At 39.1% G+C, this 67,227-nt stretch overlaps 2 protein-coding genes across 3 annotated transcripts; one reads left to right on the plus strand and one right to left on the minus strand.

Moving 5' to 3' along the window:
• The first annotated feature begins 29,772 nt into the window (after positions 1-29,772).
• LOC121973110 (myb family transcription factor MPH1-like) lies at positions 29,773-30,947 on the plus strand. 2 transcript variants are annotated; one of them, XM_042524692.1, is made up of 5 exons: positions 29,773-29,940; positions 30,063-30,139; positions 30,306-30,466; positions 30,536-30,599; positions 30,684-30,947. In XM_042524692.1, exons 1-5 carry the CDS (start codon positions 29,811-29,813, stop codon positions 30,873-30,875), a joined length of 624 nt encoding a protein of 207 aa, XP_042380626.1. In that variant the 5' UTR covers positions 29,773-29,810; the 3' UTR covers positions 30,876-30,947. The 2 variants fall into 2 exon arrangements, 1 of the variants encoding a protein (XP_042380626.1); XR_006109388.1 differs by having other exon boundaries at positions 30,049-30,139; positions 30,306-30,599.
• Positions 30,948-41,952: 11,005 nt separating this feature from the next.
• On the minus strand, positions 41,953-44,936 carry LOC121969487 (GPI mannosyltransferase 1-like). Its single transcript, XM_042519624.1, has 4 exons — positions 44,534-44,936; positions 43,500-43,682; positions 42,513-43,066; positions 41,953-42,402 (listed from the first exon to the last, which is right to left on the minus strand). Exons 1-4 carry the CDS (start codon positions 44,802-44,804, stop codon positions 42,088-42,090), a joined length of 1,323 nt encoding a protein of 440 aa, XP_042375558.1. The 5' UTR covers positions 44,805-44,936; the 3' UTR covers positions 41,953-42,087.
• Between the last annotated feature and the right edge of the window lie 22,291 nt (positions 44,937-67,227).

A 67,227-nucleotide genomic window follows, 5' to 3' on the forward strand; every position in this document is an offset into this window, starting at 1 on the left:
CGCCTGTCGGCTGATGGCAACCGACGACCGCCGCCTCTGGGAACGGGGTGGGCGATTAGAGGAAGACTACGACAATCCCTGGTGTTATGTGTGTCCGTCCGGAGGAAGGAGCAGAACATTGGGGTCCATCTCTTCTTTGGCTTGGGCCACGCGGCAGCTACCTCTTGCACGTGGGACCTGGCATGGGGGGAGCGGATTGCTTCGGCCCTTGGTCCTCTGGGTGGCTGATGAGCAGCGTGCGGCTTCCGTTCGGCAGGAGGAGCCCGCTCGGTGGAGGTTTCTTTTTTCCGGGTCGCTTGGGCTTCCTCCACGTTGATGTATTCGTTGGCCCGGTGTAGCATGTGGTCGTAGTCTCGGGGCGGCTTCCGAATGAGTGATCGGAAGAAATCCCCATCCACGAGGCCTTGTGTGAAGGCATTCATCATGGTCTCCGAGGTGGTCGTTGGAATGTCCATGGCCACTCTGTTGAACCGCTGGATGTAGGCTCGGAGCGATTCGCGGGCTTCCTGTTTGATGGCAAACAGACTAACACTGGTTTTTTGATAGCGCCGACTGCTTGCGAAGTGGTGGAGGAAGGCCGTACGGAAGTCTTTAAAGCTTGTGATAGATCCGTCCGGCAACCTCCGAAACCACTGTTGAGCCGATCCAGAGAGGGTGGTGAGGAAAACTCGACACTTCACCCCATCTGTGTATTGATGCAGGGTTGCAGTGTTATCAAATTTACCCAAATGATCATTCGGGTCGGTGGTTCCATTGTATTCGCCGATCGTCGGAGGCACATAGTGCTTGGGCAGAGGGTCTCGTAGAATAGCCTCTGAAAATTGGCAGTTGATCCGCTCGGGCGATGCGTCCGCTCAGGGGGCTTTCCCTTTTCTGCTATCTCGTCTTGGCATTTCATCCGAAGATGATCCCCGATCCCGATTAGTTGCTGCGGCTTCAGGAGTGCGGAATATGGCCCGATGGAATGCAACAGTGGCCTGAGGTGCTTCCGCTCGGCCACCTGATGCTGATGTTGCTTGTTGCTCTGCCCGCTCAGCTTGTGACTTTTGTCTCTGTTCCATAAGCTTGGCAGCTCTTGTCTCGATCAACGCATCGAGTTCCTCCGTGGAGAGCATCACCGAGTGCTGTCGTCCAGCTTCGTCTATTGCTTCCGATCGGATGCAGGAGCGTTCCCACAGACGGCGCCAAATTGATCCTGTCCGAAAGCTGAATCAACGGACGCTGGGCACGTGGCGCTCTCCAACTGCTGACGTAGATCCCTGGCCGTCCGCACGGACTTCCGGCGAACCTGCAAACAAGTCGGGCCGGGAAGGGGTTCCCGGCGACAACTCTCCGACGCTCAAGTCAGGCAAAGCTCAACAAGAAAGTGGCTCCGAGAATCGTAGAATGCGTACCTCCGGCGAAGGATGAGGGCCTTTATATAGGGCAGTGGAGAAGCGAGTGCACACATACAGAGGTGTACACGTGTCCTCAGTCCATACCCAGTAAGGGCCTGTCAGTGAGCTTACCTGACCCCATACTGCTACAGTCCAAGCATGTCTTCGATGGGACAGCGGAACCCCCTGTTGTAAGATTTGTAGTATGTCCTAAACGTAGAACATGCTCGCTGTCAGAAAAAGATATCCCTTGTCCTTTTCCCCTTGCTTCCGACCGGGCGTCCGGCCGGCTAGCCTCTGCCTTACGTCCGGTCGAGCACATATAGTGGTCTACTTGGAAGATTCTCGGTGATGTGCTTTGTGGAGACTGTTAGCAGTATGCTACCTCATGTTTCGGCCGAGCATGCCTTCCGCTCGGTCCTACGATCCTGTACCATGAGCGCCGGGGCCCAGCTTCCTACTGGGGCGCATTTTGCCATCAGTTAGACACCGGTCAGCCGGCCGCGTGTTCGACCCACCCATCTCCGGTCGGCCACCTGGCCCTTTGACTTCCACGTGACGTTGACTCCCCAGAACGGGGGTCCTCTGTTCTTACCGCCGGATCAAATACCATTCATTTGGGTATATCCTTTTGCAACTAATTGACCTTTGTATCGATTAATCGATCCATCTTCTTTCCTCTTTATTTTGAGAATCCACTTATTCCCAATAGCCTTTGGCTCGGAGGAAGATTGACTAAATCCTAAACTTGATTCTTTCTCATTGACTCCATTTCCTCATCCATTGCAATTTTCCATTTTTCTCTTACTGAGCTTCTCAAAGCTTCCTCAACTGTTCGAGGTTCCTCATCATCAACTGGGAGAATCATCAATGCATCATTTTTAATATCAAACCTTATTCGAGGAATAATCTGACGACTACTTTTTCGAATGTTAGACTGTTGAGAAACTGACTCATTCAGTGGCAAATTACTCCCACTCGATTGACTAGATTCAGGCATCTCTTGGTCTGTTGATAAAGGAACATTATCCTCCTCCTCTATCTTATATAGTGGAATTATCTTATTAACTTCACCTCGTGTTGGGAACTTAGTTTCAAGAAAAGTAGCATCTCTTAACTCTATTTCAGAGATAATTCCATTTTGTCGCTCACCAATAAAAACATAACCCTTGGAAGTCTCAGAATACCTTATAAAGATACACTTCTTACCTCTGGGTCCTAATTTTCCATGTTCGTGAGTCTTATCATGAATGTAGGCAGGTGACCCCCAAAGTCTCAGATTAGTCAAATCTGACTTTCTGCCTGTCCAACGTTCATGTGGGGTAGATGGAATTGACTTTGAAGGTACTTTGTTAAGTATATAGGTCACAACTAATAATGCATCTCCCCAATAGGAGATTGGCAAATTAGCCTGCGCCATTATAGACCTAACCATTTCAAGAAGAGTCATATTTCTTCTTTTAGCAACCCCATTTTGCTGTGGAGTTCCAAGGATAGTTAGCTATCTAATAATCCCTTTCTCATTACATATTGTCTTGAACTGATCAGACAAATATTCACCTCCACGGTCAGTGCGCAAGGTTTTAACCTTACTTTCCATTTGATTCTCAACTTCGTTCAAGTAACGAATAAAGCAATCTAATGCTTCAGATTTGTGAGAAATCAAATACACATGACCAAAACGTGTGAAGTCATCAATAAATTTAATGAAATAAGAACTCCCATTTCTAGCCTTCATATGCAATGGACCACAAGTATCCAAATGAATTAATTGTAATGGTGATTCATCCCAAATAGTCTTACCAAATGATTTCCTAGTTACCTTTCTAGTAAGACAATGCTCACATATAGACAAGTTTATCTTAGTATGAGTGCCTAAAAAGCCCTCCTTAGATAATCTATTCATTCATTCTTATCTTATATGTCCTAGTCTAGCATGCCAAATTTTATCATTAATATCAGCATTACTAGTAAGAGAAATGTTTGAAAAATAACCATCATTATTATTTGGTTCTACATCAAGAACCATAAAATCATTTGTTGCATAACCATGCTCAATTAACACAGAGTTAATTCGAAGTTTCACACAACGGCTATAAAAATTTACACAATAACCTAAATCAAGAAGATAAATGACGGAAACCAGATTCTGTCAAATCTCAGGAGCATACAGGACATCATGTAGAAACAGGGTACACCCACCACGTACGTTGAGCTTGTAAGTGCCAATTCCTTTGACTTCAATTCTTGCATTGTTTCCTACATATATCCATTTGTTGCTAGCTAGTACCCGACAGTACTCCACAAATGTAACTCACTCCTGAGCTACATAGTTGGTTGCTTCTGAATCTATAATTTACAAAGGATAAGAATCAACTAACAACACTGGACTAGCAACAAAATGCTCAAGAAAAGAAAACACACTTGCATTATTTCAATCTGGTCTTCTTTCCTTTCTTCTTGATTGGGTCTTGTCCCACAATACTAACTTCTTTCTTCTTTCCCTTCCCCTTCTTGAACCATTTATTTTTCTTGGATCCAGATGATCCAACAGAACCAATAGCCACATAGGCTAGTCCAAAAATCCTTGCGGATTCAACTCTCTCCGCCTCCAATTCTACATGGTGTGAGATGTCAATGAAAGTCTTAATACTCTCACTATGAGTTAGGGTCTGCTTCATAGTCTCTCAAGAATCTGGAAGGAAACGAATAACTGCTTGAACTTGTTGTTCATCAGTCAACTCATGACCAGCAGTTTTAAGCTCCTGAATTATGTTCAACATCTCCCTGAGGTGTTGAACCATTGAAAGATTCAGACGCTTAATGTAGCTGTCAAACTTAATCATTAGCTTTTGAAGCTTATTCAGACTTCCTCCACTGTACTTTTCTCTAAGGGCTACCCAGACAGCATGAGTCGATGGTAATGACTCATACTCAAATATCAGGTCATCCATCATTGAACTAATCAATATTCCCTTAGCAATGGAGTCCTTCCTTTTCCATGCCCTATAGGTATTGAGATCTCGTCTGTTCTGTGTAGTGGGATCTACAGGTCTTCCATAACTTGTTTTATAGCCTCAAGAACTTCTTTTTCCTCAAGAACATATTATATCTTGAGTTGTCAAATTTTGTAGTTATCCTAATATAAGTTATGATGTTCTTATTTGTCATGATCTTACATAAATAAACATATTATTTAGTATTCAGTGCAATTCACATGCATGCAATTTATGATTGACTCAATATTAATTTGAATTGGTTTACAAAATCAAGTGATAACTACGTTTCCACTCATCATTTGTATGGTCCAATCAAATCAACATTGATCAATACTATTACATACATCCCAACAAATGAATTAATCATCATTCTATCATGATTTCTTTAATTAAATGAACTAATCATTCAATAAAATGAACTAATCATTTTTCAAGTATCATGAAGTAATCAACATATGAATGAACATATCATTCATATAAACATGTCGCATATCTTAACATATAACAAACAGACATGAATTAAATGGACTAATACTGTTCATACATAATGACAGTAACAATAACATAACTCTTACAAATGAGATAGGCAGACACCACTCCCACTAGGACAGACATTAGTGCAGTGGCCAACATAATCCCCTTCAATCTGGACTCATTTGAGGTAATCTTAGATAGAACAATTTCAAGATTTTCAATTTGATCTATCATTGAAATTTCTTCAGAATCCTCTTTAGATTCTTCAGGATCCTCCTCTGGATCCTTCTCAAATTCTTCAGAATCTTCCTCTAGGGACTCATGGTGAAGTAGCTCCATACACCACTGTGCATATAAGGTTCTCCCTTCGGAGAGCCTCCATATCTGGTGTGATACCACCTTAGGATTCTTCGGTAGTGAACGAATCAACGCCCAGGTCCTGTAATTATCTAGGATTGGAAACTCTTCTTATTCGAGTTTCCAGGATTGGTAATCATTCGTGCCAACTTTAAATTGAAATTAAATAAGTTAGTATAAGACCAACTAACCAGTACAAAATCGACTTTATTTAATTTATATAGGCATGAAACCAACATTATTAATCAAGAAAAATAAATCTTCTTGATTTACAAGAGTCTAAATCGACTGATCCATTTGATCGATTGATTGGGAATCCAGATCTTGAGCTCTGTCCAATGTCCTCATTAGAACTAATCTAACTGGACTGGGATTTCTTACCTATGTTCTGTTAATCTAAGCTCATTTAAGTCAATTTCAGACTTATTAATCAAACTCAGATCCATTTGATCAATCCAATGCTTATTGGATTAAGTCTGGCCCATTAGAACAAATCTAATCATTTTAGTTAAACCAACTTATGTAATCAAAATCATCCCAATTAATTCAATAATAAACTAAACTAGTTAAATCAACGAATGATTTGAACTCTGTATTATTGAATTAAACTGGTATGGTTAAACGAACCAATGATTTGAACCAGATCTAGGATCAAGCTGGTATAGTTCAATTTTCAATTAATCAAACTTTAATTAATCAATTTCAATTGATTAAATAGTAAACAATTGGTTCACGCATGATTAGCATAATATACTATTCATGCATGAAATCCTAATCGATTAAAACAATCGTTTTCAAATAGTGTTAACGGATGAACAGTAATTAATATTGTTCATCTTCGTATCGATTATCTCAATCAATTAAAAAAAACTATTTGAATTGATTACTCTAATTGATTACACAGATTCACTGTGCTTTGTTAGTTTAATCGAGTGCATAACTTCTTCTCTTCTCTGTCACGATCGCGGCACTCTCTTCTTCTACCGCCACGAACGCGATTGTCGTTACCTTTGATTGTCAGCCTCCCGACGTGGTTGCCGGCACTCTCCGGCTACAGAAGCCGATAGCCAGCAACTTCTCAGGGCTCAACAACTATGGCAAATCGTAACTCAGTCGCGATCTTGCCTAGCGACGATAGTAGAGAGATTTTCATTTCGACGAAGAGAAGTGATTCATGCTTAGGCATCGCTCTGATACCATTGTTGACAGTTCTAAGTATGAAAAACAGTAAACATGAAAACTATTAACACTTACAGCGATCTCCCGTAGATCTGCAATCGGCGTCGGTAAGACTTACTAACGGAAGAACGATCACAGAATCGGAAAGCTCTTCATGGTTCACAAACCAAATCCCTCTTGCGAGATTGGACAACCCAATCTTGAATGTTCGTCTATCCTCTTACAATCTTGTGCATATGGACGAACCTTGCACAGAGACCTTTCATATGTTTCTTCTTTCAATCTTGTGCATATATGGACGAACCTTTCACCCTTTCACCTTCTTAACACCAACACACTAAACATACCAGCATCATTTACAATATCATGAATCAAGATAAAGAACGTGCTAATAATTTTACTTTTGAACAAGTAAGCATAAAAGTGATGATTGATATTTTCTTCAATAGGAATGCCATAGAATTTTTCAAAAGACAGTCAAATGACTATCAAAAACAATCCAAGCAAAGCAAAACAAATACAAAACTAAAAACTAAAAGTGCATAAAACTAAAAAAAATGCTAAAAATTTTCAGGTTACAGACCCCCCCCCCCCCCCCCGACGTAAACTTTTCATCGTCCTGATGAAATCAAAATGGTGGTAGAGGTGGAAGTTCAGGAAACTCAGGAAGGGGAAAAGGAAAAGAATCAATAGATTATTTTACTTCATCACTAAAAAATTTATGATATTCAAACAATTTGTTTAAGTCATCTTGTAAATATCTCATAAAGCTTCGAAAATCTTCATTAAATTCCATTTGAACTCTATAAGAATTCATGATTCTAGAAATCTTGTCACATAGTTCTCTTTCACTTTTAAAACATTCTTGCAATTTTTTAAATTGTCCCTCTTCCATGTGTTCTCTACTTGTAAGAATTTTGCTAGTCGAGTCTAAGTCATTATGAATATTGTCCAAAATAGAATGAAGTTCTTGAAAATTTAAATTATGGACCTCATGACTAACCGAAGGAACATTTTTTAAAACTAAAGTTGACAATGGATTAGATTGTTGAATTGCTAATATTAAACACCAATTTTCCTTAACACGAACGGTAGTGAGATCATGATTGGATAATCTTAGAGGGAAATCGTTCTTAATAAGAAGACTATATCCATGTTCTTCATGCCTTATCATCTTGATTGTTAAACATGAATTCAAGTCTAATCTACAAGAATTATCAATCATCTCCAATTCATCTAGATCACACCCCAACACTAAAGCTATCTGAGTTAACAACCCTCCTAAAATAATAGGTGTGGTAGAATCTGATTTTCCCAATTTTACTAAATGCTTAAGAAAGAAATAACCATAATTAATTGCAACATTTTCAACCATTGCCCATAGGCAATACAAATCCATAAGTCTTACTAATCCTTCTTTGTCCTCTCTCCCAAATATAGTGTTTTTCATGACTAGATAAACATATCTAAAAATGAGATTAATAATGCGAGGAGCTCTAGAATTGTGAGAGTTCAAATGTGATTGTTCATAAATTTGTTGCCAAAAGTGTGAATTTTCAAATTCAGGTAAGATCGTACATACATCATTCTTTGACAAATCATAACAAGTATTAAAATCACTTAATGTCCATTCATAATCTTCATTTAATAGGCAAAATTTTAGTTTCCCCCCACTTTAAACATTGTCAACTATTATAAAACTTAAAAATTCAAAAACAATTCTAGGATAAGTAGGGTATTTCATATTCATTGAGCCACTCCAACCTATTCTTCCAAATAACCAAGTTATATCATCCCTAAACCCTAATGTATCCAAAGTTGTATTATCCATAAATTTGGTACTCAAGAGAGAACGTTTACATAAAGAAGAATATCTAAATTGTTGTTCATTGCTAGAAAAGATAATACCAAAGTTATTAGAAATACCTTTGAAACAAGAATTTCTTGCTTTTGTGGCAAGCATCTTTTCCTTCCCTTTCCTTGTAGATGAAATCTCCTTGATCACATTTGACATGGTAGAGGTTAGAAAGATTTATCCTTTGAAGGAAGAATGAGAGGAAGAAATTAGAAAAAGTAGTTTGAAACCCTAGGGAAAAAGAAATTAGAAAGGAGGGAGAAGAAGAGGAGGGTGTGCGGTGGGCACAGCCGTGTGAGCCACACACCCCGTGCCCTAGCTTCTTTAAAAATTTGGGTTGGGTCATGCTTCAATCTTCACACGACTGTGTAAAATTACACGGGCCACACATTCCCCTCTTTGGGTATACCTACACGGCCGTGCTTATTTGCACGGCCACAACAATCTTCCTCTCGGTCTTGTTCACACGGCCGTGTGTGAGGCACGGCCCCATCCTTCCCCTTCTTGGGTAACTTTGCACAGTCGTGTTGGATGACACGAGCAGTGCAGATTTCTCCTCTGGATTTTTACACGGTTGTGTGTGGGACACAGTTGAGCATGTCTCTTCTTCTGGAATCATCACACGACCATGTGTGGGACACAGCCAAGTAATTTTTCCTCTCGGGAGCCCTTACATGGTCGTGTCATATTAACACGGCCCATGCATCCTCCTTCTCTGCAAGTCATACACGGCCGTGTATAACACACGACCGAACTCTGTTTTGCCCTGTATAAGATGATCTTGCTCCTTCCCGACTTCTCCAATGCTTCCATGCCCATGGAGTAGTCATGGCCAGCTCATGGAAGCAAAATTACAACTTGAAAACAAATGTAACACAAATTTAAAAGTACTACTAATGAAATGAAAAACTAAAACTGAAAAATACTAAAGGAACCCTTGGATTGCCTCCCAAGAAGCGCTTGTTTAAGGTCTTTAGCTCGACCGATCTCCTTGATCCGGAGGACGAGTTCAAAGAAGTACAATTTTTGTTTCTCTTCTAAGCTCATACCATGTACATATCTCTTAAGACGTTGACCATTAACCTTAATAATTCCCAGCTCTTCATTCCAAATGTCCACTGCTCCAAAAGGATAAACCCTTTTTACTTTGAATGGACCCGTCCATCATGACCTGAGTTTTCCTGGAAAAAGTTTTAACTTTGAATTGAATAGTAAGACTAAATCTCCCTCTTTAAAATCTCTTCGTAAAATATGTTGATCATGTCATTTCTTTGTTCTTTCCTTATAAGATCGGGCGTGTTCATAAGCATCCATCCTTAATTCATCAAACTCATTTAACTAGAGTTTTCTTTTTTCTCCTACCAACCTGATATCCATATTTAGTTTTGTAATCGCCTAATAAGCTTTATGTTCCAATTCAACTGGAAGATGACATGACTTTCCATAAACTAATTGAATAGAGTCATACCAATGAAAGTTTTATAAGCAGTACGGTATGCCCATAAAGCATCGTCTAACTTTAATGACCAATCTTTTTGTGAAGTAGAGACTGTCTTTTCTAATATAGCCTTGATTTCATGGTTTGATATCTCAGCTTGCCCATTAGTTTGTGGATGATAGGGTGTTGCTACTTTGTGGCTTACTCCATATTTCTTGAGCAAGTTTTCAAATTGTCTTTCTATAAAATGTGATCCTCCATCACTAATGACTACCTTAGGTACGCCAAACCGTGGAAAGATTATCTTTTTAAACAAATTAGTGATCGTTTTTGCATCACTTCTAGGTGAAGCAATAGCCTCCACCCACTTTGATACATAATCTACTGCCACTAGAATAAACCTATTTCCATATAAAAAGGAAAAGGTCTCATTAAATCCACTCCCCAAACATCAAATAATTCAACTTCAAGAATGTAGTTTAGTGAGATTTCATTTCTTCTAGAAATGTTTCCCATCCTTTGGCATTAATCACAAGATTACACAAAATCCTTTGTATCCTTGAAAAGAGTAGGCCAGTAAAATCCTGCTTGTAAAATTTTTGCAGATGTCTTTGAATATCCTAAATGTCCTCCATATGATGAAGAATGACAATGAAATAAAATATCCTTAACTTCATCCTCTGGTACACACCTTCTATAGATCGCATCATTACATTTCTTATAAAGAAGTGGCTCATTCCAAATATAATCTCTAACATCCGAAAGAAATTTCTTCTTTTGTTGTCTAGAGAAATTTGGGGGAAGAACTCCACTTGCTAAATAATTTACAAAGTCTGTATACCAAGGTGTTTTGACACAAGTCAATGCCAATAGGTGTTCATCTAGAAAAATATCGTTAATGGGTATATCATCCTCTATATTCTTTTCTTCATTCTGCCATACTCTAGATAAATGATCTGCCACTACATTTTTTGTCCCTTTCTTATCTCTAATCTCCAAGTTAAATTCTTGAAGAAGTAAAATCCATCTAATAAGTCTTGGTTAGCATCCTTCTTATCCAGTAAATATCGAATGGTCGCATGATCAATGTAAACTATCACTTTTGAACCAACAAGATAGGATCTGAACTTATCAATTGCAAAAACTGCCGCTAGGAATTCCTTTTCTGTGGTAGAGTAATTTACTTGAGCTGCATCAAGTGTCTTGCTTGCATAGTGAATTGCATGTAAAATCTTTTTTTTTTCTTTGCCCTAGAACTACTCCTACTGCAAAATCACTAGCATCACACATAATTTCAAATGGAAGCTCCCAATCTGGTGCTTGGATTACTGGGGCTGAGATAAGGACACTTTTAATTTTTTTGAAAGCTTCAATACAATCATCATCAAAACAAAATTCAACATATTTATTCAACAAATTTGTAATTGACTTAGAAATTTTTGAGAAGTCTTTAATAAACCGCCTATAAAATCTAGTATGCCCCAAAAACTTCTTACTCCTTTTACATTGATTGGTGGGGGTAACTTTTCTATTACTTCCACTTTAGCTTGATCTACCTCAATCCCATGCTCAGATATCTTATGCCCCAAAACAATTCCTTCTTTAACCATAAAGTGACATTTCTCCCAATTCAATACTAAGTTCTCATCTTCACACTGTTGAAGGACTATAGGGAGATTTTGTAAACAAGAATCGAAATCATTCCCATAAACTGAGAAGTCATCCATAAATACCTCCATGATTTTCTCTATTAAATCTGAAAAAAACTGTCCTCATACACCTTTGAAAAGTAGCTGGGGTGTTACAAAGTCCAAATGACATACGACAATAAGCAAAAGTTTCAAAAGGACATGTAAATGTAGTCTTCTCTTGATCTTGAAGGTGAATTGGAATTTGGAAAAAAACCTGAATATCCATCCAAATAACAAAAGTATGAATGTTTTGCTAGTCTTTCAAGCATCTCATCAATGAACGGTAAAGGAAAATGATCCTTCCTAGTTTTTTTATTCAGTTTTCTGTAGTCAATATACATTTGCCACCCTGTAACTGTTCGTATTGGAACTAATTTATTATTTTCATTTCTGACCACAGTCATTCCTCCTTTCTTTGGAACTACATGCACTGGACTCACCCATTCATTATCTGAAATAGGATAAATGATTCCGACATCCAGAAGTTTAAGTACGTCTTTCTTTACCACCTCTTTCAAATTTAGGTTCAACCTTCTTTGATGTTCAATTGAATTTTTATATCCTTCCTCAAGTAAAATTCTATGCATGCAAAGAGAGGGATTAATTCCTTTAATATCATCAATGGTGTACCTAATGGCTTTTCTATGCAATCTTAACTCTTCAAGCAATCTTTGTGTTTCTAACTCGGTTAAATTTGCATTGATTATAACTGGAAAAGTGGAATTTGGTCCGAGGAATGCATATTTGAGGTTGGGTGGCAACGACTTTAACTCAAGCTGTGGTGGTATAATTTTGGGCAAAGTTAAGTCTTGCTCTACCATCTTTATTTCCTCTTTGACTCTCCTCAGTTTCCAGAACCATCTCTATATTTTTCTCATCTTCATAAACATCAAGATATTCTGCCTTTTCAAAAGGTTCTTTTGATGATATCCCTTTACCCAACATTTTTGATAGAGATTCACAACACCAGGGAGCTAAATTTTGAAAATCCTCTTGATTCAAAGTGATGCCTCCCTCAAGCTCATCTTCGCATACACTAAACAAAACAGTTGTTAAGTTCTGCTCTGACCAATTATTAACATTTGTTGTTATCCTGCAGATTATTTCATATGCTTCATCCAAGCTTCTCTTCATGAGAGATCCTCCAGATGCTAAATCCAACTGACTCTTATTTTTGAAAGAAAGACCAACATAAAATAAATGTACAATTAGTCATTCCTCAATACCATGATGTGGGCATGAATACAAAAGATATAAATATCTCTCACAAGCTTGATGTAATTCCTCTCCATCAAGTTGCTTAAAGTTTAGAATTTGATTTCTCAACTGTATGGTCTTTTGTGGTGGAAAATATTTGTTTAGAAACTTCTGCTCTAACTTATCCCAAGTTCTAATACTCTGAGGTTGCAAAGTATTAAACCACCTCTTCGCAGCATCTTTGAGACTGAAGGGAAAAACCAGTAACCGTATAGCATCGGATGGAACTTTCTCATATTTCACTGTATTACAATATCTGTGGAACTCCATGAGGTGTGAGTAAGGGTTCTCCATCTTCAATCCCCCAAACTGATCCTGTTGAATTTTTTAGATGAAGGATGGTCTAAGCATAAAATTTCTAGCTTTAATTTCTAGTTGAACAATTGGCCCTAGTTCTAGAACAGATTATGGGCTCCATAATCTTTCAATGATCTGAATGTCATATTTGAGTTGCTCCTGTTCTTCTTAAAGTCTTTGCAAGATTTTCCTTCTATGAAATGTTCTATCAATCTTGGGATCAAGAGGAAGTAGATCTCTTGCAAAGTTAGATCTTCGCATACAAGAACAAGATTAAAGAATTTGATTCAAAGAAAAGAAAAGAATAGAAAGAATTTAGTTTACAAAAAGAATTAAAGATTAATGAATGAATGAAATGATAAATAAAAAAATAGATGCAATGAAAGAACGTAATGAAAGAATGCAAAACAGAATTAGAAAACTAGTTACAAGTTAGACGTAAGACAAGAAAAGAAAAGTTTAGTCTAACTCAAATGATAATCTCTAATGTTATAGACGCAGTCCCCGGCAACGGCGCCAAAAACTTGTTACGTCACCGTAAGTGTACGGTTACGTCGTCAGTAATAAAAGAATATCGAATCCATAGGGACTAGTTATAAGCACTAAGATGTCTCAAAAGTGAATTAGCTAAACAATCGTGAAGAGGTTATATGTCTTAAGAAACAACTAAAGATTAGAAGTCAAAGTTAAATGTAGAAACCTAGTTTTGTGAAGGTTCTAGGAGATTTGGTTTCTTAGTGATACTCATTAATGTCAAGCAATCTACAAATCCTATCATCAATTGAAATGTGTTTGCAAGAAATCACTGGTTATTTCCTGCAGAGAACACCGATCAAGGACTCATATCTAAACCTTAAGCAATCAAATAGTTATGATCCCTATGAAATCCGTTTAATGGGGCAGCCCTGTCACGACACCCCGCGGTCATACAACATAGAAATATCATCACTAATCAATCCACAATAAGATATAGAATTCAGCATATCAATCCATCCTACTTCTTTGTAGATCCCTGCTTCATCCCCTCAAATTAATCCCCTAAATGTTCGTTTAATGGGGTATCCCTGTCACAACGTCCCGCGACAATACAATCTAGAGAATTCTTCTAAAAGATTCTACAAGAAATACAAACAACCAATCAAGAATGGTATTAGGACACAAAACACAACAATCCATACAAGATTGATTGATACAAAACATAACAACATCCTTGAATCAAGAAGATGACAAATCCATGAATCTTAAATCAATTTACATCACCAATTCTCCCTCCATCCTAGAACAAAGAGATCTACTCCATAGAAAATAGGAAAAGAACCAAAGACGAGAGGATTGAAGACATTCTGATCCAAATCAAGAAAATAGAAAGGAACGCTTATCTCAATACGACGAGTGATCTCTGGAACCAATCCACCACCCTTGGAGTCGAATCTTGGACAGAAAACGCCACCTAATAGCTGGAAATCACGCCCAAGAACTGATCTCCCCAAAGGGAGAGCCTCCCCCTTTCAAAGAGGGGGAAACCCTTTATATAGAAGAGGGAATTTGGGCGCCACACGGCCCAGGACACGAACATGTGAGATTCACACGGCCAGGGCGCTCCTCCTCTCGGCCAAGGTAACACGGTCATGTGACCCTCACACGGCCATGCCATGTTCTACTTCTGCCTGCTTACACGGCCATGCAAATCCACACAACCTAGCCAATTTCTGTCTCTGGAAGCATTGCACGGTCGTGTGACACACACGGTCATGCCATTTTTTTGGCTTTGGAAAGGCTGCCCGGTCGTGTGGCACACACGACCGTGTACTAACTGGCTTGAAAAGGTGGCACAACCGTGTAAGCTTCACACGGCCAAGGCACTCTCCCTTGCTGTTGATGCTATACGACTCTGTCATCACCACACGGCCAGGGCCATTACCCTTTGCAAGGCCGTGTGGCACACATTTCCAAAGTCGTTTTCCTCCGTTTGATCATAGAATTGGCTACGAACATCAATTCTTCTCCAAATTTGACTCCTGAAAGCATAAAACACACAAGAGCAGATCTCCGAACAAAGAAAAGTATTTATGCCAAAAGTAAAGTAAGGAGCATGAAAGTGCATAGCTAAAGCATGTATAAAATATAATAATGTGCGTCAAAACATGCTAAACAAGTGTATAAAATCTACACACATCAGTTATTTATTCTAATTTAATTTAAGTCAATTTAATTTTAATTTAATCATTATTCATCTCACCCAATCTATGTTTTAAGACAAAGGGATCCTATGATTTTATGAGATGATTAAGTTAAATTTCAGGGTTTGGTTTAACTTGTGTTAGTTTCAAGTTTAGCTTTGGGTTCAACAAGCAGACATTCTTTGGATAAACTTCTAAGTTATGATGAGTCACTTGGACATCATTAGAGTAATCATGCCTTTAAAAATTTTTCAATAGTCCTGCCCACTGAACTTAGTACAAAATTTTAATCTAACCTGTTAGGATTGGTAAATGGTAGCTTCAGTTAATTCCACTAAATCAAATGCATCAGGTCAAAGCCATATCTTCCTAGACATGTATAGACAGAGCTTTCCTAACCTACTATCATTCAAAACTTCTCCGGTATTATTTGTCAAGTTAAATTTTTGCCCTTTTGAGATCTAATCCTAATTACCCTATCGGGTAACATATTATTTTGTAGGTGTCAACTAATTTAGAGCCTCCCTTGAATTATTGAACTTTTAGTTTTAGGTTTTATGTGGATTTGATTTGGTTCTACTTGCTTGGTTAGACCAACTTTAGGAACTCTTTCTTTAATTTGTTAAATTTAATTAAGTTTTAGTTAAGGTTTAATTAATTGTAGTTTAGGTTGAATTTATGTTTTTAATTTTGAATTAATTAAATTGGTTAAATTGTTCTTCTTTAAAGGAGTGTACTTAATGTTTAAATTTTCTTTCAATTTTAATTTTATTAAGTCAATTAAATTATCTCTCTTTAAGAGATTATTTTTATTGCTTAAGTTTTTATTAATTATTAATTTTGAATTTGCTAGATTATCTTTGTTTAAGATGTTATCTTTAATATTTAATTTCAAATTTGTTAAATTTAGTTTTGATTTTATCAAGGTGTTTGCTTTTATCCGTATATTTTCTTTGTCTTTTAAATTTATATTATTAGTTGAATTTATTAGATTAGTTTTATCTATGTTCTTATCTTTAAGATTTAATTTTTTGTTAATTAAATTATATTAGTTTTTGATAGAATTTTCTAGATTGATATTATCCAGATTATTAAATAATTTATTAAGGTATTTAGTGATTTTATCTAAATCTATTTTCTCATTTTTATGTTTTAAATTCAAATTTATTTTAATGTTTAAATTAATTATTTTTAAATTTTTATTTAATTTAAAATTTTCTGAATTAATTAATTTATTTGAATTGATTTGGTCAATGTTCCGTTTGACCAAATCAAGGTTGATGCCAATTTGATCGAAGTCTTGATTGACTTAATCAGAATCTAGATTATTTTGTAGTTCTAAATTTGAATAATGTAAATATAGATTATCATGCACTATACATGGGATAATTTTATATTTACCTAAATTATCATGCAAATTATTTAAACTACTACTGACAGAGGTATTTTGGTACATTATACTAACCTTAAGTGCATCCCTGAATTCAATAGGTTTCTCCGTTGAGTTGGAGTTGAGTTTGGATTCGCTATTAATTCAATCCTCTAGCTCTATCGGCTCCTTGTGAAGCTTGGTTAGACGAGTTCAAAACTCATAGGCATCTCTATGTTATCCAATTCTACATGTGATTTCATTAGATAATAATTTTACAATTGAATTTATTACCTTTCTGTTTGCTTTTGTGTTTTAGGTTGATCACCTCAGTGTCATGTCTCCATCGAAGTCGTTCATAAGGATGAAGGTTTCCATCTGCATCCTCCACAGATTGAATTCGTGTCTCTTGTACATCTCATATGGAGGTTGTTCGTTAACATTTCGCCCATGCAATTCTTTGTACACCATTTTTAGCACTAAAAGAAAACTCACACCGATTCCAAGACTGTCTTGGGGTAAGAGTGAGAGAGATAAAGAAATTACTCGAGTAGTATTGCATGAATTTTGAGAAAAATAATGATAAAATAATATTATGATAAATTTTGTCAAAAGGGTTATTTCACTAATTTTGACTGATGGTGAAAAAATGGAAATAGAATTATAAAAAAAATGGAGGGAAAAAATGAAAGGCGCTAAATTCCGAGCGACCTCACTCTGATACCACTTCAAAATTTTTAAACAACAACGATATATAATTTTCTTTCAAAAAGGAACCCCTGCTCGATTGGTGGTTTCACCAATTTAGAGTGACTTCACTCTGATACCACTTATAGGATCAGAAAGACGCTAGAAGAGGGGGAGTGAATAGCGATCGTTGAAAATCGATAGCGAATTAAATTGAAGTATGCAGCGGAAGAATAAAAGAAGAAAAGAAACAGAGAAACCAAGCTCTAACACAAGTTAGTTTTACTTGGTTCGGAGCCTTCGACGACTCCTACTCCAAGGCCTGCACTCGTCGAGTGCTTTCGTTTGGCAATCCACTAATAGTTCGAATGGTTACAAATTAAGTACAGGAACTATATATGAAAATTACCGACAACAAAGAAAACTAAGTAAAGTTGAAGTCCGGTTGTCGGTGGAGTGTTGCAGCGTCATCAGAGCCTTTTTAAAGCAACGCACGGGAATGAAAGTTGTAGCAGTTCTTGTTCTAAACCTCCTGATTGAAGGCCTTTATATAGGCTCATTCTAGGCACCTAGAACACCTCCGGGCGTCTGGACCACATGGCTCGGCCAGTTGACGCGCTCTACATCAACTTCTAGATGAGATTTCGGGTCTGGGCGCCTGGACCGACTCCGGGCGCCTGGACAGACTCCGGGCGCCCGGACCACCCAGGTGCCCGCAGCACCTGCTCGAGCAAGAGTGGTCTCAGTAGAAAAGGGTTAGTCCAGGCAATAGAAAATATATTTACCCTGTAAAACAGAGTTAGCACAACATAATAAAATATGAGTAGTAATTAGATCCCATTTCCCTGAGGCCGGGATCTAGTCAAGGTCTCGGCTTAGGTTTCCCAAAGGAACCTAAGTTAGATTGACGCCTACAGCTCCTCAACAGGGAGCGTGTCCTCACTGGATCTCTCCTCCAGTTACTTACCTCCGCTTACCAACTATAGTCACTTGACTTGCCTTTAACCCACCAGGTCTTCTCGCCAATTGTCGGGTCCGCAGACTCAACTAGACTTAGGCCGATTGTCAGGTCCCGTGGACTCAACCGAACTTCTCGCCAGATATAGGGTCCCGCGGACCTATCTGGCCTTCACACCAACTATCGGGTCCCGCGGACATAGTTGGATTTCAGCCTGGTGTCAAATCTTTTAGACTAGTCAACTCCTGCACACTTGGTAGAAAGGTTAGATAAATCTCACATCTAACTTTAACCTATTTGTCATACATCAAAATTAGATTATTAGTGCAACATGCACCAACACATACTACTAAAACCAATCCATACGCTAATTTTTTGAGTGCGGTGTAACGGTACTCGACTCTTTTTAATAAATGACTTAGAAAGTACATGTTGGGAGATCGGTGACCGGTTTGAAGGAGGGTTGGATAGACGGCGCCCCCAAATCACTCGCTTCCTACACTAGTTAGCTTGCGCAGCGGAAATACAAACTAATACAAACAAGCTAAACTAAATACAAGACAAGAAATGAAATGCAAACCGCTGACACGTTGTTTAACGTGGTTCGGAGATAAAGCTCCTACTCCACGGTTGTCCGTAAGGTGAACGATCCCGATCCGTCGGTGGATGATTCCTCGGCAAACTCTGGCTAGCTCAAACCTCCTTGTGGGTGGAGAAACCTCAACACAACCCTCACAAGAGCTCCTTTGACGCTAGGGCACAGGTAGACTACTAATAGAGATTAATCACCTCTATTTGATCAACCTCAACCAAGCTCCCAAGGCTTGGTTATATAGGCCACGGGTTGGAAAACCCCGCCTACCAGTCGACTGCTAAAACATGCAGTCGACTGCCCTCTGTGGAAATTCGACCGTTATATCCCAACGGCTCGATTCCACACTAACCGAGCGAACAGAGACATTCTGTTCGCTGCCAGTCGACTGCCCCAGTCGACTGCTAAAACATGCAGTCGACTGCTACAGTACTGCTACATTACTGCTACAGTAAAACCCTAAAACTATGATTTTACTCTGAGTACAATCTCTCATGCACTCGTACCCTCACCCTTATGACTCATTTGACACTTCATTTGCAGCTTTGACCTCTTGCCTTCAAGGCTACTTCCTTTAGCTCTCGTCCCTCGGATGCATTCAAGCCCGCGGCTCGTCCCCAATGCCATCCTTCGCGTATGCCTCGAAGTCACTTCCCTCGGCCCTTGTCCTCGCTGCCTTGTCCACGGTCCCTCGGATGCTCCATCCTTCACCAGACCCGAAGCCATCAACCTAAGTCACATGTGTATCCTGCAAATCTGCACAACTCAAATACACATATCAAATACAAGGGTGAACCTAACTTAAACCCTTTGCCCAAACACCAAAACACATGGTCCCACGGACCATTGGGATTGCTCCAACAATCTCCCCCTTTTTGGTGTTTGGCAATACGTTTAAGTTAGGGAAAATATATAGCAAATAAACATGCTAAAACAAATGGACTTACGTTACCAAGGCTACACACTTGGACTTACACCGCCGAATGGACTTACGTTGCCAAGGCTACACACTTGGCAACCGCCGAAACAATGCATCATGCACCTACGCTCCCCAATGAACTAGGATTTTCACAACAGGCTTTTTAAGAACCTATCCCAAGGCTCCCCTACACCTACGCTCCCCAATGAGCTAGGATTTTTACAACGGGTTTTTTAAGAACATATCCCAAGGCTCCCCCTACGCAAAGGCACTTTCAGGTTTTCCCAACTAAACCTTATTTCTCCCCCTTTGCCTAACATCCAAAAAGTTCTCCAACAATATCTCAATTATTGAAAACTTATCATTCAAATGACCCTAAACTCATGTATGTATCCCCCATGGATCCCATACATCTATATGAGCTGACCCGGTCAAAATCTAGTGCTGACCTGGTATCAGTCGACTACAAGAAGTACCAGTCGACTGCCCCCATGAAAACGAGCTTACAGAGACATTCTGTGCTCGTGAACAGTGTTACCAGTCGACTGGTACACTATTCATGAAAAAATCAACCTTTTCTGGCCAACTTCATAAATACGCCAGAAATTCCACAGACCTCCAAAAAATCCCAAATTTTGTGGAGAGATCTATTATATCAATGTCTACTTGGGAAAAATATATATATAAATATATCTATCACCAATCCCAAGATTGACACAAAACACAAAACTAGCTAAAAAGTTCAATTGAACCTTGACCTAAAGTCCTAGTTTTGGCTTCCTCTTGATGTATGTGCCCATACTAACCCACAATGCATCCCTAGCATTGGTTTATATTGCATCTATACATCCAAAATCAATTATCATGCTATATGACCCCAATGTCATATTTCTAAGCATGAAACAAAACTAAATTGTGTCAAAACCCTAGGTTTGAGACTCAAGTCCGTCTCCAAACCACTTGGCACATCCCATGACCCCTCTAGACTCCCAAGTACAACCCACCTGAGATCCATTGGTCATGGGTCCCAATTTGACTCTTAGAACTCCCCCTAGAGCCCTTAACCTTAGCCACCTCCCTAGGTGACTCATCTATTGTGACCAAACCACAATGATGTCCCTTAGAAGATCTCCTTATCTTCTTGACCTTGGACACATCATCCTTGCCATAATCATATGCAACCCTAGCATATTTCTTTTTATTGGCCTTGGATGACTGTCCCTTGCCCTTATCATGTGTCACCCTAGCACATGGTCTCCTTTTGGCCTTGGAGGGACTAGATCGGTATCCCAAGCCCGATCTATCATTATTGGGTCTTTGACTACCTAATATCATATTTAATCCCTTAGATCCAATAGTGAATCTCTTAAGGAATTTCTCCAAATTATCAAACTTTGACTTCAAAGCTTGATTTTCCCTTTCTAAGTTCCTAACCCTAGAGTCAACATGTCCACCTTGGACATTCCTAGACCTACCCTTTCTAGGCATGTGTCTCCCCTTCTTGGGATTAATGTCTTGGGTCTCCTTAGGTCTACCATTTCTAGGTTTATCGTGCATGGGTTTCCTAGGATTTTGATCTACATTAACCCTATTCCTATCATGATATCTAAAACCAAAATTTTTCATTGCTACATAATGATAATCATTATTTCTCCTAGCATGCATGGGAACATAAGAATTTGAATTTGAATTACACTTCAAATTAGGGTATACCTCCCTTACCCTTGAAGCTCCCTCTTGACTTGAGCTCCTCTTCTTCTTCTCCCACTTCTTTAGATGCTCCAACTTCTTGAACTCTCCCTTCCTCGAGCATCTTGTGTGGTAGTGTCCAAGTTCTCCACACGTGAAGCATCTAATGTGTTTTTTCTCCTTCTTCTTCCTACAACTCAAATTAGATTCTAAAGGAATTGAATTAAGTTTAGGAGATACCTTCTTCTTACTCATTGGACACCTACTCTTGTAGTGTCCCTTCTCATTGCAACTGAAGCAAATGATGTGGTCCTTTGACTTTGCTTCGGTGGAGGTGCTCACTAGGTTGACCTACAAGATCTCTTCTTCCTCCGTCTTGGATTCTTCTTCAACCCTTGAGGATGTTAACGATGCTTCTTCATCCTCCTTCTCCTCCTCGGAAGTTGAGCATGAGTTAACTTCCGGTTGCTCCTCCTCCTCTTCTTGATCCATTAAAACCATCTCCTTGGGCTCCACATCCGATTGGTCCTTCCTCTCCTCTTGGACCACTCCATCACTTTCTTCGGATTTTTCTTCTTCTTCTTGTGTAGGCAAAAATTCCTCCCATGGAAATTTCTTCACTTTGCTCCACAATTCATGGGCGTTCTCATATTTGCCTACACCACTTATCACATTAGGAGGCAATAAATCAATTAAAATTGCTATTACCTTTGAGTTTGCCTCTGATCGTGAGGTTTGCTCCTCCGTCCAATGTCATGTTCGGAGCTTCTTTCCTTTCTTGTCCTTTGGGACTTTGAATGGCTCCTTTACCACCATCATGATGTCCCAATCCGTGTTGAAGAAGATCTCCATCTTCATCATCCAATAGGTGATGTCCCCAAGGCTTCCTCCTTCAAACTTTGGAGGTTCAATCAAGTCGGTCATCTTTTGCCTCCTTGGCGGTTAGTCCAACGGAGAGCGTCCTCACTCTGATACCACTTGTTGGGAGATCGGTGACCGGCTTGAAGGGGGGTTGGATAGACGGCGCCCCCAAATCACTCGCTTCCTACACTAGTTAGCTTGCGCAGCGGAAATACAAACTAATACAAACAAGCTAAACTAAATACAAGACAAGAAATGAAATGCAAACCGCTGACACATTGTTTAACGTGGTTCGGAGATAAAGCTCCTACTCCACGGCTGTCCGTAAGGTGAACGATCCCGATCCGTCGGTGGATGATTTCCCGGCAAACTCCGGCTACCTCAAACCTCCTTGTGGGTGGAGAAACCTCACCACAACCCTCACAAGAGCTCCTTTGACGCTAGGGCACAGGTAGACTACTAATAGAGATTAACCACCTCTATTTCGTCAACCTCAACCAAGCTCCCAAGGCTTGGTTATATAGGCCACGGGTTGGAAAACCCCGCCTACCAGTCGACTGCTAAAACATGCAGTCGACTGCCCTCTGTGGAAATTCGACTGTTACATCCCAACGGCTCGATTCCACACTAACCGAGCGAACAGAGACATTCTGTTCGCTGCCAGTCGACTGCCCCAGTCGACTGCTAAAACATGTAGTCGACTGCTACAGTACTGCTACAGTAATACTACAGTAGTGCTACAGTGAAACCCTAAAACTATGATTTTACTCCGAGTATAATCTCTCATGCACTCGTACCCTCACCCTTACGACTCATTTGACACTTCATTTGTAGCTTTGACCTCTTGCCTTCAAGGCTACTTTCTTTGGCTCTCGTCCCTCGGATGCATTCAAGCCCGTGGCTCGTCCCCAATGCCATCCTTCGCGTATGCCTCGAAGTCGCTTCCCTCGGCCCTTGTCTTTGTTGCCTTGTCCACGGTCCCTCGGATGCTCCATCCTTCACCAGACTCGAAGCCATCAACCTGAGTCACATGTGTATCCTGTAAATCTGCACAACTCAAATACACATATCAAATACAAGGGTGAACCTAACTTAAACCCTTTGCCCAAACACCAAAACACATGGTCCCGCGGACCATTGGGATTGCTCCAACAATACACAGGTTGTTGCTCTCTTCCTCCTGCCTCACTAATACTGACCTGACTATGTGGTTATTAGCTGACAAATATACCCACAAAGTTTCACTCACCATTGGCTTGTCAAGTATAGGTAGGGCGACCAAGTAATTCTTTAGTTCCTTAAAAGCTTTATTATAGTCAATATCCCATTAGCCCGACAGAGTATCTTGAAAAAAGGTAGGCTTCGATCCGCTGACCGAGAGATAAAGCGAGAAAGGGCGGTGATCTGACTGATCAGTCTTTATGCCTCCTTCAGATTGCATGGAGGAGCCATGTCTTGAAGCACCTGCACCTTGCTTGGATTGACTTCTATCCCCTGCTCGGTCATAAAGTATCCTAGGAATTTCTCACTCTTGGCCCCAAACAAGCACTTACTAGGATTAAGATTTAGTCTGTATTGCCTTAAAGTATAGCAGGTTTCCTCTGTAGGGGATCAGTGGTCGGCTTGAAGGGGGGTTGGATAGACAGCACCCCCAAATCGATTGCTTCCTACACTATGTTAGCTTGTGCAGCGGAATAATACAAATACAACAAACAAGCTAAAGACTAAAGGAAAGAACAAGAAAGCAAACCGCTAACACGTTCATTTACGTGGTTCGGAGATAACTTGCTCCTACTCCACAATGTGTTTGTAAGGTGGATGATCCCTCAATCCGTCGGTGGATTAGTTCCCGGCAAACTCTGGCTAGCTCAACCTCCTTGTGGGTAGAGAAACCTCACCACAACTCCAACCAAGACCTCTTGGCACACAAAGATCTCTTGAGCACAAAAGACTACTAATTAGACTTTAACCAAGTCCAATTTCGTCAGGGATAACCAAGCTTCCAAGCCTTGGTTATATAGGTCGCGGGTTAAAAACCTCGTCTACCAGTCGACTGCCAAAACATGCAGTCGACTGCCCTCTGTGGAAATTCGACCGTTGCATCCCAACGGCTCGATACCAGTCGACTGCTAAAACTATCAGTCGACTGCTCCACATTGACTGAATGAACAGAAGCATTCTGTTCACTCCCAATTGACTGCCCCAGTCGACTGCTAAAACATGCAATCGACTGCTACAGTAATGCTACAGTACTGCTACAGTAAAACCCTAAAACTAGGATTTTACTCCGAGTACAATCTCTCGTGCACTCGTACCCTCACCCTTATGACTCACTTGACGCTTCTTTGCAGCCTTGACCTCTTGCCTTCAAGCATACTTCCTTTGGCTCTCGCCCCTCAGATGTATTCAAGCCTGCAGCTCGTCCCCAATGTCATCCTTCGTGTATGCCTCGAAGTCGTTTCCCTCGGCCCTTATCCTCACTGCCTAGTCCATGGTCCCTCGGATGCTCCATCCTTCATTGGACCCGAAGCCGTCAACCTGAGTCACATGTGTATCCTGCAGTCCTTCACAACTCAAGTACACGTATCAAATAACAAGGGTGAACCTAACTTAAACCCTTTGCCCAAACACCAAAACACATGGTCCCGCGGACCATTAGGATTGCTCCAACATCCTCCACGTCAACACATAGATCGACCGCTCAGAAAGACTTGATAAGGATATCATCCATGTATACTTCCATACTCCACCTGATTTGCTTCCAGAACAATTTGTTCATGAGTCATTGGTACGTGGCCACTGCATTCTTCGGTCCAAATGGCATAACATTATAGCAATAATTACCCTCAACAGTTATGAAATTGACCTTCTCTTGGTCATCCTTGGTGAGTAAAACTTAATGATATCCTTGATACTCGCCCAACATACAAATAAATTCACATCCGGAGGTAGAGTCCATCACTTGGTCAATGCAAGGCAATGAATAATAATTTTTCAAGTGGGCCTTGTTAAAATCATTAAAGTCGATACAAACTCTCCACTTATTTCCCGGTTTAGACACCAAGACAATGTTGGCCAACTAACTTGGGACTTGGATTTCGCGAATGTAGCTTACCTCCAGTAATTTGTCCACCTCCTCTTTGATGATCTTATTTTGATCGGCCCTAAAATCTTGCTTTCTTTGCTTGATTGGACAAGCATCTAGGTAGACATGAAGTACATACTCCATGACTGTTGGTGACAACCTGGTCACTTCTTCGGGCATCCAGGAAAACCTATCATTGTTACGTGTAAGGCACGCAACAAGCTCTTTTTTAAGTTCTTGAAATAGGTCGGCCGCCACTTGCGTAACAGCTTCCAGTCGGCCTGGTTGAATCTGTACTTTCTCTTTTCTCGTAGACTAGGGTGAGCGGTACCTCCCGGATGATGTTGACCTCCATCCGTTGCATCTTTCGTGCAGAGTTGACCTCAGTTTTTATTATATCAACATAACACTTGTGTGCCGCTAGTTGGTCTCCTCTGACTTCCCCAACTTGATCATCCACGGGAAACTTTATCTTCTGGTAGAAGATGGAGACTACTGCCTGGAACTCATTCAGGGTCTGGCGGCCCAAAATGACATTGTAGGCTGAGGGTGCGTCCACTACTATGAAGGTCGATCAATGCGTCCTCACTACGGAATCCTCCCCTAAAGATATGACCAACTTTATTTGCTCGAGCGGCTGGACCTCATTACCCATGAATCCATACAAAGGAGTCATCATGGGTTGAAGCTCGCTGGAGTCTATCTGTAATTGCTTAAACGCCTGCTTGAAAATAATGTTGACTGAGCTTCCTGTGTCAACAAAAATATGAGAAATATTATAATTGGCTATAATACTCTTAATTATTAAAGCATCATCATGGGACATTTCCACCCCTTATAAATCTTTGGGTTCGAAACTGATTTTGAGCCTGACTGTATGCTCTGTACTATAGCCGACCAAGTGAATCTCCAAACGCCAAGATGTGACTTTCTCGCTTAGTTGGAATCTCCATCAGTCAAACCCCCGACTATCATGTTGATATTACCCCAGGCGATATTGCTGTGGTTCTTGTCCTACCGTGTTGGTAACTCTGGTTGAACCCAGGCTGGAGCTTGCACCTAGTCTGCTAGTGGTGGAGGTGTTCTTTGGCACTGCTCGGTATCTATGATTTCTTCCAGGTGGGTCATTTGGTTGTCAATAAGGGCGGTGGTTGGGTGACAGAATGCGCCAGTGAAATCTCGAATTACTCCCCTAGCGATTGGCCAAAGTGTATCAATCTTATGTGCCATGAGTAGTCAACCGATGGAGGGTACACCACCATCGCAGAGCTCCTTAGGGGGGCTCGGGGTACCTCTCTGAATCGACCTCCATATGTTGCACGACCTAGGGTTGTGGTTCTTGATGATGAGGTAGAGGACCCACTCGGGGTCCCCTAGGTGGAGGAGCGGGTTGTGCTCGACGTTCAGGCGCCGGAGTTACAGCCGGGGCGGTGACCTCCTTCCTTCGAGCGGCCTGCGCCTCTTCGACATTGATAAATTTAGTCGCCCGATCTAGCAAATGATCGAAATTCCTTGAAGGTCTCCAAAACAAGGAGACGATGAAATTATTATTGCTAAGCCCTTGGGAAAAGACGCTCACCAGGATCTTGGTAGTGGTTGTAGGGACGTCTATAGCCACTTAATTAAATTTTTTTAATATATGCCCTTAGTGATTCCTTGGGCCCCTGTTTAAGCGAGAACAGGCTCAAGGAAGTCTTTTGATAATGTTGGCTACTGGCAAAGTGGTGAAGAAAAGCTTTGTGGAAACCTTTAAAATTGTGAATGGATTTAGCCGGTAGTCGCTTAAACCACTTTTGTGCCTAGCCACCAAATGTGGTGAGGAACACCAGGTATTTTACCCCGTCGGTAAATTGATGGAGAAGAACAGTGTGCTCAAATTTAAGGAGATGATTCCCAAGGTCAATCGACCCTGAGTATTCCCCTATCGCCAATGTTTGATAATGCTTCGGCGGCTTGTCTTCTTGTACCTTCTGAGAGAATGAGGTGATAATTTTTTCAGGGGAACCGCACCTTACTGGAGCCTTTCCCCTGCATCCTTCTCGGGCAGGCGCTTCTCCAGAAGATTCTTGATGTAGTCCCTCTTGACCCAAATGCTCGAGCGGAGTACAAAAGAGCGCGCGATGGCATGGAAATGGTGAGTGGGATGCCCGCGACAGAGGAATGGGGCCTTCCTCCCCAACTCCTCGCTCCCTTTAATGGGTTGTTGTTGATACGACGAGATTGGGTGGTGGCAGGGTGCCACCGGTAGCCACTTATTGTTGTTGTTGCAATAATTTTTACGCTCGAGCATTGATGAGTAGATCTAGGTCTTCTTACGTCACGGTAATAGTAGTGAGTCTTCTAGCTTCTTCCATATCTGATTCTTAGATTCAGGCAAAAAGTCTCATTGATGACATTAAATTTGATCCTGTTTGAAAACTGCAGAGATAACACGCTGGGCACGGTGGATCGGTGGTTGACTGGTAGAAGACCTTTAACTCCACAGAAAAGCTTCCTTCTACTTTTGTGCACATGGAGACGAGCTAACAAAACGTCAACGCTTAGAAACTATGGAGAGTCCCTGGTGAAGGTCATTCGACACTCAAGTCAGTACAAGTTCGGACGGGTGAATAAAAAATAGTAAGGAATGTGTGCCTAAGAATAGAGTTGCAGATGTCAGAGAGTGTACCTTCGCCACGGAGGGACTCCCCCTTTATATACCACCTCTTAGAACCTCCGCAATCATGAGATGGCAATGTGTGTCAGAGTTTGTTGGGCAATGCATCATAATTGTTCAAGGAATCTTTCTACCCACATGTATACCTCTTTTGTCGTTTATAGCTTCTGTTACTGTTGGGGTTAATGAGAGAATATGTTGTCATAAATGGTCTGTTGATGGGAGACATGATGGTCCCTAAAGAAGCTTCCAAAAGAATATTCTCTAACACATAGTTGTTATTCTGACAAGTTGTTAAGAGGTTGTCTGCTAAGTATATCTCAGTAGGTCCTTAAGGTCGGTCATCTCTGCTGAGTTGCTCGGTTACACTCTGTATAACCTATTCTGTCTACATGTATTTTGGCCGGCCCATAAGGCTGACCACCTTTATACCTATCTCGGCATTAAGCCGCTTAGTTATGTTCTGTACAGCATTGAGACCTTCGTTCGAAGAATAGTGTAATGCCCTGTTCATGCTAGGAATCCGTTTGAGAAATAATATAATGCCCTGTGTTTCCTGGAAGTTCATCTGACAACCTATGCTTTGCTAGAAATCTGTTTGCGTAGTGATATGAGGATAAATACTTCACAGTTGGCTGGTCTTTTATCTGACCGAGAGTGCATAGAGGGATTCACAATCCACAAGGAGGCCAACACATACTCTAACTAACCCCATGGTTGAGATGGCTCAGACATCTCGGGCGGCTTAGGAGGTCGGTCGCCTCAAACCCCGATCGACTGTTGAACGACTAGAGATGTTATCTTTTAAGTGGAGTCCTAGGCTCTATACATTTGATCGGATGAAGGGTCGGTCGGCCTCTATTCGCCCGACTGGTAATCCAGTCGGGTTGGATCGGAGAGCTCTAATGCTAGGTCGACCTAGGAGGCCAACCGCCTCAAAATCTGGTCGGCTATTAGATGACTAGACATGTTATCTCTTAGGTAAAGTACCAGACTCCATATGTTTGACCAGTTGAAAGGCCAATCGGCCTCTACTCACCCGGCTAGCCTATAACTTAATTAGGTCTGGACGACCAATCACAGCCAAGTCAGGAGATACTCTCTTTTCTTAATTTTGAGTACTACATCACCATAACTTTAACCATCCGTCATCTTAACTCTTAACTGTTATATATGTTCTCCTCCAGATCTGTTTGTCATAACACGTATCTAATAATCATACCAGTATTCCTTGTTCCTCTTTTTACATTCACACCTGTCAGCATCACTGCTACCAATCCTCTTGAATCCAACGTAACAACAATGACACCTCAAAGGAAAAATCAAATCAAAAACTGCATGAGTGTCCAACTGAGAGTGATTGATTGTTACAGCATTCCTGAAAGAACTGCATTGCCACGGCTTTCATTTATTTATTTATATATTTATTTCGCTTCTCCATAACTTTGTGCTCCTCCTTCATTCTTCAGCATGCATCCTGGACTTCAACACACAATTCTTCACTCGTCAGGCTCTCATATCAGCCACAAGCCTGAAAAAAGTCAGCATCGTTCCAAAGCAGCAATTCAATTTAGTCATCTGTGGGATTATATATATATATATATATATATATATATATATATATATATATATATATATATATATATATATATATCCCTGCACAGATGGAGATGAAGTGATTTGGTTCGATGTGAAGATGGTATACTTTTTGTCAGAGATTGAAAACGGTTTTGTTCATCCTTTTGGAAAGGTGTATTGAGCATGTTTGACTGGACTCGGTCAGAGAAGAACGTAACCCTATAGCAGCTGTATTACGCATATATGTTGCAGATATATATATATATTATATGATTAATAATAGAAAACCAGATCGTCGATAGGTTGATTAGGGATGATGACGAGAGCCCTGGAGAGAAGAGGAGTGAGGCATTACAACAGATCTGAAACGCCTCGCATCAGATGGACTCAAGAGCTGCATGGCCTCTTTATTGAAGCTGTTCATAGCCTTGGAGGACTCGAAAGTAAGTGATTTTATCTACTACTTAATCTCTCAAACAAGAATTTTTTCCTAGTTGTGAAGAAGATCATGCATATGATTTTAATTTGATGATTCTGTATTTGATTCCTAGATGTATTATTGCAGAAGCAACTCCAAAGCAAATTTTGCAGATGATGGGCGTCAAGGAACTCAACATATCTCAAGTTAAAAGCCACCTGCAAGTGAGTAGTTCATGCCTTGTGAATTATTGATTAACCATAAAAGTTTTAGTTTCATTATGAAGAAATCTTTGATAATTAAACTATTTTTTGATTTTAATGTATACAAATTCTATTTGGTGATAATAATTATGTACAATGTTCTGAATTAAATTCTTGTTTCTGACAGATGTGCAGGATCACCAACAGCCAACCCACAATCGATTATAACTCTCAATCTAAGCAAAAACACTCCAGAAAGAGAAAGGGAAGGGCCTACATTTCATCACCACTTTACTCTCAAGATTCACACCAAAACTCTACCTTCAACTCCAACTGCATGTTCCAACTGTGAGTTTCTTAGTTCATGCATGTGATTAAGTACTAATACGCTTAATCCCTCTGAAAATTTCCACTCAGGCCTTCATTTGAACAGTTGCTGAGAGAGTGGATGCTGAAGAACCCTAGTAATCACACAAATGAGGTTTAATTAACATTAATTATGTAATTAAAAGTTCAAGTTATTAAACTCAAAATTGCTGAATATATAATTGCTTGGACTTTGTAGACTGTGGCTGCGAAGGAGATGGATGAACAGAATGCAGCAACGAAAGAGGAGACTGAGTGCTGGGCCACTAGCTCGAGTGCAGATTTGCATGAAAGGGATGTTTCAGAGACAAGGAGTAGAGATTTCTGCCAACACCTGAACTTGGAGCTCACCATATCATCTTCTTGTTCTTGTCCATGTGCACTGCTGTAGCAGGCATAAATGGTTGAATTCATGATACACAGCAATTGCTGCTACCTAACTAACTAGCTCAGATTGCGAAGAGAATTATGCGAAAAGAGAAGGTTTTTGTGTATGTATAGAACTACATGTTTATACAGTGGAAGTATAAAGATTTTCTTGAGTTTCTTTTGAAAAATATAGGAAATGATATGGTGAATAGGACGGGACCTCCAAAGTAGGAGACAAAGTCAAGAGAATTGGATGATCTGACGATCAAAGTCAAGGAGCGGTCAACACTCAGGACTAGCATAGTCATATGTTTTGACCGAGTGATATAGTCGATCGGACCTCTAGTCCGATTGGATTCCGAATCCCTCAAGATCAATGAAACCTCGAGTTGTTTCAATGTCATTCAGAGCCGAGTCCACTCGGTCACACAGGGCTAACACGGGCACGTGTCTCGACCGAGTGGTATAGTTGATCGGACATGCTAAGCACATGGCTTGGCTGGGCTTTTTGGCCGAGCAAAGAGGCCGAGCTGTTGGACCCCGTGGTAGTTTTGATGTGATCAACCAAGTTGGTTAGGTCCTGCTGTGTTTGATCCCTGTGTCTGAGTGTGCAGGAGCTTAGGAACACAGGAAGTCGAGCGGAAGACGCAGCTAGCGAGAAGGACGGCACGGGAAGGGAGCCGACGGGCTCGGTGCGTCCGAAGGACGAGAGAGCTGCGGAAGAGTACTCCGGTGGGCGTGAAGAGCGTGCGCGGCGTTCGAGGGACGTTAAGCCGGGACGGAAGGCTGCTCGAGGAGAAGGTCGGGAATTGGGTTCGGGTGAGCCCTATTCCGGTTGGTCGCAATCACCCAAAAGAACGGAGCTTCGGAAGCTAAAGAGGAGAAGAAAAGAAGACAAAAGAGGTTGAAATTACTGTAGCAGAAATTACTGTAGCAGTAACCTTGAAGGCGCCTTAAACACATTGAAGGCGCCTTGAACACATTGAAGGCGCCTTGAATGATTGTTTAAGGCGCCTTGAGCAGTCCAGTTTGACCGTTTGCGCTGCGGATAAAGTTTTATCCGCAGATCGAGTTGGAGGCGTCTTAAACCTTGTTGGAGGCGCCTTGGACCCTCGAGATAGACTTTCCAGGAGCTATAAAAAGGCCCCTGGAGCTAGGAATTCAACAACAACTCAAGCAATCATTGTGTAGCCATTCCTAGCAATAGTTCTAAGCTTCCAAAGTGTAAAAGGCTTCTCCGCCTTCAGAAAGGAGATTTTTCTTCTGAGCTTTTTCACGCCCGGATTAACAACCTCCTTGGTTGTAACCAGGTTAAATCCCTTCTACTTAATTCCTATTTCCTTGCTTAGTTTAATTTTATTTCGCCTTTACTTATTTACTATTGCATTAATTGAGTTGAAAGTACGAGGAGGGTATTTTTATTTTTTGTTTTCAGCAATTCACTCCCCTCTTGCCGGTCTTCGCTGCACCAACAAGTGGTATCAGAGTCTGATCGCCTCAGAAGGACTAACCGCCAACTGAAGCACTACGATCAAGATGATGGCCGGAGCAAACATCCATCTCCCGTAGTTCGACGGAGACTTCGCCACATGGAAGCGCAAAATGGAGGTATTTTTTAAAACGGATTTTGATATTCTTATTACAATGAAATATGGTTTTGCAGCGCCGAAAGACAAAGAAGAAAACACATGGAGCAAGAAGGAGCAAGCCGATTTCGTCGCCAACGGAAAGGCGGAGTTCCACCTGCTTAGCGTGCTGCCACCACAAGAAGTAAATCGGATCGGAAGCTACGACTCAGCGAAAGATCTCTGGGAAAAATTCCTGGAGCTACACGAAGGTACTTCCGAAGCGAAGCTAGCGAAGCGCGACATCCTCCGGAACCAGTTAACGAACCTCCGGATGAACCAAAGCGAGAAGGTAGCGCAACTCCAAGCGAGAATCAAGGAGCTAATAACGCAACTAACGAACCTTGGAGAAGAGGTAACCAACCGGGACTCCATTCGATACGCGCTCAATGCCTTCCCGAGAACTCCAGAGTGGGCCTCCTTAGTAGATGCGTACTACATCTCTAAGGACCTCGAGGTAAGTACGTTAGAACAATTATTTTCAACTTTTGAACTTCACGAATCTCGAGTTTCAGAACCCAACGGAGCAGAGAAGACAAGACAGAACATTGCCCTAAAGGCAAAAGTAATCGGTTCTGACTCCGAAGCCTCGGGCGATGAATCCGAAGCAGCACTACTGGTAAAACAGTTCAATAAGTTTTTTAATTCTAATAAATTTAGACCGCAGAAAAAGAGGCATCAACAAAGAAAAAGGACGGTTCGCTACTACAACTGCAACGAAGAAGGGCACATCAAGGATGACTGCCCGAAATTAAAGAGAAAGGAGAAAGAAAGGGAAAAATCAAAAAGCAAGAAACCAGAATCCTCCAAGCACAAGAATCTGAAGGCCACCTGGTCAGATTCGTCATCCTCTGAATCGGAAGTCAAAGAATTCTCGGGACTAGCACTGATGGCCAACCATCAGAAAGTAGAAACGTCCAGCTCAGAGATGAGCATCGATGAAGGGGGAGGAACATTAGAAGAAGAAAGCAGCAGTGAAGGGGGAGCGTCACCAAACCAGGTAAGTAAGGTACGCAATCTAACCCCAACTCAATCTTTCAAATTTATCAAGTCTCTTTCTAAAGAGTTAGATCAATTAGAAAAAGAGAATGCTGAACTAAAGTTGAACTTAGCAAGAGCATGCCCGTTAGAAATGTATGATCATCTAAAATCAGAAAATGAAAATCTAAAATTAGAAATTGAGAAATTAAGAAATAGTACATGTTTAAATAGATTTCCAAATTCAAAAATTAAAGTTTATGGAAAATTGAACTGGTATATTAGAAACCATCAGAGCCAGCTTAGAAGGATACCCAAAAATTATGTACCCCCTAAGTATCTGAATAACCCTGTAGGTAGGAACCTCTATTGGGTTCCAAAATCTGTGCTTAATTAATTTTTCAAAAATTAAAAGCTTACAGTGAGAAAATTAAATATTGAAATTCTTTATGGAAGCTTTGTCTAAGGAAGTGGTTGTTGCTCCAATAACCAAGAAGGCCTAGTGCCTCGCCACGACCTGGAAGCTAAAATATTGAAAAAAAAATGTTTAATTAACTTTCTGAAAAAGCATTAAACTAGAATTAAATAATGCTTTAAAAGTTCTTAAATCTTTTTAAAATTCTAAAAAGTCAGATTGTGAAAATTCAAAAATTTAAATTTGACTTAGAAATTTTTTTATTGAATTAGAATTTTTTAAAATTCAAAAATTTGACTTAGAAATTTTTTTTGGAAAAATTCATATTGACTTAGAAAATTTTTTTTGAAAATTCAAAAATTTGACTTAGAATTTTTTTGTTTGGAAAAATTCGTTTTTGAATTAGAATTTTTTTAAATTCTATACATTTCACTTAACTTAGGTTATTTTTTTTAACCCCATTTTTACTGTGATCAAAGGGGGAGAGAAAAATACAAGTTTAGGGGGAGTTAGAAAATTTTGAAATTTCTGTTATTATAAAAAGTGTTGCAATTTTACTAATTGCAAAAAATTATGCTTAACTTGTTAGTTTAGTAATTTTTTCTTTAAAATTACTTTTTATGGACTTGTTAGTTTAGTAATTTTTTCTTTAAAATTACTTTTTATGTCTATTTTAACCCTAACTTGAACTTGGGTTGATGCACATCAAAAAGGGGGAGATTGTTGGACCCCGTGGTAGTTTTGATGTGATCAACCAAGTTGGTTAGGTCCTGTTGTTTGTGTCTAAGTGTGCGGAGCTTAGGAACACAGAAGTCGAGCGGACGCAGCTAGCGAGAAGGCGGCACGGAAGGAGCCGACGGGCTCGGTGCGTCCGAAGGGCAGAGCTGCGGAAGAGTACTCGGTGGGCGTGAAGAGCGTGCGCGGGGAGAACGGGACGGAAGGCTGCTCGAGGAGAAGGTCGGGAATTGGGTTCGGGTGAGCCCTATTCCGGTTGGTCGCAATCACCCAAAAGAACGGAGCTTCGGAAGCTAAAGAGGAGAAGAAAAGAAGACAAAAGAGGTTGAAATTACTGTAGCAGAAATTACTGTAGCAGTAACCTTGAAGGCGCCTTAAACACATTGAAGGCGCCTTGAACACATTGAAGGCGCCTTGAATGATTGATTAGGCCAGTTTGACCGTTTGCGCTACGGATAAAGTTTTATCCGCAGATCGAGTTGGAGGCGTCTTAAACCTTGTTGGAGGCGCCTTGGACCCTCGAGATAGACTTTCCAGGAGCTATAAAAAGGCCCCTGGAGCTAGGAATTCAACAACAACTCAAGCAATCATTGTGTAGCCATTCCTAACAATAGTTCTAAGCTTCCAAAGTGTAAAAGGCTTCTCCGCCTTCAGCAAAGGAGATTTTTCTACTGAGCTTTTTCTTACTGCCCTGGATTAACAACCTCCTTGGTTGTAACCAGGTTAAATCCTGTTTTCTACTTAATTCCTATTTCCTTGCTTAGTTTAATTTTATTTCTGCCTTTACTTATTTACTATTGCATTAATTGAGTTGAAATCCGAGGAGGGTATTTTTATTTTGTGTTTTCAGCAATTCACCCCCCTCTTGCCGGCCTCCGCTACACCAACACGAGCGAGGGCCGAGTCTTTGAAAGGGTCATCATTCTTTAGCCGACTCATACGCAACGGGCATGTTACCATTAGAGCATATCAAGATCAACTCAACGACCTAATATCATTCCTTGTTGACTTTTGTATAATAGTTGTCAAAGCATTACGAGAATATTCCCTACACAGTCTTTACGATGGAAGCTTCCACCCTGCAAAGCACAAAGATGGTGGGTCTATTTTTGGAAAGGTATTAGACCATTAGGATAGTCAGTCTTTTTTTAGAAATACATCAATATTCAAGCACAAAGGAAAATTGACACTATATAAAGGTCTCCCCTAAAGGCACAGGGATGCTAGGCTACGTTACACGATATTACACACTCAGAGATTACTGTTCTTTTTTACTGTTCATTACATTCTCCTGATTACTTAATTGACTTGAGCGTTGGAGTGTCTATGTCGGGAACTCCTCCCTCGCCCGGTTGTTGATGTTTTCTTCCCTCCACGTTCTTTTTTGACACGCAGGATCATTCGGCGCCCTCTATTCCCAATATAAAAGTCTCCTCACGGTCAACAGCGAAGCCACCTACCCAACACACCATCTTCCCCCATTTTAGATAAGATCAAATTTGGCACCGTCTGTAGGAACTTCACCTAAATCTGGAATGCGAAGATGGAAGAAACTGGATGGTTCACTACAGTTACTTTGTGACAATTAAGAAGACTTGGAGTTGCTAATAACTATCCGAGCGTAGAAATTGGTGCAACAACAGCAAGCAACAGTTGGGTGTCCTTTGCTAAACGACCCAGCTATATCAATGGCAGGCCCTCATGCCGAGTGAGAGACCCGAGTGGAAGGGGCAATTGGGTTCCAACTGATTCCTCCTCTAATCGGCTTCATGCAAGTGCATGTGCACTCGATCAGCTTGTCGCCCATGCCGTCCTCCCCGATCGCGTATCATCGAGCACTGTTCCGCACGCCATTCGATGATATGGGCTAAGCGGAAAGCCCCAAGGATCATCTTCGAGAGACGTACCCGCTCGGAATATTCGAAAGGGAAAAACTCCTATGGCTAGTAGCTCCCCTGAATGAGTAAGTATGACGTTCTCCAAAGAAACATTAGAAGACAAGCTGGCAAGCAATTTCAGACCCTTAGCGATTGGAGAGTATAAAGGAGCAACTGACCCAGATGACTATCTGCTCAAATTTAAAAATGTAACTATCCTCCATCAATACACGGACAATGTCAAGTATCGAGTGTTCCTAACCACTATTTTCGACTTAGCATAAAGATGGTTCAATCGACTGACTGCCAACTCCATTTGCTGCTTCAAGGATTTCTGCAAGACATTCCTCCACCACTTCACCAATAGCCACTGATACCACAAGACCATGTTGAGTTTATTTTCCCTTAAGAAAGGGCCTAAGGAGGCGCTGAGGGCGTACATAAAACGATTCAACCAAGTGACCATGGATGTTCCGTCACCCACTTCAGAGATTCTAGTGAGTACCATCTCCCAAGGACTCACAGATAGAGACTTCTTCTGGTCTCTGATCAAAAAGTCCCCTAGAGATTTTGACCATCTGTTAGGGAGGGCAACTAAGTATATTAACGTAGAGGAAGCACAGTCTGCTCGAAAGAAGGAGGTGGTCATGCCTGCGCCCGCCACTGCCCCCGAGCACCAAGCTCCTCTACCTCCTCCTCAACATAAGGGACCTCGAGTGGACCCTGTACCGCACCCCCATGAACAGAGGTCGATCGTGGTTCAACATGTGGAAGTTGTTCGGATGTCATCTGGTGCGCTCGGCCATTCTGTACTTATCACCAGACGGGAACCCATAACACTCAAGAGTGTTATAACTACAACCAGGAAATACGCCAAGTAGGCAACCGAGGATATAGACAGCAGGCACCATCCTTGAATGACTAACGCTATCGACGACCGAACGGACCTCTAGGGTGAGGCCGTGGGAATGCTGATCGAGCCCCACAAGAACCCCAGCGATAAAAAAAATCGAGCCCCAGCCCAAGCCCCTACCAAGCCTCCACGTAAATCGACTCGATAAGAAGAAAATTGCACCAATAGCGTTCGAGGGACATTGGTATGATAGTTAGCGGCCTAACCGGCGAAGATTTCAACCGGGCCAAAAAGTCACATACTCGTTGATTGGAAATTTATGTAGTCATGTCCAATCAGAAATAGGCGCAAAGGCCCGAAATTAGCTTTGGCCCCAAGGACTTATAATGGGTGGAAATACCCTATGACGATGCCCTAATCATTAAGGCTGTTATAGCTAATTATGACATATATCGAATTTTTGTTGACATAGGCAGTTCGGTTAATATTATTTTCAAGAAAGCGTTCGAGCAATTGCAAATAGAGAATAGTAAGCTCAGCCCATGACAACACCCTTATAGGGATTCACCGGCAACAAAGTTCAGCCGATCAAACAGATTAAGCTGGTCATATTCTTAGGGGAGGAGCCCCTGATGAGGACTCGCCAATTGACCTTGATCGTGGTGGGCGCGCCCTTGGCTTACAACGTGATATTGGGTCGCCCAGCCTTGAATGAGTTCCAAGCAGTCATCTCAACCTTTTGCCAGAAGATCAAATTCCCCGTGAATGATCAAGTTGGGGAAGTAAAAGGAAATCAGATGGTTGCACGTAAGTATTATGTGGATGTTGTCAAGATTGAAGCTCGAGTGACGTTGAAGATCCAACGAACAGGGTGAATGGCATACATGAAGCGCCCTAGACTTTGATCTACGAAGAAAAAGAGGAGGTTCAGATCCATCTTGACCGTTCGGAAGCCACCACTCAGATAGCGGTTGATCTGATGCCCGAATTTAAAGTCGAGCTAGTGGAATGCATAATGCACAACAATAATGTGTTCACCTAGACACCTGAAGAAATTATGAGCATCTCACCAGCGGTTATGAAACACATGCTCCACGTCCATCCTAACGCTCGGTCAGTCAAATAGAGAAAGCGAGATTTTAGAGCTGAGCAGAACAGAATCATTCGAGCGGAGGTAGACAAGTTGCTCGAGGCAGGGCATATCTGGGAAGTCCAATTCCGGAGTTAGTTAGCCAACATGGTGTTGGTGTCTAAGCTAGGAAACAAATAGCAAGTCTACATCGACTTCAGAGACTTGAATAAAGCATGCCTAAAGAATTATTATCCCTTGTCGCACATTAATCAACTGGTAGACTTGATGGCCGACTGCGAGTTGATATGCATGATTGATACATTTCAGGGCTACCACCAAGTCCCTTTGGCCAGAAAAGATCAAGAAAAGGTTAGTTTCATCAAGGCCGAAGGAACCTATTGTTATAATATTATGTCGTTCGGACTAAAAAATGCATGCGCCACTTACCAATAACTCATGAATAAAGTGTTCCGGAGGTAGATCGGCCGTAACATAGAGGTGTACGTGGATGGCATCATAATTAAGCACCTTCAGTCGGCAAATCTATGTGCTAACATCGACGAGACATGCCAAACGTTGAAAAACTATGGACTCAAACTCAACCCTCTCAAATGATTGTTCGGAGCCAAGAGTGGGTGGTTTCTTGACTACATAGTAACCGAATGAGGGATTGAAACTAACCCGATCAAAGTGCAAGCTCTCCGAGACATGGCTCCACCATGCAACATGAAGGAAGCCCAACGATTGACTGGGTAGAGCACGACACTGTCGTGGTTCATCTCAAGGTTGTCCGATCAAAGACTAACCCTTCTTCAAGATATTTCGTCGAGTCACCAAATTTCAATGGGATGCTGAATGTGACAAGACGTTCAAAGAGCTGAAAGATTATCTATCCGCCCTGCCTATACTCGCCAAACCAATAGTCGGCAAACCCTTGTGGGTGTACTTGTCGACTACCGAGAGTGTTCTAGGGTCGATTTTAGTACGACAAGAAGGAGATGAGCAACAACCAGTGTATTTCTTAAGTCATTTATTAAAAGATGTCTAGTGCCGCTACATTGTACTTGAGAAGTTAGCATACAAACTAGCCTTAGCTGCTCGAAGGCTACGCTACATGACATTACGCACTCAAAGTTTACTATTCCTTTCTACTCTTCACTACATTCTTCCTCTCGATCTCTTAAATGACTTGAGCGTCAAAGTGCATGTGTCGAGGACCCCTCCCTGACCCGATTACCAACATTTGCTTTGTTGGGATCTAGCGCGTTAAACACGCGGAAGCGCAATGAAAAAATTACTAGATCCTCTTATCCAGCGGATTCATGCGAAGGGAAGAAATCATTTCGTAAAACAATATATGCTAAGTTACATGATAGGATTATACCTTTGTTGCGTGCCCTTCGTAATCCCAACAGCAACCTTTCTTTATATACAAATCTTAACAAGTTCAAGCGTCTGCGCCTCTACAGTATCCACACGAACAAGCCTTGTCTTTGCTTGTCTCACAAACAAAGCAAGATGGAGAAGAAATCACAAGGTTGTGCTAGCAACCACAATGGTGATTTCAGCCAAGAGGGGGAAGGAGGAAAAAGAAGAATGCCAAGGGTCTCAACACATCAAAACTCTTAAAAACCTCTGAAAAATATCATCCAAAATGATATTTATAACCATCCCATGGTATACCAAGAGTCTCCACCCTTTCATCTTCTAATCTAATGGCTCAAAATTAACCATTCAATCCAATGGTTCAATTTTGACCATTCAACTTCCTTGGTGAACTCAAGTTCACCCAATGAGTCCAACCCATTAATTCTCAAGCAACTCGACTCAATCCAACAATTGGATCCCTTTGAGTCTAACTCAATGAGTCAAATTCGGATTGCACTTAATCCAATGATTCATCACATGAATCTATCTCTATATAAACTTGTTCTTTGTGTGTGACCCTATAGGTTCTCGTAACGTTGGCAATGTACCCAAATCAACATTTGTGATACATAAACAATGAGTGGCATCTAGCAAGGCATCATTGTTATCCAAGTGACGAGAAAGTCAAGATCCGACCTAACCTGTCCGTGGCTATTATCTTGTATGACTTGGTATCTCTATCCTTGATATCTAGATTGATCAATGAGGCATAGACCGTGTCATCCTCTTATCAATCTTTGTGTTTCTTGATCTCCAAGTAGACACACTTATCAAATAAGCTCAATATCTCATATTGACTTATTTACGCATGGTCATGCTTTCTTACGTCCTACTAATCAAGGGACCTACAGATATCGTTTCCATCATATGGAAGGGATAGATTCCATCTACATCACTCACATCCCTCCGCATAATTTATTACATACTCAGTGATCGACTTTATAGTCCATCCTGTTATGGGTGACGTTTGACGATACCAAAGTATACAACTCCTTATGTAGGGAACCGTAGTGATTTTAGGTCTAAGGACTATTCATACCAATAGTCACATGAAAATGTTTATGACACTCATACAACGATCCATGAAACATTGTCACGGCGGGTCATTCAATATATATTCTCTAATATATACTCATATGTCAACCTGATATCTCATATCCATGACTTATGAGATCAAGTCATCTGTTGATCTACGTGCTAGTCTCAATGCATTAATATTGTCCTTGTATATTAATACTCAACTAAGAATAATTAAGAGTAATGTTCTCTACAATATCTCACTATCAATTCAACCAATTGATATACTGTAGATAAGAACCTACTACCCAAGGATATTATTATACTTATTCAATTGGCACTGAACTGAAATAATTATAATAACCAACTTTACCTTTTATTGGTAATGATATATGATACAAAATGAGTCCTTTATAATCATCTCATAATTGATACTAGAGTTAATACTAACATACTTCCCTCCACATTCTTTTTTGACACTCAGGATCGTTCAACGCCCTCTGCTCCTAGTACAAAAATCTTCACACGGTCAATATTAAAACCACCTACTCAACACACCATCTTCTCCGATTTTAAATAGAATCAGATAAGATTATGAATTGCTGATTTAAGGAGAGTCACATCAGTACAATGATATTTTGATATGGATTTTAGTTTTTATACAAGAACATGTGTCAGATTGTTCATAGCTTGGCTTTGTCGTCGGCCTTTGATCATTCCTTATCACTGCCAAGTCAAGGGGCCATGGCAGGATTGGATCTTTCAAACACAATAAGATACTTCTATAAACCTCGCTCGCCGCCCCCGACACGTTTTCATCTGAGCGAAGTCTTGGCAAAAATCATTCGACAAGCTGATTCGATATCTATCCCCCACGAAATTTGTCGCTAGGTTTGGAAGGGATGATAGGATTAGAATTAGATAGATTAAGATAGAATTGAGGATAAGATTAATAATCACTCCTCATGTCTAGATATCATGAATCCCACCCTTAATCAACTCTAATCCTATCCCTAATCAACCCTACCAAATGACATATTAATAACTTTTTGAAAACATAATCCTAATCTATCATCCCTACCAAACAGAGCGTAAACAGTGGATTGAACTTTCTACCATCTCCAGCTTCTCAAAGAAGTGAAAAAAATATTTATAGTACTTAACAGGCAATCAACTTAAGTAGTATTAACATTAAAATAGATCCTACCGACAAGTAAAAAATAAAGAAAATAAGTCACTCCGACTTCTTAGTGTCGGTGTAGTCAGAAGTTGCTGACGGCATGAAGATTGGTGAGTACTTGTGATACTGGATAATCGTGAGCAGCACAAATGTGTTTGCCGCCAAGAACAACAAACTTGCTACCCATAACTGTATGAAGACATTCCTTCCCTTGAACTCTAGTAGGTATGCCCACATCAGCCAGTGCATTTGAGATGTCATCCACACGGTTATGCATATAAAACCTTTCCACTTCATTTTCATGCTGGTCCAGGGAAGAATCAGAGGCAGAAGACAGAAGAACCAAACAAAATACTGTGCAGTTATAACCTGTGAGATTTTATCAACAAAATATTGTGCAATTTATTGACTTGAACGAGGTACCTATGGTAGCGATCAACAATCGTGATATCAAAAACTAAAGAAAGCAGAGTGCGCACCTTGTTGAAAGCTACAAATGCCACTGTCTGCACAAAAAGACAGAACGAAAGATCATCTGCAAAAGAGAAGATAAGAACAAGTTGCACCATCAATTGAGGTAGAAAGGATGCAAGCTTCTCATAAATTGAGAATCCCAATTGGTGATGGAGATAGACATGATAGAAGTATATGGAGAAGTTGTGCCGTGGGTCTGTCCTTGTGAGGTGATATAGTAGTGCTTCATTTAAAAATTCTGATCCATAAAGATAGAAGAAGCCAATAGTTAAGAGGAAAAATATGGTTGCCGAAAGCAACCCAAATGCTATAGTATTCCATGATAGAATGCCTCCCAGAAAAAGCCACATAGAACTCCAGCAATTTGATGCTTTTGAAGAAGCTCTTGAATTGCAATATGACATATGTTGTTGCGAGCTCCATTGTGTAAGGTTTGGCTTTCTGGAAGAATCTATACCTTGTTTGCTCAGAACTATGATCAATGGAAGAGAATATATAATGGGATATATTCTGAAATGAACAATAAGCCCATACCAGAATGCTGCCTGAATTACTTTACCTGTCATTAAAACAGAAAGATATTGGTGTAAAATATGTCAACTAACATACCAAGTGTAAAATCAGTAAATATTCACTAACAGCTGTTTGTTTGTTTGTTTGTTTTTTCTAAAATATAAACTAAAACCTGTTGCAGTATCAAATCAACAAGTTTTAGTTTGTCAACTAAGATACCAAGTGTAAAATCAGTAAATATTCACTAACACCTGTTTTTTTTGTCTAAATATAAACTAAATCTGTTGTGGTATCAAATCAACAGGTTTTAGTTTATATTGGTCAGGTTTTACCCAATTTGTTCTACTTTTTAGAAATCATATGGAGGCAAGCAGAAAAAATTAATCACATGGTTATAGTATCATACTAAAAATCCCAACAAATTGAAGCCAAGTATTTCTGCAGGAGAAAATGCATATCAAGATAGACAGCACTTACACCATTCATAACACACAAAATGATCCATAAGATCACGGCACAAACAATGGGTTCACAGTTTCCCCTTGTACCAATGGTGAAAGTGAATGGATTGAAGAGCCATGCTGCAACTGACCAAAGTCGCAGATTCTCTGGCACACCACGCAGCTTACAAATAGCATCAACAAACAACCCCACAAGCAAATCTGAGAAAAGAAAAGGTCAAGTAATTGATGTATCAACATTTTACATTTGCAGCATCTGAAGAAACATCTTAGTACAAATTCAACATCATTGGCTTTATCATCAAACGTTACAAAACTACTCAGAAAAAAGGACACCAGTTGAGGAATGTGAAGATACAAGGTTAAATTAACTTTATAGCTTCTATTCAGATGCAGACAACAAAAAAGTAGATAGTCCGTGCTAATGCTGATTGTTTCTCATCCATATGTTTCCTTAATCTAAGCCAGTTTTGACAGTACAACATCTGTTCCGCCCATGTTTTTCCTTAATCTAAGCCAATTTTGACAAAACAAGATCTTTAGCTATCAAGAAAAGTTGAGAAACAAGAAAAATAATGTAGAACCAGAACCAAATCTATACTACGCCCTTAAGTTTCCATAAGTGGCTAAGCGAACAAATATTTAGCAAGATAGTTGGTTCCCAACATACATGAGCGAACATAATGAAATAAGTCGGAGAACCTAGAAACCTTATTAGATTAAGAATTAGTCATGGAGAAGGAAGAAACTATTTTTCTCTATCTCAAAGATATCGGCAGACACCAGGAAATTACAGAAACAAAGTCGCAAATTACACTCTAGGGTCAAATGCGTGTTGACAATATATATGCCAAAATTGCATTTTGTCCACTTTACAAACAGGTAAAAAAAAACGAAGGATAAAAGCAATAACAGGATCCGGTACAAGAACACCTCATTCTCCATGTTCACTGAAGAAATATAAACAACCTTACCAATTACCAAGCAAAATAAGACTAAGAGACGGTATCATTGGGTAAAAAAGCCAACAAAATTTCGCCTTTCTTACATACCAGCGGCTGAAAAGAGGATCTTTCCCCAAGATGGATGGATGAAGGAATTGGGGACGAGTAAGAAAGCCAGAAGGGGCGAATAGCGGTACGTAGAGCGCTCAAACGGCGACCTTCCGGCTGCAACCAAGGCAGCTGCATCGGAAAAAACGAGATAGTCGACGTCGGTGTACCGGACCTCCATGTGTGCGTCCTGCCACTCACCGTAGGCCACCAGGAGCAACCGTAGAACTGCAGACGACAACATCAAACTGCGTAGCTTGATCCATTCCATTGCCCGTTCCCTCTCGACGTGCCAATTCCCGATCTCAAATCTCGCCTTCGGCCACCCTAATCTCTCTCTCTCTCTCTCTCTCTCTCTCTCTCAAAGCTTCCACTGTGGCTCCCACGAAGAGCCTGAGTCGCAAGAAAATAATGGGCCTCTGAATTTGAGCCTATTACATTGGGCCTATTAAGTTAATCTTTCACCTCTGTAAACTAAATATTAAATTTGAGTAAATATTATTAAGAAAAAGGTACAGTAAAACTTCACTATTTAAATATTAAACTAAATCTAAATTACTATCCCTTTTCTTTCCTTTGGTGGTGCAACCCCTCAAGCATCGGTTAGATTTGGCTGGTCAAATTGATTCGTCCCACAAAAAATTTTAGCAGATAAGGTTAAAAAGTCATTAACTCATTTAAAGGTGGATCCAAGTAGATTGATCCACCTAGGCCCACAATCTATGTAGATCAATTCGTGATAGGCTTATGTTGGTCCATGAGTTAAGAAAAAAATCTTCAAAACTTAAATTTAATGGGCTTGTAAGTTTGGTTTACTTGATCCCTAACTCAAACTTAAAAATTCTAATTTTTTCTATATATATTTTTATTTTTTTGATAAACTTATGGATTAACCCGCCTAACTCGCAATTCGCTTTGAGTTGGGTTGAGTTGAGGGTTTACCAACCCACCAAGATGACAGGTTGGTCCACTCTGCCCCCGCTAAATAGTCGGTCTACCACAGGTCGCCCTGCCCCGCCTCGCCACGGGCTGGTCTGTATGACCGTTCTATTTAATGTTGGTGTAGGGAGCACCGGATAATCAAACGATTTTGATAATGACAAATAATCAAAGTTAAGTTTATTTGTGATCTAACGAGATTAATCAAGTGTGCAAGTAGCTCAATCAGAAAGTTCTAGTAAAACTAGACAAGTAAAAGTTCTAGTAATACTAGATAGTTGACGGTGCTAGTAGGTCAACTGGATCAGATATTAGGCAAAGTGGAAGTCTTGACAGAATAAGGACACCAAGCGGGAAATCTAGACTGGTTAATGGGTCGGATGTCTAGCAAGGCTATGGTAAATATGTTACCATTTCTTGGATTTTTGTAAGGAACGATAAACGTGTTACCGTTCCTCAAATTTTTGTAAAATCGAACATTTGCTTTCGAATCGTTGTTCGAAGGAAAAAGCTTTTAGTAAAAATATCAATGACTGCGGACCTTAGACTAGTAGCACAGACTGTGAACCAAGTAAAAATAAATATGTTCCTTTGATTGTGTTTTGTTTCCGTTGCATACTTTCGAAAAATGGGAACTAGCGACACACTATATTCACCCCTCTAGCACTTTTTTCGATCTTACAATTGGTATAGAGTAAGGCCACTATGAATTGATGCAACCACCGTTTAAGCATTTTTTATTTGCTTTATTTTTTTTTTGGTTTTTTGTTTATTATCTTGTTTCAAACTCTACTAATCCAAGACAAATTCTTAGCACATTCTTTGTCATCTTTTTGCAAGAGTTATTTGTTTTTTGATGACCCGTCAAGAAGGTTATAGCACGGCTCAACTGCCTCTCTTCTCTGGTGATGATTTTGGCTATTGGAACAGTCGAATGGAGTACCACTTGAAGATCTAAGTGGAAATATGAATTGTGATCTAAATAAGATTCATGCTCCCCACCATTGAAGGAGTACCACTCACTTGTGACAAATGGGACAATGCCACTAAAAGATACATTGAGACCAATGCTAAAGCTACTCAATTCTATAATTCGGCTTGACCAATGAGGAACTAAACAAAGTCAGACCATTCAACAACATAAAAGATCTTTGGGAAAAGCTAATCAAGCTTTACAAAGGAACCTTCAATACTAAAGTATATAAAAGAGATTTGTTTCTAAATAAATTATATAATATCAAAATGCAAAATGGAGAATCAACAAATCAACTCCACGCTTGAATCCAAGATATACTTAGCGACCTACACTTCATCAAATAGCCTATCAAAAAATGTGACATAATTGTTAGAATACTTTGGGACTTAGAGGGGGAGTGATCAGCTCCAATCGCTTTATTGCTGATGATTTACAGTGGAAATTTGATGCAATGCTAACATCATTGATTTTACTTGGTATCCACCTCCTTGAGGTGACTAATTCAAGGTTCCACTCTCCTCACGATCTCATCCACTATAAAATTACTCCTTGAAAACAATCTAGAGGCGAAGAAGTCTCGTACAAGCTCACAACAAGAATACAAAATAATAATAATAATAATAATAATAATAATACATAATACAATGAAAATCTTGCTTGTTTAATCTGTTATTGCTTGTAGATGCCTTTTGAAGCTTGGAAAGTGCAATAACACTTGCTCAAGAACGGACGAAGAGTGTATGTGAAGAATCTTCGTTTGAAATGTCCACGAAAACCATTTTCTAGGGTTCTTCGATGCCTCTCAATCGATTAGCATTTTTGTTAAGTATGAAAAAAAAAAACTAATACACTCATACCCACCCACATGCACTTTTGCCCTCCCCTTTTCTCCCTTTCTTTTCTTCCCTTCCCCCACGACTTTTCTCTTTCTCTCATTCCTTATTCGCTTTTCTGCTTCCCTTCAACGGCAGAAGCGAGATCGTAGAAGCCTTTCTTCTTCTCCAGCAGGAATCCTCCTTCTCCTGCCTCTTCACCAACAAGCTAGAGGAACCTGAGCAACAACCCCTCCCATCCCTCTCTTTCTCTTCTTCCTTGTTCTCCTGCATTTGGGCAACACCACCGGAGTTCCGCCGAAGCTAGTTGTGGTCACGCCGAACTCACCGAGGCTACTGGTAAAGAGAGAAAGATCATCCATTTCTGTGTTCTTTTGCTTTCATCCCTCCCTTCTTCTCTGATAGCTTCAACAGCAATACCCTAGATGTTGCCTTTTTTTTCCCTAGCAAATACCCACTCTTGTTGTCCTTGCTTCTTGGCAGCAACCATCGGAGCTCGCTGCAACTTACTGGAGTTGCCAACAAAGAGAGGAAGATAACCCTAATTGCTGCCCTCAATTCCAGCAGCCACAACAATCTTTAGAAGGTCTACTTTATGCCTTGTATTAATCAATGTGTACTTAGGAGAGCTATCTAGATTAAAACAGCGGTTTCGTTTAGGAATGCGAAGTGGTACGAGATAGCGCTTCGAGTCGTAAATTAAATTTAGATGTTCATGTCATGATTTTTATTTGATAGTATTTAATTACTTGAGATATGTCTCGTATTATGTTTGTAGACACGAGCTCGAGTGGAGCACGGTGACCTGCCGACACTCGAAGATTTTGCTGTATATAAAGTGGGTACATTTCTCTTTGACTCATATATTTATCCTTGTGCATGAATAAAGTAATAATTAAATTATATATATTTATATAATTATTTTCAAAAGGGAATTAAAATGATACTTAAAATAGTGAAATGGGTATTAAATAATTAAATCATTGGAGGGTAAATAATTGATATTATTCCTTGTTCTCATGTGAGTTCATACTGGGATTTATATGGGAAGGGTTGTCTTAAAATTAAAGAAATATTCTGAATTACTTTTCTGTTGATACCTTGTCTTTTTTACTTGTTTGATCTTTCATATTTCATGCTTTTGATACTCTATCTATTAATACTTGTAGCTTTTTATCTGTGGACCATATAATGATAAATTAATAGACTTGATACGAAAATATTACCTTAATTGACCATTCAATATGAAAAGAGAATAATCATGATAAATGGATAAATATAATCATAAAGGTGAAATAATAAAGATAGTAAATGAAGAATATTAAAAAGTGAAGACGGTGAACCTAGCTTTGTATTAGAACTTTATATTAGAGTACCGGACCACCCATATATTATTGTGGTAGCTTGGCAGCCCGTGGTCTATTACCTAACCGTACACCCGAGGCGTGGTGGTGTGATGTAGCCCTCGGCCAGTGTTTATTATGTCTTTCACCGGTGAGGGTTGATAGCCCGTACGTCAGATGATGTATGCGATAGTCTTATACTCTGAGGAGGCTTTTAGTCTATCCATGTGATATTACACTCTGATGATATTGGCTTAAGTGATTCACTTTTTAGTTGATTTATCAAATTTAGACTATAAATATACATGTTGATATTACTATGATAACTTGTATACCGATTGATTAAATAATAAGATTGAAGAATTATTTTTAATTGATGATGACAAATGGTGATAAGGTGAAGATCCTAAACTACTCTAATATAAAAATTTTACCTGATTATAGATAATGAGAAGATAATTATACATATATATGTATAAATGTAGAACTTTAAGAATAACCTAAAGTTGTAACAAAAGATTGTGAATCACTCTATTTCTCTGACTTCTTAAGCAAGATTAAATTCATGCACATCTTTCTTGAGTATCCACTTAACCATTTGGCTAACTTTCTACATTTCTTGGCCTCTAGTTTTGCAAGCACAGGGATCCTTTTGATATTGTAGTTGATTTTGGACTTTCATAAGGTTGCTCAGAGATCTCGACGTGCTGATTTTCTGGTTTGTTTTACTTTTGTTTCGTTGTATTTACGTTCTAAAATTTTATTCCAGATGTCGTTATTCTGTATAGTCTTGTAGTCTACGAAAAACTAAGACATATATATAAATTTGATACATTTCTTGGTTATTCTGTTTGGATAGTTCCTAGGGTTTCTTATATTATATTGTCACCGAGTGGGGTACCGGGAACTATACCCTCGGAGCGTGACAATTTTATTGGTATCAAAGCCCGATTGCATTTTCTATTTGTGGGTTTTGGCTTTATTTCGAGATTTTTGTTTTCAATTTATGTAGTTTTCGAGAAAAGGAATTTTTATACAAGTCGAGTTGTAATATCTGAGCTATAGGATTTAAGAGTCATGCTTCGTTTTAATTATCTTGATTATAATTGATTATTGAAAATTTCATTTGATTTTATAGGAAATACCACGAGCCCATGGTCGCGGTTGGGGTAGTAGTCGTGCTCGTAGTCGCAGTCGTGGTTGCGATAGTGGTAGTGGTCGTGGTCGTGCATGTCGGTGTGCCACTACTACTCAGGGGATCGATCATGGTTTGGATGAGGCCCCTATCTCCCCATCTGAGTTGATACCGAGAGCTCAGGTTTGTCCCAGTATCGGAGGCAGTGGTCAGACTGAGGGATAACCTCATCTTGTTGTAGCTCATGTAGCCGTACCAGTCATTCCCACAGCATCCCTTATTATGGAAAAGGCCCATATTCCTTTGCTTGCTAGTTCAACAAAGGATCGTTTTACGTTGTTCCATGAAGGCACCGATCCTTAGGTGGCGCATACATGGTTGGAGGATATTGAGGGCACTTTTGGGTACATGTCTTGTTCAGACACAGAGAAGGTAAAGCTAGTTGCTTATCATCTTTGAGGGCAAGCATCCACATGGTGGAAGATGCAAAGGACAGTCTTTGGGGATCAGATTATCTCTTGGCAGTCTTTTCGAGAGGCGTTCGAGAGACAATATTTTCCTACAGTATTTTGTATTGCTTGACGCCAGGAGTTCATGAGTCTCAAGTAAGGTGATCGAAGCATACTAGACTATAGTGCAGAGTTTAGCAAACTTGCTGAGTTTTGCCCACATATGGTAGCTCAGGACACAGATCGTATGTTTCATTTTACATAGGGACTGGCAACATATATTCGGATCAGGATGTCTGGATTTCCTGTTACTACTTATCGGAAGGCACTTGATCGAGCTATATTTATTGAGATGACTCAGCCGCAAGTCTCCCAATAAAGAGAAGCTAGCCGACAGACCTCGCAGAGCTCACACTCTAGACAGCAGAGTCGAGGTCGTCAATCTCGTGGCCAGGATATGACTAGAGAGTCTTCACAGCCACAAAAGGTGGCCAAAGTATCACAAGGATCTAGTCGCCCGGTCCCATCACAGCGGGGCCAGATATCTGTGAAGTATTTTCAATGTGGTGCACCAAATCACCTGGCATCAGAATGTCCACTGGATAAGAGTATATGTTTCTATTGTAAACTACCAGGGCATATGCAGAAAGATTGCACTTTGAAAGCACAACATCAAGCAGGAGGATCATAGTCTCAGCAGGCTTGACCTACCCCACGACCTCTACAGTCTTGGCAGTAAAAAAGCCCGCAGAGACCTCAGCCGCCTCAGCAACGAAATCCCCCACCTACACAGTCTGCTCACCAGCCACAACTCTATCATTTACAGTCCCAAGTGGAGAGTGAGTATCATTCAGTACCTCCACTTCAGCAGTATTTGTCAGCTCCATCTCAGCAGTACTTGCCAGCTCCATCCCAACAATATTTGGTGGCTCCACCCTAGCAGTACTTGCTACCTCCACCCTAGCAGTACTTGTTACCTCCATCCCAACAGTATCAGCCACCATTATTTTATCAGCCTTCGACCCAGTCATACCAGCCTTTGCAGGATCAGAGTCAGCCCTCTTCTTCTATCCAGAGGGGTCAGCCATCAGGTCTTGAGCCAGGACATGTTTATGCTTTGACTCGTGAGGAGGCACAGCGAGTTGGAGGATTTGTTATCCGAGGTGTTATTTCCATTTATAGTATTCTTGCGGATATATTGATAGATACGGGTAGCTCGCATTCCTTTATTTCTCCTGAGTTTGTATGCAAGATTAAGAGGGTCCCAACTCTTCGACCTTATGGATTATCAGTATTGACACCATCAGGTGGAGTATTGATGTCAGATCAAGAGGTCAAGAGTTGTCCTTTAAATTTTGATAGTCATATCCTTACCGTGGAGCTCCAGGTGCTAGAGATGATTGAATTCGATATTATTTTGGGTATGGATTGGCTGCCAGAGCATCATGCCACTGTCGATTGTCGAGCCAAAGTGGTGACTTTTCAACCCTTAGATCAATCATCATGGGAATTTATTGGGATCAATGATCGAGGGTATCTATTATCTCAGCTCTCCAGGCTCAGCAGTTGTTGGCTTGGGGATGTAAAGGGTATCTCTTATCTTTAGTGAGTTCTAATGTGGACAGTTCTGTCCAGCTTTCTTATGTCCACATAATACGTGAATATCCCGACGTATTTCCTGAAGAACTTCCTAGCTTGCCACCTCGGCGACAGGTAGAGTTTGCCATTGAGTTTCTTCCTGGCACAACTTCAATATCGAAAGCTCCATATCGGATGACACCAAGAGAACTGGAGGAACTAAAGATCCAACTTCAGGAGTTGCTAGACAAGGGTTTTATTCGTCCTAGTGTTTCTCCTTGGGGTGCTCCAGTGCTCTTTGTTAAGAAGAAAGATGGATCCTTGAGACTCTGTATCGATTATAGGCAGTTAAACTCTGTAACTATCAAGAACAAGTATCTTCTACTTAGAATAGATGATTTGTTTGATCAGCTTAAAGGTACCTGTGTGTACTCAAGAATTGATTTAAGATCAGACTATCACCAGCTACGAGTTAGAGATACAGATTTTCATAAGACTGTCTTCCGTGCTCGGTATGGATATTATGAGTTTTTGGTAATGTCGTTTGGGCTTACCAATTCTCCTGCAGCGTTTATGGATCTAATGAACCGGGTATTCTTAGAATATTTAGACCGGTTTGTTATTATCTTTATTGTTGACATTCTGGTATATTCGCGATCAGAAGAGGAGCACGAACAACATCTCAGAATAGTTCTAGAAACTTTACGGAAGGAACGCTTATATGCGAAGTTCAGTAAATGTACTTTTTGGCTTACTTCCGTGGGATTTCTAGGGCATGTAATCTCTAGCAAAGGGGTTTCAGTAGACCCCCAGAAGATTGAAGCAGTTGACAGATGAGAACAACCAAAGTCAGTGCAGGAGATTTGTAGCTTTCTCGGATTAGCTGGGTACTATCGGAGATTTGTGGAAGGATTTTCTAATATTGTTGCACCTTTAACTCGATTGACTAGGAAAGGGGTCAAGTTTACTTGGTCTGAGGCTTGTGAAGCAAGCTTCCAAGAGCTCAAGCAGAGATTGGTGAGTGCTCTAGTATTAGTTATTCCCTCTGGAGATGATAGATTCATTCTTTACATAGACGCATCTATTCAAGGATCAGGTGCAGTTTTGATGCAGTATGATAGAGTAGTAGCTTATGCTTCTCGTCAACTGAAAGATCATGAGAAAAATTATCCCGTACATGATTTAGAATTAGCATATATCATTTTTGCCCTTAAGATTTGGAGACATTATCTCTACGGTACTACCTTTGAGATATTCACTAATCACAAAAGTTTGAAATATCTTTTCACGCAGAAAGAGTTAAACCTTCGACAGAGAAGGTGGATGGAGTTTCTGAAAGACTATGGCTGCACTATCAACTACCACCCTGGAAAAGCTAATGTAGTAGCAGATGCATTGAGCAAGAAGTCTAGAGGAGTATTGGCAACTCACAGGGCGGCAGTTACAGATCTAGTCAGACAGTTTTCAGAGTTAGATTTAACTGAAGTAGGGCAAACACAGGGTGGTATACTGGTCTCCTTGATCGCACAGTCCCCATTGGTTGAGCAGATCAAAGAAAGTCAAATAGAATATCAGTATCTCAAATCGATAGCTAGTGAGTTGGAGTTTGGCCCCAAGTCAGAATTCTCACGTGATATGGATGGATCTCTTCGGTTCTGAGGTAGATTGTATGTTCCGGAGGTCCATCCTGTTAAGGAGGATCTCCTTCGAGAGGCTCACCGATTGAGATTTACAGTTCATCCTGGTGGTACACTGATGTATCAAGACTTGAAGCGATCATATTGGTGGAAAGGTATGAAAAGAGATATTACAGATTTCGTAGCTCGGTGTCTAGTTTGCCAGCAAATTAAGGCAGAACACCAGAGACCAGCCGGGTTACTTCAGAAGATTGTAGTGCCAGAATGGAAGTGGGAGCATGTCACTATGGATTTTGTCACGGGGTTACCAAGGACCCAGAGGAAACATGATTCGATCTAGGTGATTGTCGATCGGTTAACTAAATCAGCACATTTCTTACCGATTTGTAAGACAGAATCTCTAGATTGTCTAGCAGAGTTATATTGCATAGAGATTATTAAACTCCATGGTATTCCCCTCAGTATTATTTCTGATAGAAATCCACATTTTACTTCGAGATTTTGGCAAAGTTTCCAAAAGGCGTTGGGAACCGAGCTGCGCTTTAGCACCGCTTTAGCGTCAACTCTTGGGCCCTCAGAGTGTTCAGCAAAATGCTGAGTTAGTACAAACTATTAGACAGAGACTGTTGACTGCTCAGAGTCGTCAAAAGAGTTATGCAGATAGAAGACAAAGAATGTTAGAATTTGCGGTAGGTGATCACGTATTTCTTCGTGTTTCACCCATAAAAGGAGTTAAGAGATTTGGGTTGAGAGGAAAGTTGACTCCTAGATTTATCGGACCTTTCCAGATCCTTGAGCGGATTGGTGTTGTTGCATATCAACTTGCATTACCCCCAGTGTTAGCAGGAGTACATAATGTCTCTCATGTTTCTATGCTGCGGAAGTATGTTCCGGATCCGACACATGTCTTGAAAGATCTTGTAGTTCCCCTACAGTCTGATGCAACATACGAAGAATTCCCTATTCATATTCTGGATCGCAAGGAACATCGGTTGCGGAACAAATGCCTCCGTCTCGTAAAGGTTGGGTGGCAGCACCACTCTGATCAAGATGCAACTTGGAAGCGTGAGAAGGATATGCATATCGGGTATCCTCATTTATTTTTCCTAGGTATTAATACTTCGCAATTGCTTAAATTTGGGGATCAAATTTCTTTTAGTGGGGGAGAATGTTAAGTATGAAAAAAAAACTAATAAACCCATACCCACCCATGTGCACTTTTCCCCTCCCCTTTTCTCCCTTTCTTTTCTTCCCTTCCCCCATGACTTTACTCTTTCTCTCATTCCTTCTTCGCTTTTCTGCTTCTCTTCAACGTCAGAAGCGAGATCGTAGAAGCCCTTCTTCTTCTCCAGCAGGAGTCCTCCTTCTCCTGCCTCTTCACCAACAAGCAAGAGGAACCCGAGCAACAACCCCTCCCTTCCCTCTCTTTCTCTTCTTCCTTGTTCTCCTGCATTTGGGCAGCACCACCGGAGTTCCTCCGGAGCTAGTTGTGGTCACGCCGAACTCGCCGAGGCTACTGGTAAAGAGAGAAAGATCATCCATTTCTGTGTTCTTTTGCTTTCATCCCTCCCTTCTTCTCCGATAGCTTCAACAGCAGCACCCTAGATGTTGCCTTTCTTTTTTTTCCCTAGCAAATACCCACTCTTGTTGTCCTTGCTTCTTGGCAGCAACCATCGGAGCTCGCTGCAACTTACTGGAGTTGCCAACAAAGAGAGGAAGAGAACCCTAATTGTTGCCCTCAATTCCAGCAGCCACAACAATCTTTAGAAGGTCTACTTTATGCCTTGTATTAATCAATGTGTACTTAGGAGAGCTATCTAGATTAAAACAGCAGTTTCGTTTAGGAATGCGAAGTGGTACGAGATAGCACTTCGAGTCATAAATTAAATTTAGATGTTCATGTCATGATTTTTATTTGATAGTATTTAATTACTTGAGATATGTTTCGTATTATGTTTGTAGACACGAGCTCAAGTGGAGCACGGTGACCTGTCGACACTCGAAGATTTTACTGTATATAAAGTGGGTACATTTCTCTTTGACTCGTATATTTATCCTTGTGCATGAATAAAGTAATAATGAAATTATATATATTTATATAATTATTTTCAAAAGGGAATTAAAATGATACTTAAAATAGTGAAATGAGTATTAAATAATTAAATCATTGGAGGGTAAATAATTGATATTATTCCTTGTTCACATGTGAGTTCATACTGGGATTTATATGAGAAGGGTTGTCTTAAAATTAAAGAAATATTCTGAATTACTTTTCTGTTGATACCTTGTCTTTTTGATTTGTTTGATCTTTCATACTTCATGCTTTTGATACTCTATCTATTGATACTTGTAGTTTTTTATCTGTGGACCCTATAATGATAAATTAATAGACTTGATACGAAAATATTACCTTGATTGACCATTCAATATGAAAAGAGAATAATCATGATAAATAGATAAATATAATCATAAAGGTGAAATAATAAAGATAGTAAATGAAGAATATTAAAAAGTGAAGACGATGAGCCTAGCTTTGTATTAGAACTTTATATTAGAGTACTGGACCATCCACATATTATTGTGGTAGCATGGCGGCCCGTGGTCCAGAGTACTTGACCGTACACCCGAGGCATGGTGACGTGATGTAACCCTCGATCAGTGTTTATTATATCTTCCACCGGTGAGGGCTGATAGCCAGTACGTCAGATGACGTATGCGACAGTCTTATACTTTGAGGAAGCTTTTAGCCTATCCATGTGATATTACACTCTGATGATATTGGCTCAAGTGATTCACTTTTTAGTTGATTTATCAGATTTAGACTATGGATATACATGTTGATATTACTATGATAACTTGTATACTGATTGATTAAATAATAAGATTAAAGAATTATTTTTAATTGATGATGACAAATGGTGATAAGGTGAAGATCCTAAACTCTAATATAAAAATTTTACCTGATTATAGATAATGAGAAGATAATTATACATATATATGTATAAATGTAGAACTTTAAGAATAACCTAAAGTTGTAACAAAAGATTGTGAATTACTCTATTTCTCTGACTTCTTAAACAAGATTAAATTCTTGCACATCTTTCTTGAGTATCCACTTAACCATTTGGCTAACTTTCTACATTTCTTGGCCTCTAGTTTTGAAGACACAGGGATCCTTTTGATATTGTAGTTGATTTTGGACTTCCATAGGGTTGCTCAGAGATCTTGGCGTGCTGATTTTCTGGTTTGTTTTACTTTTGTTTAGTTGTATTTACGTTCTGAAATTTTATTCCAGATGTTGTTGATCTGTATAGTCTTGTAGTCTACGAAAAACTAAGACATATATATAAATTTGATACATTTCTTGGTTATTCTGTTTGGATAGTTCATAGAGTTTCTTATATTATATTGTCACCGAGTGGGGTACCGGGAACTATACCCCCGGGGCGTGACAATTTTCTCTAATTGATTGTCATATTAGTTGACCGTTTGCACACCTATAAAATGGATCTTTTTTGAACTCTAATCAATTGGTGAGTTATCCCAATCGATTCAGAGAGTCTAATTGATTGCCCAATTGATTCCCAAACTCCCTGTGTTCTCACGGAAATACCTTAATTGATTAGTCAAATCAATTAAACCTTCTTAATTGATTGCCTCAATAGATCCTTCTCGTGATAAAACACTGTCTAATCGATTGATCCAATCGATTAGTAGTGGTTGAATCGATTAGGTCAGTCGATTCAGCCATTCTTTTTGCTCTTTCTCTTCATGAAACACCCAATCGATTAGGACCCATCCTAATCGATTGGGGCAGCCCTAATCGACTATCCCAATCAATTAGGCTCGGCCCAATTGATTGCTTCAATCAATTACTCAATCCTAATTTGCTAATCTAAGTCTAGGATTCTCTTGCTAACATCTGGTCAACCGTGACATGTTAAAACTTCCTCACCAAGTGTCCGATCAATCATTGACTCACCCACTTGGGCTTTGCCAAGTTTTCGTTGGACTTTCGATCACCAAGTGCGATCCTCTTTGGCTCACTTAGATTTTCTTCTTGCCTAACTGCAATTATGACTTTTCTCTTGCCAATGTGTGGTCCTCCTTAACCCATTTAGACTTTCTTTTACCTAACTACAATTAGGACTTCCTTTTTGCTAACGTGCGATCCTCCTTAACCAATTTAGATTTTCCTTTGCCTAACCGTAGTTAGGACTTTCTTTTGTCAACGTGCGATCCTCCTTAACCCACTTGAACTTTCCTTTATCTATCAACAATTATAACTTTCCTTTGCCAACATGTGGTCCTCCTTGATCTACTTAGACTTTCTTTTTTCAACATATGAGCCTTCTTAACTCACTTAGACTTTTCATTGTCTAATCGTAGTTAGGACTTTCCTTTGCTAACATGCGGTCTTCCTTGGCCCACTTGAACTTTCCTTTGCCTAACCCTCGAGTTAAGACTATACCTTGTCTAATCTCTAAGTTAGGACTTTGACTTTGTCTAACCTTCAATTAAAACTTTACCCTTGTCTAACTCTCGAGTTAGGATTTTACAGTTAAGTATCAAGTCCTCTATGACCTACTTGACTCCCATCTCACATATCATCAAATATCTGGTCAACCTTGACCTATTTAACCTCTTCTCACATATTGTCTAAATATCAAAACTCAAACTCGAATCCACTCGAGTTTAGTCAAATTGGTCAACCTTAATCCAGGGACGATTGTACCAACAATCTCCCAACAATAATTAGGTATACTCTAAAATTGTTTCTGAGAAAAACCTTGTGAGCATCTATGGTCGATGCCATAAAGTTTCGAGGGACCTTTCAAAGGTAAAACTAAATGAACTATTTTCGTATTTTGAACTAAATGAACAAACTAGTGTTGCTCCTGTCCAGAAAGATATTACTTTGATTGCAGGTAAAATCAAGTTTAATGAGGCGAAGCCCAATTCTTGAACCTAACCGAATCCAAAAACAAATCAATTTAGAAGACAACAAAGAGATCACATTAGAACTAGTCAATCTAGTTCGGAACCTAGTCAAGAAGAAGAAAGGTTTCACCAAATACGAGTTCAAGAAGGTGATCCAAGCAAAGGTTAAGCAATCGGGTTCGAATCAAATCATAAAAGGCAAGACAGAAATAACCTACTACATATGCAACCAGAATGCACACTTCAAGGCGGAGTGTCCAAATGTGAAAGACATTAAGAAACAAAAAAAAAAAAAAAGTTAAAAGTAACAAGGAACAAGTCTTCATTGGAAGAGTTGGATGAAGAAGAACAAGCTCAAACGAGCTTCTTGACACTGCCAGCATGAGAACATGTAGCAGAGATCAAATCTGAACCTAAGTCCGAGACTGAATTCGAAGCTGAGTCTGAGACAAGTCATGGATCCGTATTTGTTTTAGACGATCCAAAAACTAAACATAAATTGTATTCTTAAATTTATGATCTAACTCGAGAACAAAATAAATTCAATGTCTGGGTCAAGTCACTCTAAAAGGAGGTAAAATCCTTTAAGGAGAAGATTAACTCAAGTTGTTCGACTTAAAAAGTTCAAATTGGAACTTCAACTCAAGTCTAATAACTTGAGGAAGAAAATTCTATTTTGAAAGTTCAATTTAAAAAATTTAAAAAATTTAAAAAATCATTGGAACGGTTCACTTCGGACTCCAAGTATTTTGACATGATACTTGGAATCCAGATTCGGATATAAGGCTAAGACTAGTTTCAAGTCATGCATGTCATTAGTTAATAGAAACTGCTAGAAATTAAGTCTAAGCATGAGTCCCTAAATCAAGCTTAATTAATCAAGTCGGACCAAATCAATTTTGGATTCCCAAGAGTCAGATTCACTACTTAGATAGATTTTATCAAAGTTATGATTCAAGAAGAGCTAATAAAAAAAATAATTTCTACTCTTAGATAAATTGCACGATCATCTGATTTAGTATTCTCTTTTGCATGCTTAATTTACTTATTTCTTAACTTAGAATGTTAGATAAAGATTTAGGCTTAATTGATACTTGTCTAACATAGTATCAGCATGGGGCGAGATGATAATACGTTATGAAACCTTGGATTAGATAGTCAAGTGAGGTAAGTCATCCTATACTTGGTTTGCTTAACTAAGTAGAACTAACTAAAGCTACCTTTCTATATCGTAAACTAGTTAGACAAGGGTTTTACATTAGATTAGTTGTGTTCAATTTCTCGAATCAGTTTTGTTTTAGAAAGTGGTCATTATTCTGATATCTAAAAAAGTTTCTGTGTCTCATCACAGCTTGGAAGCTGAAACACGAAACGTGCACTTAGCTAATCAACGACTAAACTTGAATCTAACACAAGGTCAAACAATCTTTAGAATTCAAAGTAAATTAATTAATGATAAAATTGACAATCGTCTCATAAAATCTATAAGATTTCTGTAGGATCGATGCGTGTTAGAGGGAAGGTGAATATTACTCGTGACTTTTTCACTCGTTTCGAAAAACACAGAATAATGCCGCGGAATAAAGAGAGAAAACAAAGCTAACACCTTTGGTTTTACTTTGTTCGAAGTCTGTGACGACTTCTACTCCAAGGTCCGCTATCGTTGATCCCTTACGTTAGGCATTCCACTATCAATTCATAAATTCTTTACAAATATGTAAGTACAAGTATTGAAAAGATAAGGAATACCGACAACAAATGATTAGCAGTTGTTCAGTGATTGTCGGAGTAGTGGCTAAGCGTTGTTGAGTTGTTTCGGAGCAGCGCGCACATAAGATGATCGTTCTGAATGTGTTGTCCCGAAGCTGTTGGTCGACCCTCCTTTTATAGCCAAGCCAGACCTGATCCAGATCCACTGATCTCGGGATTAGTCTTTGACTCGATGCTGATCGGTCGACTGATCCAGGTGTTCAGTCGACCGAACCCTCTAGACCTGCCCAGCTTCTCGTCCACATGCTTCTGCTTGGATAAGAGTCTTCGTTCAACCGACCAATCCCGCCATTCGGTCAACCGATCCCACTCGCTGGCCTATCTAATTCGATCCACCCGACCCGACCACGTCGACGCCTATCCACCGTTCGGTCGACTGAACCCCATGTTTGGTCGACTAAACCCCAGGTTTGGTCGACTAAACCCCAGATTCGGTCGACCGATCCTTCGATTGAACTCGATCAACTGGCTGGAAATCTACTCTGCTTGCTTGGAGGTTCGATCGACCGATCCTCGGTTTGGTCAACCGATAAAGGCCAAAACTTTAACCTACAAAATGTTAGTTTCCCTGCAAAATAGAGTTAGACAAATAGCAAATAATAGCAATATATAACTTTTAACAATCTTCGGACTGCCCGGTTCTAACTTTCGGATATCTTCCGAAAACCTAAAGTCTAACCGACGCCTATTGTTCCCTCTTCGAGGAATGCGTCCTCACCTACTCCTCTCAAGAGAGTTACCTTTTGTCAGACCGGTCCTCCAGACCGACTGGACTTTTGTTCAGCGCCCGAGACTTCAGGTCTTCATGCTAGACATCCGCTCCACGATCGGTCCAAACTTTCACCTGGTCTACGACCACTAGGATTTTTACCTAGAGTCCCTGACTCTAGGATTTTGCCTAAAGTGCTCGACCAGCCAAGACTTTCCACCTAGGGTTATCACCTCCTAGGATGTAGAGTTACCTCCCCCTAAGGTTTTTCACCTGCCTAGAATTTACTAGAACTTTTGCCTAAGAACACTTAGAACTTTCCTACAAACTCAATCACACTTATTAGACAATAAGACATCTTAACTTTGGACTCTTTGCCATAATCAAAACTTGAGTTCGATCGTCTGATACCCCCTACACCAATAATTTCTTGCTTGAAAATCTAAAAATGGACACGTGAGATGGATCTAAGGTAGAATCTAGTCCATTCAAATCTAATCCAGAATCAAAACTTATTAATTTAATCTAAACTAATTAATTCACTTAATTAAACAATTAAACCCGAAATTAAATTAAAATCAATTAATTCAAATTTTAACTTAAATTTTAATTAATACAAACTAAATCAATTTTAATCTAAATTAAATTATTAAACTTTAAATAAATCAAATCTTAATTGCAATTTAACTTTAAATAAAGTTAAACTTAAACTTAATTATTTTAATTAATCTTAACTTAATTAATTTTAACTTAATTCTAAATTAAACTTAACTAATAATTTTAAATTAAAACCTTAATTAACAAATCTTAATTAATCATTGACTCAATTAAATTTTTTAAATGAATAACTTAACTTTAATTTAATTAATAATTTTAACTTTAAACTTAATTAAAGAGTCTTATCAAACTCAGTAAACTTACTTAAATTCTAAGTTACTAATTTAAAATAAATTTAATAAATCTGATTAGTCAATTAATCTGAAATTTATTTAATTTACTAAATTAATTAATTAACTTAATTGATCTAAAATTAATCAATTTAATTAATTTAAAAATCAATTCAATTAATTATATTGAAAACCATCTCACACAACCCATAAGACTAACATGTTTGGCAATTTAGAATGGATGAGATGAAAAATAAAGTGGAAATATTAATCAGTCTATCTTGAAATCCAAGTATAAGTTGGATCCAAATCAAATATCTTATGAGTAAGAACATAAAGATTTGGACCAATAAATGTTGAATAGTGGATGTTCCAAACATATACTAGAGACAGATTGAAATTCATCTAATTGAAACTCAAGAACCTAAGATTAGTAATATATAGCAATAATGGAAAACTTAATGTAATCAGAACAAGTAATATTGAATTAAGTTCTAATTTTATTATTCAAAAAGTTCTATTGGTTGATAAATTTAAATTCAATATTCTTAGCATTAATCAATTGTATAACTATGGTTATTTAGTAACTTTCATAAATTTTGAATGCTTAAGTAAAAATATTGAAATAATATTTAAGGGAATTAGGAAAAATAATATCTACACAATTAATCTACCAAGTTCCTTATTTAAGTGTCTACTGACACAGTAAGAAGAAACTAAGTTGTGACATAGAAAACTGGATGACACTCACTTAAGACTCATTTCAACAATGAGTCAAAATGGTTTAGTTAAATGTCTATCAAAATTAAAAATTTTAACAAATACAATCTGTAATGCTTGTCAATAAGGAAAACAAACTAAATCAACTCACAAACCAACTAACATAAGTCAAACCAACTCAATATTTGAACTTTTATACTTAGACATATTTGATTCTTATGGGGCTAAATCACTAAGCGGGGACCAATACTGCTTAGTAATAATTGACGATTATTCAAGATTTGTCTGGGTAAAATTTTTAAAGACTAAAGATGAAACATTTAAAAATTTCAACAAATTTTGTAAGCTAATATAAAATGGAAAATATTTAAAAATTAAAAGAATAAGAAGTGATCATGAAGGGGAATTTGAAAACCATAGGTTTACTAAATTTTGTCAAAATAACGATTGTCACCATGAATTTTCATTCCCTAGAACCCTTTAATAAAATGGTATAGTGGAAATAAAAAATAGAATATTACAAGAAGCAGAATGATGTTAAATGAATACAATCTAAGTAATTTTGGATTGAAGCAATAAGCACAGTCTGCTACATTAAAAATAATATTTTAATTAATAAAGTTTATAATTAAACCCCCTCTGAAATCTATTATAATAAAATACCTAACATAAATTACCTAAAAGTATTTGGTTGCAAAATACACATATTAAATACTAAGGACTACCTAAGAAAATTTACATCTAAATCAACAAATTGAATCTTTCTATGTTATTCTATAACTAATATGACTTATAGAGTGTATAACAAAAATACCTTAAAAGTTGAAAAATCAACTAATATTATATTTGATAAAGAAAATAACTCTAATCAACCTAATCAAATTAATTTGAATAATGAACAAAACATTAACAATCTAGAAGATGATGAACTTAACCCTAAATCAGACACAATCGAACTAGAAGAACCAAGTGTTAATCCTAATATAAGAACACCTAGGTTAAGATCTAATCACCTGTTGATCAAATTTTGGGTGACCCAAATCTAGGAGTTTGCTCGATCCTCTTATAGAAACTTAAGTCAAATAACTTGAATATCTAAAATTGAATAAAAAATTATAGAAGAAGCACTACCTGATCTTAATTAGATAATTACAAAACAAGAGGAACTAGCCCAGTTTGAAAGAAATCAAGTTTGGAGCCTAGTACCTATACCAAATGATAAGTCCGTCATTGACACCAAATGAGTCTTTAAAAATAAACTAAATGACTAAGGTAAAATTGTCAGAAGCAAAGCCCAACTAGTAGTTAAGGATTTAGTCAAGTAGAAGGACTAGACTATAATAAAACTTAATTACACACCTATACCTAGACTTGAATATATTATAATGTTGCTAACCTATGCAGCACATAAAGGATTCAAGTTATATCAAATGAATATAAAGTCATCATTTCTTAATGGGATCTTGACCACCCAAACCATGTCCTTAGATTAAAGAAAACATTATATGAACTAAAAGAAACACCTAAGACCTGATATGAAAGATTGTCAACTTATCTAATATCTAAAGGATTTAACTAAGGAAAAATTGACTCAATTCTAGTTGTTAAGACTAGGGGTGTAAACGAATCGAATCGAGCCGAATATGCAGAAAAATTTAAGGCTCGAATTCTGCTCGAAATAGGCATATTCGAGTTCGAGCTCGATTCGAAGCTTGAAAAATTCAAAATGTTTGGTTCGAGTTCGGTTCGAATTAGGGCTCAGGTTTAAGTTCGACTCGAAATATTCAAACATGTTTACAAACTATTCGAATTATTGCTCAAAAATAGGTTCGAAAGGCTCAAAAATTATCTATTTAATATATATATATATATATATATATATAGGCTTGAACAATATAATTTGGGCTCGAGTTCGGCTCGAAAAAAGTTTGAACATGTTCGAGTTCGACTCGAATTCGATAAATTCGAATACGAATTGAATATTTAGAGTCGGCTCGAAAAGCTCGTGAGCCAGCTCGATTCGTGTGCAGCCCTAGTTAAGACCCTAGAAAAAGATATTTGTGTAACCCAAATCTATCATCTTTGGTTCAACCAACACAAAATTCTTAAAATAGTTTATCACATTAATGGAAAGTTAGTGTGAAATGAGTTTAGTAGGTGAACTAACATTCTTTTTAGGTTTACAAATAAAACAAATCAAAGATGGAAACTATGTTTTTTAAAATAAATATGTTAAGAAATTAATTAAAAAAATTGAAATGGAAAATACTAAAGAAATTAATATACCAATGACAACAAATGTAAAAATCAATAATGATCTAGAAGGAAAATCAGTTGGCCTAAAATATTATAGGAGTGCAATAAATAGCATGTTATACTTAAATGTAAGACGATCTAATATTTTATTTATAGTTGGTATGTGTGTTTGGTACCAATTATGTGTAAAAGAATCACACTTAACAATTATAAACAAGAATACTTAGGTATATTAAAAGGTACAATTAATATAGGAATTTAGTATTCTAGACCAAACAATTTTGACTTATTGGGATACACTAATTCATACTAGCTGGTGTAAACTAGACAAAAAAGGTATAAGTGGTATTTGTCAACTTTTAGGTCAATATCTAGTTAGCTGGTATAGTAGAAAATAACATTGTATTACATTGTCTACTACTAAAGCAGAGTACATAGTAATAAGGGAATGTGTAGCTCAATTAGTATGGATGATACAAACACTAAAAGATTTTCAATTAGATTACAAAAACACTAAAGTCCTAATTGATAGCATCATCTCAATTAATCTAACCAAAAATCTAATTCATATTCAAAAACTAAACACATAGAAATAAATTAAAATACTATTTTGTTAGGGAGCATGTAGCTAGGGTTGAGATTGCACTTAACTATGTTAAGTCCAAGTTAAACCTAGCAAACATCTTTACTAAACCCTTAACTAAAGCTAAATTTAGCACAATTAGAAGACAACTAGAAATGTGCTCAGTAGAATAGATTTTTTCAACCCTATATTTTTCAAACTTATGTTTTTCAAAATCTATATTTTTCAAAATATGTTTTTTAAACCCTTTACTTTTCAAAATTTATGTTTTCACTTTTGAATGAACTTAGCTTAGGTCTTACCTTAAAAAGTATGAACCTATATAATTAGGCAGGTAGCATCTCACAAGTACATTAGGATTATCTCATTTGTGTACTAAGTCACTTAGAATGGTGTAGGATGCTTAAGGTTAAGTCTAAATTTTAGATGTTTATGTCAGTGTATCCTCATGAATCTGAACTAAAAATATAAACTAAAATTGATTAAGCTAAGTGATCCTTTATAGTAAACTACTAGTTTGAAACTAACATTTAATTTGACTAACTTAACGAAAGTTGTTATCTTATGATAGTGAACTAGTAATAAAATTTAGATATTTCAATAAGGACAATTTAATAGATGAGTTATTTTCTAATATTATATTATTATGCAGGCTTGAAATTTAGGATTTTGGCTTACTTTTTCAAATTACTTAAATTTTATTGCAAGCTTTTAGTATTCATTCAATATTCATTTCTTTAAGTTTTTTCATCTTTCTCCCCATTGGTTTTTGATATATATCAAAGGAGAAGAAGATGGATTAAAGACAAAGTTTAAATAATTTTTTAAAAACTCCTCAAAACATTAATTTTAGGGGAGAGATTAGGTTAAGAGGGAGTATTTTTGAAAATCTATTTTATATGTTTTTCTAACCTTTGAACCATATTGTTATAATTAAAAAGGGAAAGATTGTTAATGCAGAGAGTATCAAATAATTGAACTTGATTTTGATAATGACAAAGGATCAAAGTTAAGCTTATTTGTGATTTAACGAGATTGATCAAGTGTGCAGATAGCTCAACCAGAAAGTCTAAATAAGACTAGACAAGTAAAAGTTCTAGTAATACTAGGCAACTAGAAGTCCTAGTAGGTTAGCTAGACCAGATAATAGGTAAGGTGGAACTCTTGGTAGATCAAGGACACTAGGTGAAAAGTCTAGATGGGGTAGTAAATCGGACGTCTAGCAGGTCGATGGATCAGTAAGGATCAAATATCGAAGGAGGTTTTAGGGATCAGAGAATCGAATGTCAAGCAGGAAGTCCAAACTAGTGTGGATGGCCGAATGTTTGGCAATAGGTAAACTCTCTTAATTGGAGTGGATAAGGACACGTTTTCTTGGAGAGAACAGTAGGTGTCGGTATGACCTATGATTTCACTTCAAAATCAAGACTGGACAATTGTAAGTCTGTCACCATTTAAATTTATATATTATGCATGTCGTGCTATCTCTCTGATGCAGGAGCTTGAAGCTGGCCAAACCAGGGTACTATGGGTGGCCGAACCAGGTTACTCCAAGCTTGATGCTGGTTGATCAAGCGATTGGAAGTCTAGGCGATCGAAGATGATGTAGGCGTCTGGAAGTATATAAAATCATGAAAGAATCAAATCGGATTAGAAGAAGTCTTTTAGTGAATTCTTCGTCGAAAATGATGACTGTGAACTAAATAAAAAATAAATACTTTATTTTCACAATATATTTTCAAAAAAAAAAATTATTGACACATACTATTCACCTCCATTTTTTTTCGATCTTACATTTACAATTATAATTTGGCCTCTATGATCACTATCCATTTTTTTTATTTCAGAAAATTCCATTGGATTCCCCGCTGAATGGCATTGGAGATCGAACATAGAAACTTGAACCCTCAATGAGAATATGACCGGTTTAGTGCGAAA

Source organism: Zingiber officinale, chromosome 4A (assembly GCF_018446385.1).
Source record: "Zingiber officinale cultivar Zhangliang chromosome 4A, Zo_v1.1, whole genome shotgun sequence".
Lineage (NCBI taxonomy): Eukaryota > Viridiplantae > Streptophyta > Magnoliopsida > Zingiberales > Zingiberaceae > Zingiber > Zingiber officinale.

Coding starts and splice junctions, on each gene's coding strand:
- LOC121973110 (XM_042524692.1), top strand. CDS start 29,811: ATGATGACGAGAGCCCTGGAGAGAAGAGGAGTGAGGCATTACAACAGA. Junction 29,941..30,062: donor TAGCCTTGGAGGACTCGAAA/GTAAGTGATTTT, acceptor GTATTATTGCAG/AAGCAACTCCAAAGCAAATT. Junction 30,600..30,683: donor CTAGTAATCACACAAATGAG/GTTTAATTAACA, acceptor TGGACTTTGTAG/ACTGTGGCTGCGAAGGAGAT.
- LOC121969487 (XM_042519624.1), bottom strand. CDS start 44,804: ATGGAATGGATCAAGCTACGCAGTTTGATGTTGTCGTCTGCAGTTCTA. Junction 43,683..44,533: donor GATCCTCTTTTCAGCCGCTG/GTATGTAAGAAA, acceptor TTCTTTTCTCAG/ATTTGCTTGTGGGGTTGTTT. Junction 43,067..43,499: donor CATTTTGTGTGTTATGAATG/GTGTAAGTGCTG, acceptor TTTTAATGACAG/GTAAAGTAATTCAGGCAGCA.